At 38.4% G+C, this 72,089-nt stretch overlaps 3 protein-coding genes and 1 long non-coding RNA gene across 4 annotated transcripts in view; 3 read left to right on the top strand and 1 right to left on the bottom strand.

Moving 5' to 3' along the window:
* The window catches only part of usp46 (ubiquitin specific peptidase 46), an 18,906-nt gene extending 11,292 nt beyond the window's left edge, over window positions 1-7,614 (top strand). The window contains exons 4-9 of the mRNA XM_083563101.1: window positions 1,381-1,619; window positions 2,462-2,538; window positions 2,643-2,726; window positions 2,869-3,066; window positions 5,344-5,422; window positions 5,580-7,614. Of these exons, the coding sequence (XP_083419227.1) occupies window positions 1,381-1,619; window positions 2,462-2,538; window positions 2,643-2,726; window positions 2,869-3,066; window positions 5,344-5,422; window positions 5,580-5,681 (779 nt within the window). The 3' untranslated portion in view covers window positions 5,682-7,614. The remainder of the gene's footprint in view (window positions 1-1,380; window positions 1,620-2,461; window positions 2,539-2,642; window positions 2,727-2,868; window positions 3,067-5,343; window positions 5,423-5,579) is intronic.
* Window positions 7,615-43,966: 36,352 nt separating this feature from the next.
* spata18 (spermatogenesis associated 18) lies at window positions 43,967-58,556 on the bottom strand. The gene is made up of 12 exons (XM_083563075.1): window positions 58,299-58,556; window positions 56,888-56,993; window positions 56,626-56,741; window positions 56,394-56,512; window positions 56,169-56,264; window positions 54,468-54,602; window positions 53,064-53,295; window positions 52,179-52,337; window positions 47,851-48,026; window positions 47,159-47,282; window positions 46,782-46,847; window positions 43,967-44,940 (listed from the first exon to the last, which is right to left on the bottom strand). The coding sequence occupies exons 1-12, from the start codon at window positions 58,383-58,385 to the stop codon at window positions 44,884-44,886; spliced, it is 1,473 nt and encodes a 490-aa protein (XP_083419201.1). The 5' UTR covers window positions 58,386-58,556; the 3' UTR covers window positions 43,967-44,883.
* Window positions 58,557-60,570: 2,014 nt separating this feature from the next.
* sgcb (sarcoglycan, beta (dystrophin-associated glycoprotein)) lies at window positions 60,571-68,749 on the top strand. The gene is made up of 6 exons (XM_083563116.1): window positions 60,571-60,678; window positions 62,677-62,886; window positions 63,135-63,320; window positions 64,570-64,761; window positions 67,009-67,140; window positions 67,825-68,749. The coding sequence occupies exons 1-6, from the start codon at window positions 60,577-60,579 to the stop codon at window positions 68,026-68,028; spliced, it is 1,026 nt and encodes a 341-aa protein (XP_083419242.1). The 5' UTR covers window positions 60,571-60,576; the 3' UTR covers window positions 68,029-68,749.
* A 1,533-nt stretch (window positions 68,750-70,282) lies between these two features.
* LOC310738279 overlaps window positions 70,283-72,089 on the top strand; it is a 14,840-nt gene continuing 13,033 nt past the window's right edge. The window contains exons 1-2 of the long non-coding RNA XR_014536993.1: window positions 70,283-70,395; window positions 71,183-71,619. This is a non-coding gene — a long non-coding RNA (uncharacterized lncRNA). The remainder of the gene's footprint in view (window positions 70,396-71,182; window positions 71,620-72,089) is intronic.

Raw genomic sequence — 72,089 nt, 5'->3', positions numbered from 1 at the left:
AATGAGGGAGTTTTCTATAGTTACAGACCCACAGTGAAAGAAACCTTACTCCAAACACACTTTCACCTGAACTGTCCTCAATGTTGATGGTTCAGAAGCGTATAGATTTGAGCGAGTTTGACAAGGGCCAAATTGTGACGTCTAGACGTCTGGGTCAGAGCATCTCCAAAACTGCAGCTCTTGTGGGATGTTCCCAGTGTGCAGTGGTCCAAAAAGTGGTCCAAGGAAGGAACAGTGGTGATGTGGGGGGCGAAGGCTGGTCCGTGTGGTCCCATCAAACAGACGAGATCCTGTAGTTAAAACTGCTGAAGAAATGAATGCTGTTAATGCTCAATGAGTCACGACTGTTTTAACAGCAAACACCCAACGCAATATTAGCAAGGTGCTCATAAAGTTATCCCTGGTCATCGTATATACTTCAGTGAAGTTACAAAGTAAAATTCTTTCATTAATGCCCACTGAATCTTTTCCATACAGATTTAGTTGCATTTAAAAGCATGACAGATACAGAGACGAGAACGAAATGCACGTCTCTTGAGTTTAAAGGTTCACCAAGAACTGAAAACGCTTCCAGTGTTTAAAAGCTCGTTTGGAGATAATCGTAGGGTTATCTTGTCGTAGGCTGCATTTAAACTAGAATTGGCTCTATCCTACTTTAAGCTCATGTAGAAGCTGTAATTTCCCTTTTTTTGGTGACATTATACACAGTGCAAGTGTAATCTTAGCTTAACACTTTTACAGCATCCATAATAGTGCCCAGATCCTAGTAAAAATGGAACCCCCTAACAACAAAAGGTTTAACATTATGAACGGACAATACCGATGCCTAAAAATACTCTACTGTATTGCATTGCTTTATGTAGAGAAACAATGTAAAATGATATAGGCAAGGAGGCAGAGCTAATCTAATGTATATAGATGGACTAGTAATGCACCTGACCTTTGCTTACAAACAGTAGATCTTTGTAATACAGTGTATCTGTGGAATGTGGAACAGGTGGTGGAGTATGTAAGTGTGTGTGCACGTGTGTGTGAGGGAGGTATATGAAAAGATACTTGTTCTGAATCTCTTTCAGTAAATGAATAATACCAGCCTCTGTCGGAAAAGAATCAGTCAGCTGACTACACACACACACACATACAATACAGGGTGATTTCACGTTTAACACTGATGACCATATAACACAAGGTAGTTTCCATTTGTCCATAAAAATGCTGTCTGTAAAGGTTTATTATAGAACTTGCATGTACTGTACATTCACATCATATGTTGATAAACAGTATACATCTTACGCAGAATAATATTTAGATTTCTTACATCACGATTTGTGAAGTATTTAAAGCGTGTGGCGCTGCACTGCTCTCTGTCCCCCCCTGCAGACCTGTTTGATAACTACATGCAGCAGGACGCTCACGAGTTCCTCAACTACCTGCTGAACACGGTGGCGGACATCCTGCAGGAGGAGAAGAAACAGGAGAAAGAAAACGGCCGACTAAAGAACAATGGGAGCGTAGTCAATGCCGAAACCGAGACGGAGAACAAGACCGAGTCCACCTGGGTGCACGACATCTTCCAGGGAACGCTGACCAACGAGACACGCTGCCTCAACTGCGAGACGGTGACGGCTTTGACACACAGTTGTTTCTCTGGGTGTTAAATTGCGTGATTGTTTAAGACATTTTGCAGCTGTGTTTTTGCTTTTAAACCAATTAACGTAATTAATCGCATGATTTTCATAAGATAACTTTGTGATTAATCGCATGTTTGTATCTATTCTAAATGTACCATAAATGAACACTTTTCAAGTTTTTAATACACTAATTAACATTGGCATGAATATTCATCCTCAAAACCATGAACTGTACAGTCAAAGGTTATATATTTGCTGTTATAATAACCGCCACTCTTCTGGGAAGATTCTGTGTGTGCTTGTTGAGATTTCTGCTCATTCAGCCACCAGAATGTAAGTAAATTCAGGTACTGATGTAGGTGAGGTGAGGAGGCCTGGGGTCCAGTCAGTGTTCACATTCATTCAAAACATGTTTTGAGAGTTGAGAGCTTTGTAGCAGGCCACGCAAGATCTTCCACTCCATCCCATGTAAACCATATGTTCATGGTGTTGGCTTTGTGCACAGGGGTATATTCATGCTGGAGCAGGTTTGGGTCTCCTAGTTCAAGTGAAAGGAGAATATAATTCTACCACATCCAAAGACATCTTGTACAACTGCATGCCTCCAATTTTGTGGGAACAGTTTGGGGAAGAATCACGTATAGTTTGAATGGTATTATAATGTAAGCGGTCACTTGGAGGTCATTTGAGGTCACTTTGTTTTGAGGTTTTGATGAGACCTTCCTTAATTTGTGTTCCGTTCAAACGTTCTTCAGGACTGATGTTAAAGTGAGTTGATGCTAATAAATTTGACAAGATCATAGAACTCGAATACATTTTTCCAATTACAGGTAAGCAGTAAAGACGAGGACTTCCTGGATTTGTCTGTGGATGTCGAGCAAAACACTTCAATAACACATTGTCTCAGGTATTTATATATAGCACACGTGCCCAAGATAACTAAGAGAGTTACAGTCTTGGAGGCTTCAATGAGGAGGATCTGATTCGTCGTGTGTGTGTGTGTGTGTGCAGGGACTTCAGTAACACGGAGACGCTGTGCAGTGAGTATAAGTATTACTGTGAAACCTGCTGCAGCAAACAAGAGGCCCAGAAACGGTCAGTGGGCTCATCCTGCACTTTACATTACAGTGATTTTATTTTTTTTATATGCACCTCTGACTGTGATCATGTGCAACGTAATGGTTCCACAATAGATTGTATATGACATTTTTTTTATGTCGGTCATGTGTTTCTCCAGCATGCGAGTGAAGAAGTTGCCCATGATCTTGGCCCTGCACCTGAAACGCTTCAAGTACATGGAGCAGTTGCAGCGCTACACCAAGCTGAGCTACCGTGTCGTCTTTCCGCTCGAGCTGCGCCTCTTCAACACATCCGCCGACGCCGTCAACCTCGACCGCATGTACGACCTCGTGGCCGTAGTGGTACATTGTGGCAGGTGCGTAAATATAAGGATACACGATGGCTACACATACTCTTTTTACAATGCAGTCTGCAAAAATGATGCCAAAAACCTGATACCACGTCTCTGATCGGTCAGGAGGTGTGCGTCATTTTTTTTGTATTACAGCATACTTATAGAAACAGCTCGCACATGGCAGTTGTAAAGCAGACAGTGCATTTATTAAGACTAATGATAAAAGTGTTGTTCACCAGGCTAAAACATATGATCAATGGTGTGTGTGGTGTATTTAGGGAAGAAGTCTTGAAATCCTGGAAAAGTTAAGAGAAAGAAAGATGGTTTTTTTTGAAGGACAGGTTATCAAAATTTACATCAGAGGCCCAACCTGATCCAATATTTACTTAAATGTGCATATAAAATGTAACTTTAACTAAGGTCAACCCAAAAAAAAAAAAAAAATACACACAGCTCGGTGACAATGGCCAAATAATACATATACATATAAGTATTTGAACACCTGAGAAAGTCAATGTTAATATTTGGTACAGTAGCATTTGTTTGCAATTACAGAGGTCAAACATTACCTGTAGTTTTTCACCAGGTTTGCACACACTGCAGGAGGGATTTTGGCTCCTCCACACAGATCTTCTCTAGATCAGTCAGGTTTCTGGCCTGTCGCTGAGAAACACGGAGTTTGAGCTCCCTCCAAAGATTCTCTATTGGGTTTAGGTCTGGAGACTGGCTAGGCCACGCCAGAACCTTGATATTCTTCTTACAGAGCCACTCCTTGGTTATCCTGGCTGTGTGCTTCGGGTCATTGTCATGTTGGAAGACCCAGCCTTGACCCATCTTCAATGCTCTAACTGAGGGAAGAAGGTTGTTTCCCAAAATCTCGCAATACATGGCCCCGGTCATCCTCTCCTTAATACAGTGCAGTCGCCCTGTCCCACGTGCAGAAAAACACCCCCAAAGCATGATGCTACCACCCCCATGCTTCACAGTAGGGATGGTGTTCTTGGGATGGTACTCATCATTGTTCTTCCTCCAAACACGTTTAGTGGAATTATGACCCAAAAGTTCTATTTTAGTCTCATCTGACCACATGACTTTCTCCCATGACTCCTCTGGATCATCCAAATGGTCATTGGCAAACTTAAGACGTGCCTGGACATGTGCTGGTTTAAGCAGGGGAACCTTCCGTGCCATGCATGATTTCAAACCATGATGTCTTAGTGTATTACCAACAGTAACCTTGGAAATGGTGGTCCCAGCTCTTTTCAGGTCATTGACCAGCTCCTCCCGTGTAGTTCTGGGCTGATTTCTCACCTTCCTTAGGATTATTGAAACCCCACGAGGTGAGATCTTGCATGGAGCCCCAGTCCGAGGGAGATTGACAGTCATGTTTAGCTTCTTCCATTTTCTAATGATTGCTCCAACAGTGGACCTTTTTTCACCAAGCTGCTTGGCAATTTCCCCGTAGCCCTTTCCAGCCTTGTGGAGGTGTACAATTTTGTCTCTAGTGTCTTTGGACAGCTCTTTGGTCTTGGCCATGTTAGTAGTTGGATTCTTACTGATTGTATGGGGTGGACAGGTGTCTTTATGCAGCTAACAACCTCAAACAGGTGCATATAACTTAGGATAATAAATGTAGTGGAGGTGGACATTTTAAAGGCAGACTAACAGGTCTTTGAGGGTCAGAATTCTAGCTGATAGACAGGTGTTCAAATACTTATTTGCAGCTGTATCATACAAATAAATAGTTTAAAAATCATATATTGTGATTTCTGGATATTTTATTTAGATTATGTCTCTCACAGTGGACATGCACCTACGATGACAATTTCAGACCCCTCCATGATTTCTAAGTGGGAGAACTTGCAAAATAGCAGCGTGTTCAAATACTTATTTTCCTTACTATATATATATACGGCTCACATAACTGCATCACGAGCTGCGCCGTGTTCATCACTGTACACAGACTCTTCATGCAATTAGATGGTGGACTCGCATTTAAACTGGGATATTAACTGGTTCCACTTCAGGTGAGTGAGAGTTTTATATGCAATGAACAAAGAGCCTATTCTTAAATGGAAACTATTGTGTCTGTTTGTTACAGAGCAGGCTCTAGGCAATTGCCTGCTCTGCCTAGAGCTAACGCCGGTCCTGACCCCAGCATAAACAGCAGTACGGGTGGAATACCCCTCTCCAGGCCGTGTTGTACAGAAATACATTTTGCATAGCATATTGACCATATATTACTGATTGCTTACCTTATTTACACACATCGCCTTCTTGCGCTTAATCTTGTGACAGTGGGCCAAACAGAGGACACTACATAACCATAGTGAAGAGTCATGGCTTCTGGCTGCTGTTCGACGATGACATCGTGGAGGTGTGTGTGTGTGTGTGTGTGTGTGTGTGTGTGTGTGTGTGTGTGTGTGTGTGTGTGTGTGTGTGTGTGTGTGTGTGTGTGTGCGCCTGTTTATTACATTTGTAAGTGCTGTACTGAATGCCTGTAATCAACTCTTTCTCGCTTCTCTTTCACACAGAAAATTGACGCCCAGGCGATCGAGGAGTTCTACGGTTTGACTTCAGACATCTCTAAGAACTCTGAGTCAGGATACATCCTTTTTTATCAGTCCCGAGAGTGACTGGACAAATGGCGAGCGAAAATAAAAGAGCTAAAAGAGCAGAGAGGGTGGGAAGTAGGAGACAAAAAAAAAAAAAAAAAAACAGAAGAAAATGTCGTTCAATCACTTACACCATTCAGCCCACAGCCTAGTCTCACAAACTCACACTCTCACTCAGGAGCAAGTTCTGAAAGCTGTGCCAATAGCACCCTGACCTCATTTTTGCCAATACTACATTTCTTACAATCCCCTTCTTTATGTCATTACTGCACTCTGGGGTAGGTCTGTGTGAGTGTCTGAGTGAGTGAGAATTTTTTTTTTGGGGGGTTTGGGTTGGGCTTAAAACTGACCCTTGGTCAGTCACCTGCATATGGAAGGCACTTTATAAACAAAAAGCATCAACATACAGTACAGAGTGACAAACACTAACGAAAGAACAAATGAAAAGACAGCTGAATGACATCACTCGTGTCAGGACCCTGAAAGGAAGGAATTGAATCACTATATAATATATCAGCATTAAAAAAGTCGGAAACTTCAGGAATCCGCTCCAAAACCTTCAGAGAATTTGTTTTGCGTCTTTGCAGTGATTTAGGTTTCTTCTTGGAGATCAATGTGGTCATATCCCTGGTGATTTTATGCGTTCATGTCTTTATATGTATGTTCAGTCCTTTAGATCTAAAGTTATCTGGCTAACTAAGAAATCAGGAGGGGTTTTTTTTTTGTTAGTTTTTTCAAACAAAGCAAGATTTTTTTCCCCATTGTTTTCTTTAGGGATTGAGTCGCCAAATGCGTGCATTAAACTGCATCATGGAGCATTAAAAAAATAAGTTTAATTTTACATACAGTGACTAATGAGGGCATATACACAGAAAAAAAGGTATCGGTTTTGAGTATGCTTAGATAGATCTCAACAATTGTCCAGTCCGGTTTGATTATATCTTTTTGGCTCTATGCCCTATTTAAAATTCTTCTGAGAGAAAGTAGGCCATTGCTGCTCTACTCTCGCTCTAAATCTGCATGATAGTCACCAAGCCATGGATATCTCAGGTCAACAAGTCCTTTCTACCATTCATTAGCATCTGACTGTGGCAGGCAGAAAGACCTTCATCCATTGAAAGTTACTGTTTAGCTCACAATGATCTTCAAGGCTATAGCTCCGTTAATGCCCTTGTACGTAACACTACTGTTATCCGACCACCATTACGCTCCATGTTGCAGTAGAATCTAGTTCTATTCAGATTTGATGCATCTGCGTACAGGTTCCTAATGAGAGATCCTACAGATCATTACAGATCTACACTCATGAAAACCTAATGAGTGTAGATCCTTACATGTATATGGTGCACTGATCGCAATGATTTTCCTGCATTCATTAAATGTTCCGTTTATATATATATGAAATGATGCTCATTATATTTCCTTGATGATGATAATAATACTGGTGATAATAGTTATAATAATGTCTGTATTGGGTACTTTTAAGGCTTGATGGACAGACTCTGTTTCTCCGCCATGATTAACACCAAGAACACGCTTTCAGAAGCTAAACCAAGTTCAGCGTTAACAGACTGCATCAAGATGTTATGATTTCAGTTCAACCTACTCATAAAGGCTGCTATGGACCCTGAAGTAGAAATGCACAATTTATCTAATTTGAAATTATGAAGGGCATTTTTATAATTTTCTTCTGTGTAATCGCAGATGAGAACCTACGACTTTGGAGAGAGAACAATTGAATACTTAGTTGATTGAGGAGAAATATTTAGCATGAAAAGCTTATCTCTGACTGAATTTGACTGTGTATAATGAACAGAGCTCAGAAGACTGTAGGAATATGATGAACATTCCTGTCAATGCTCGTGTGATTAAAAATTTTTTTTTGTTTCTTTTGTTAAACCAAGGACGATATCCGACTTGTGGTATAATGAATAATTCCCAATTTGCACCTTGATATGTGTGTGTTTTCTTGTTTTATTTCTTGACCTCATATTTTTAAATTATCACTTGTTAAAGAATGAACATATACAAATTATACCTGATGGAATATCAATAAGGTAAAAAGATGTTGCTCTGAATTTTTAGAGCCTCGTTTATAAAAAGGAAAAAATAAACTTGAATTTGACTTAAATCAACAGAAACTACTTAAAAAAAAAAAAAAAAGTGTTCTGGTGAGTATTTTCACTTCAGCTTTTATTTCACTATATTTTAATTTGCAATATCTTGTTTTATTATTTTTTTCTGTTCCATAAGTTTGTGAATACATTCAACTTATCCACAATTCCTGTGTGTGTGTGTGTGTGTGTGTGTGTGTGTGTGTGTGTGTGTGTGTGTGTGTGTGTGTGTGTGTGTGTGTGTGTGTGTGTGTGTGTGTGTGTGTGTGTGTGTGTGTGTGTGTGTGTGTGTGTGTGTGTGTGTGTGTGTGGTAAGGGTTCTCTCAGCGCACTCACTATACACCCGAACTTCACACCCATATGTGATTCTTCCACAAACTTGAGGCAAAGTAAAAACGACAAATCTCTAGGATGCCCCTGTACATAAAGCTAGCTCCATTAAGATATGGTGTGTTAGTATTAGAGTGGAAAAACTCAAGATCTCAACCCTTCTGAACATCTTTGGAATGAACTAGAGCACTGACTAAACTCTAAACCTCCTCATCAACATCTGATCTCGATACCATGATTTTGTAGCTGAAGGATCACAAATCCACATATACACTCTCCACAACTAAAGAAAAACCTTCCTGAAAGAGTGGAGCTTATTATAAGCGAGAAGGAAAAATCAATCTGGAATGGGATGTTCAGCAAACACGAGTGTGTCCATATCCTGACAATGGCTGCCAAGTGTGGTCCCCTTAAAAGTTCACCGCACTTGGCAGCCATTGTCAGGATATGGACACACTCGTGTTTGCTGAACATCCCGTTCCAGATTGATTTTTCCTTCTCGCTTATAATAAGCTCCACTCTTTCAGGTGGAGCTTAGTCATATACATCGTGTACTGTACACCAAATACAATTTTTATTTAAAATCAAAATTTCATTTCATTAAACACAATCATGGGTTTGTTTGTGGTTTGAAGTGAATAGTGCATACGAGTATCAAAAAGTGAGATCGTCATGCACAATTTGCCGAATGGTTTTGATGTTTTCAGAGGTTGAGCTCGTCGAAGGGCTTCCTGATATCTCGTCGTCTTCCGGTGACGTTCTTCTGCTCTTGAACGACTCACCATTGCCTTAGGTCAAACGTATATCATATCAAATGTCTCTGTTGCAGATTTTCCCAGTTTCATGCAGAATTTTACATTCACTCTTTGCTCTAACTTGCTGTCCATGATCCGTGTTCAGAATAGCACCAATTAGCACCATTAGTCTCGAAACTTTTTGATACTACCTCATAGGAACAGGTTTTTTTAAGTATTATTTTTAAGAGGTTTGTAGGTATACAGCAAGTATAATAAATTCAGCCAGATATATAAAGCACTGTGAAAGTGTGAGAGTATAACATGAAGCATGTGGTGGTCTGAATTTCTAGCTGAGGGTTTGTAACAAAAATTGATTCCCTTTTTTTCTGCTGAGGATGTCATTTTAGTACTTATTTTGCTCTATTGATGTTGTAGGATCAGTTTTCTAGATCCTTAATCATTCTGTATGATCTGTTTTAGATCAGCAATAGTAAGCACTTTTGTGGCTTTTGATAAAGACATCAGCTAAGGCAAGAATCACTTCAACATTAGTACAGATTGTTGTTGTCTCACAAAAGTGCCGAATTATGAATTGCATGTCACAATTATAAATGTCTGTTGTTTTTGTACCACCCAGAAGTTGGGAATTGCACATATCAAATGGCAGCAAATGGGAGAATGATCTATGTTCAAGTATGCCAGTATGTACTGTACACTTCCATTAACCAATAGGGTAACCAGCATTTCACCAGAAAAAGCCCTTTTATTTTGATCCCCAAAGGAAACAAAAAACTGCTCAGTGACCAGAGATGGTAAGATTCACAGATTCAGTGCATTGGCATAAAAATTACCAATGTGATGCTTTCAAATTTGATTCAATTTATTTTTATTTCTATAGTGTTTTAACAATGATCATTGTCTCAAAGCAGCTTTACACAGATAATGTGGTGATAAAAAGTGAATATGTTCTTTATAAGTGTAAGTTTGTCCCCGATGAGCAAGCCGGTGGCGACTGTGGCAAGGAAAAACTCCCCAAGATGGCATAAGGAAGAAACCTTAAAAGGGAACCAGACTCAATAGGAAACCCATCCTCATGTGGGTTGCACCGAATGTCCATTTATTACAGATATACAATGTTGCGGGGTACAGTGATCATGATCAGAAGCGAACTGTATCCTGAGTCAGTGTAGCAGACTGTTGACATTAACTACAGTCCAATCCATCCTCAAAGCTCCTGTTCTTACTCTGGAATTTCATGGAACCACCCAAGGCGTTGATGAGAAACCGTCCACAGCTGCACAGAGTGGCCTCCAGTCAAAGAGAACACTATCCAGAGGCAGGCCTGGACGAAGTGGGAAGATCCACGGAGGGGAGAGGGGCAGGAACAGTGGTCACTGGAACCTTATGTTTAACGAGAGAGAGAGAGAGAGAGAGAGAGAGAGGCGACAGGAAAAAAAGGATATGGAACATTATAGTCATAATAAATCATAGTGCTATAAATACTTAAATACATTTGAAGGCAAATACATTTGTACCTTTACTTCAATATTTTACAGAGTGTATCTCTTCTTTAAATCAACTACATGGCATGTGTACTTCATCCACCACTGGGTTCACAGTCAGGTAGGGTTCACCACCTCACATGGAGTTGTAAAGACTGAGACAGAAAACCAAACTGAGTCTTCCAATGACATTAAAAAAAAATCTGTCAATCAAGTTGAGATTTCAGTACTAGTCTTCTGTTTTTTCTCAATGAGTTAATTTGAATGTACAGTTAGAGTTTTCGATTTCATACGCAGCCCATGACAGTAATCACAATGACAGCAGAAAGCTGATTTAAATTCATTTAAAACCTGAAGGACAGGCATCTGCTGGCATATTTTAATGCCGGTGACCAGACTATAGTGGCAAGAATTGAATCCGACAGATGTGCCATAATTCTTTGAATCATGCCAATCACATTACGCATAATCCAGACATCTCTACTTCAAACTGGGCTGGATGACACCACCACAGTGTACATTACAGTGTACAGTAGATTTCTGTAGGTGATATATAGATAGATCAGAAGATACTGGACATGAGATTTTGACTCTTAAATGGAGCTGTCATTTTATCCTTGCATCACTGGTGAGGTTAAAAAAAACAAAAGGTAGCTGAGTGACTGAATGCTGCAGTCAGGGTCATCGCATTAGCTTACTAGCAAACTGTTTCCACTGAAAATTGTGCTATTCTGCAGTCATTGTGATGCTGTTTTCCTCAAGACTGCAAAGATGATCAAATATTTCGCTGCAAGAAAAAATTCCATTGCGGTCTAATGAACAAGGTGAATCCCTAACAAGGTGAAAACCGCAAGAAACAAATGCTTAGGAGGAAAAATATAGCAGAAAATAAGGCACAGATAACTTTATGCAGATCCTAAAGTAGCTGTTCTCCATTAGGTTCCACAGAACCTGTACATATTTAAACACAAAGCAGCAGCAATTCTGTATTCATGTTTCTTATTTCCTTGTTTCACTCCTATTCATTCCTATTCCTATTCTTCTCCACTGTTCTTCATGCATTCCTTCTGTCGCATTCTATGTTTGCCATTCTGTAGCCCTCCACCTTTACGGCTGACCGATTTGTCACTGCGTACCATCTCTAAGTTTGGTAAAAGTAGGTCATGTTGTGTAAGCACCTGTCCTTGTTAACTGAACCGTACCATTCACGCTTCAACTCATTCCAGATTCCACTTGTAGAAGGGCATAAATAGCTGTCTCATGCTGGATGTAATTTAGAACTGTGATTACACTGAACAGAACTACCTGTGTGTTTAAATGTACACCTTCCAGCCGGTCAGAACCAGGTATCAAGTCTATATTCAAAATCCCAAATGGTATGCAGGTCGTTTTCTCTTAAGGTGATCATCTGGTGTTCACTTTAAGTTAAACCATAGTCATAGTCTGAAAGTTCTCATTGACAAAAAAAGAGAGATATCTCTGGGTTTACCATCATGACAACAAAACAATGTTAAAAGAGTCATATGGAACATGTGAAATGTACAGTAATTTGAACACACACACACATCCTTTTGATGTTTTGCCTTATGGTAAATAGTTAGTTGTGTCTATGCTGGGTTTTGCAGCAGGGTTGCAACACAAAAAATGAGTGTATGTCAGTCAAGTCAGTCAAATTGTAAAGATATGCTTTCAAACATGTTGATTTCTTTTTATTTGATGGAATTGAATCAATGGTTTATCCGAACACTGGAGGGTAGATCCTGGTTTCATTATATACTACTGCCCTCTATGGCATTTCGACTGTCATTACATCATTATTATTATTATTATTATTATTATTATTATTATTATTATTATTATTATTATTATTATTATTATTATTGATAGTAGTAGTAATAGTAGTAGTAGTGTATATGTATAGGTTACAAAGGCAACTAATAATATTTTAGCAGATTGTTAAAGTTTCAGAAAACTTTGCTAAACATCCTGACAGAATCTACTACTAACTTCTATTTGCTCCTGCAGCCTCGGTTTTCTCCTCAGTGTAAGCAATTATTTTTTATTCATTTTGACATTTTATGCAAATTCCAAACGGAATTTTACATGTCATACACTGAGGAAAATTTTCCATCGACCCAGATTTCCTATAAAGCCCAGATCAGTGAAGTGTTGCAATGATGGCTGCAAGATTCTCCCATCTCCACACATGATCTCAGGAGCTGAATTAGAGTAACTATCAGGTTTTTGGTCATGTCTCTTACCAACGCACTTCTCCCCTGATTGCTTAGTTTGGCTGGGTGGCCAACTTTAGAAAAAAATCTTGGTTATTCTAAACCTTTTCCACTCATTAATTATAGAGGTCAGTGTGCTCTCAGTAATCTTCAGTGCAGTAGAAATAGCGTTGTGTTCATAGCGCATTGAAGAAATGCTTTAAAATGTTTCTGAGGCACTTAAGCAGAGATGCTTTGAACAAAACGATGAACAGAATTTGATTCTTATGACTGCCATAATATATGTGTCTTAGTAAGGATAAAAGGACAAGGAAGACTGATTATCTATGGGTATAAAAAATAGACTGTTCATAACTACTGGTATTAAATATGAAACTAAAATACACACATATTGCTTACATATTTTAGTTCAGAAATCACATTTTTTTAAACAGGAAAGTTGTTCTATTGAGAGGTGGAGATATCTTTAAACACAAAAGACTAGATTCCATGTACAGAGCATCTCTTTTGTTTTATTTATTTTTTAGATGTATTTAATTGGGATTAAAAATCAATATGTATAACTGATTTACATTCACATGTGTGGTTCAGGTCATTGGTAGCCATGTTAGTTCAGTATTTCCTTTACTTTCTGGAATGAGTCTTCTCTGCTCCTAAACAACCCCAAACCATTAATACTCCTCCATGTTTGCCTGTGGGTGTGGGGCAGTCTGATAACATCTTCTCTCCTGTTCTCTGTCTTCCATAAGTTCTTCTGTTAGAGACAAAATGTCACATTTGGACTCATCTGTCCATAGCGTTTTCTTGCAGTCTTTTACTGTCCAATCCAATATCCAGCTCGTTGCAAATGAACCAAAGGAACATGTATATGTCTATTAAAAAAAACAAAAAAGATTAGGTGTTGATGTATACTGTATTCATATTTAGTTTCATCCCTACCACAGACACACACAAACAAACTTATTAATGGAGTGGACATGGAAACATTACACAGCTGAACACATATTCCCACCGGGAAAGACATTTATCTTAGTGACAGGGCCTTAGACACAAAACACAATTTCTTCAACAGCTATGCAAACACAGGCAACATGTCCTTCATGTGCTGCCTATGCAGAAGTTTTTATGTTTGATGACTGTTTGTTGATTGCTTCAAAGTTAGGCATTAACTCAGACTGCTCTAAATCTCTTATGCAAACAATTTACAGCTTTGAAGCCTCAAAGACCAAAAGAAAAAACCCAATGTATTACAATGATTTTTTCAGGTCATCAGGCTCTTCCAGATGCATAACAGTTTATTTATATTAAAACAATTCAGTCCTCTCAGGACACTGTTTCTGGATGTCTAATGGGTAACTTTGATGTGGCTGGTGTTTTGATATATTGCATATATTAGATTCATTAGAAAAAAACATTTTTTAATCCAAATGGGAATGCTGGAGGGCAAATGCATAGTTTATTTCGAATGTACATAAGCTGTGATTTTAATTAACATGCAGAATATTGGGCTTCCATTTGTTACAAGAGAAAAGTCTAATCATCTGGAGATCATGATTAACCCACAGCCATCCACTGCTATAAGATCATATTCTCTGAATAAAAGAAGTGGTATATCCTCTCTCACCTATCATCAAAGTCAAGTAAAGCCAGTCATGGCTGTCTGTGAGCTCATGCATGCAATAGGAGACAGATAGCACTCTGAAAGTATAAAAGGGTTCTATCATAAGAAATATTACATTGTAACTATAGTAAATGTATACAGAATAGAAACAATAGAGTACTTGTGTGTACATTACTTATTTTCATATGTATAATTGATTTATGCCAACATAGGTGTTGGTAGTCCGAGTCCCTCCTGGGGGCAACTCTGACATCCCTGGAGTCTTGGGGATGAATGTGCTCAGTCACTGTTACCAAGAGCTTTTCAGCCATCGTGGGTCTAAGTAGTTTGAACTGCCATCTGTGAGGCAGGATTCCAAAGTTCTTTAGGTGTTCCAGGAATGCCAGCAGGTCATTCGTGCTTCAGATTATGGTAGTAATTTAAGAGTAAGAAGGCGAAATGCTTGTCGCGTTTCAGGTGGCACTCTTAAATTTGTAGCAGCTACATGTTCTTCCCAGTGTGCTGGTAGCACCGTGCTATTTGAGTCCCCAGTGACAGGGTTGCCTGCAGGTTTGTTGGCCCCTTCTTCTTTGGTACAAGTAAATAAGGGTACTTTCTATATACTGGTAGTCAATGTTGGAACTACTGATGTAGTGCTTTACTCCATTACAGTAATTGGTACCTTGCGGGAGGCGTATTTAGTGGATCGTGTAGTGTCTCTGCTGCCTAAATATCAAAGCATATAGACTCAGTTGAATTGGTAATGCTAATGAAAGAGAAACAGAAGCAGGTCAGAGCCCTGTTTCAAGATGTTTTCTCTACTCATGAAGGAGATTTAGTGCGTACGAACCTCTTGTCACATGAAATCCCTCTCACAGACCATGCTCCAGCGATATACAGTAGACGTATCCCACCATCACTTCTGAGAGTTTGGAATGGCCAGTAACCATAGTGCTTAGAGGTCATGTTGTGTAAATAGTGTATTGAATAGAATTGTTTTGTTTTTATTTTTCTTTGTTTCCTTTTTTTTGTGAATTATTGTTTTCTTTTTTAGTGAGTATGCTTCCATCGTGGTGCGTTTCATACTCTTGCGCATTCCTTTTTGCTACTTTTTTTTGTTTTTCGTCCCTTTGTGGTGTGTATGTGTGTGTGTGTGTGTGTGTGTGTGTGTGTGTGTGTGTGTGTGTGTGTGTGTGTGTGTGTGTGTGTGTGTGCATGCGTACGGATAAATTGCTTTGACTATACTATAGTCTGCTTCCTCTCCTGGTGTGTGGGTGACCAGTTCTAGTATGAGGGACAAGTTCCTTTCTGCTTGGTGGTGGTTTTCTTTGGTGTGTAGTGTTGAACATGTGAAGCTGTTGTGTCGTGTGAGTGCTTGTGTACTTGCTGTTGTTTTAGAGACCAATAGAGCGAGGTTTTCAGCCCTGGAGTGCAAGCAGGCTTGAGTAGGGGTATACTGAATAGTTTTTTTTATGTTATTTTATTGGTTTAATGGCTATTTCTCTGTAGAGGGCGATTCCCTGGTAGATTAGTCCCTGGGGTTGCAAAGTCGTTTTTTGTTACTAAGGTAGCTTCTTAAATCCATTCTCGGGGATTCGCTACTGATTTTTGGGTAATCTTCTCACTGGTAACTTACTTTTTCTAAATCTTACGATTCCTTGGGAGTAATATAACCTCCTGGTGCAACATAGGCAATAATATACCTTTATCAATTTCAGTTTTTTAATCTACAGGGTCAGACCAAGTTGATTTAAAATTATTTATAATATATTATAATATTAAATTCTTAAATTCTGCTTCCTCTAGTGGTAACTGATGGTCAGCTAGATTGGTTATTGTAAATAACATTGATCACTGTTAAATTATTAATTTTTTTTAATTCATTTATTTATTTTTTACACATGCCAAATGTGAAGTGTTAAATGTCTGCGTGAATATGCTGCAAACGTAATTTCCCTAAAGGTTTAAATACATTGAACTGAACTCCATCCAAGCCTAATAATATACTATAAATATAAATCAAACTTTAAATAAGTAATCGATATCTAATCATGTAATTAGATCCCAGATCTTTATTTTGCAGGTTATGCTGTTTCCATATGAGTCTGGTGAGTTCTGTCTGCATGCTGATCTTCAGCCTTAAACATGTATGTACTCTGCTGTGGTGTTTTTCTCCAGAAACCACCTCCTTCCAAAGCACCAGCTCATTCATTACGCTGTCACATAAGAAATAAAGGGAAATAAGCTCCATTTTGACATCCCCTTCTTATAATACTATGTATTCAAGCTCAGACTAGATTTGTTGTTCTACAGACTGTACTTGTGGTTGACCTCTGACTCAGTTATGGCTAAAACAGAGCTTATACCAGATGCCTCTTTCCCAAGTGCCTCACTGTACCCACTGAACTTTGAAATCGTTTTTTCACTAAAAAATTATCTGATTTGGGATTATTGATTGGGACACAGTGAGACTGTGCAGTGTGGTCATTAGGGGTCTAACTATACACAATTGGCAATCAAGTATAAATACATGATCTGATGATTTAATAGATAATTGGGTTTATTGCATTTCAGAAAGATCAGAAACGTTAGCTGGACATGATATCAGCATCCATTTCAATATTTTAATTGTAATAATGATGGCGTACCCCACAGAGATTGACAACTTTGTACCCAGTGCTTGGTGTGTGTGAGCTATACATAGTGATGGCTCAATATACTACGTAAACAGTACATACACTACGATATTTATTTGGTTAGTATCGAAATACGGGATAAATGTGGTTTTATTTGAAAACTCATTATGGCAGAACTTCATCTTCCATTAAGATGTTGGTTATGATCTTGATTAAACTTTTGTGAGACCGGTTGCCAGGTTCTGCTTACATTGGGAATGTACAGTATTGTAGATACACAATATAATGATATTGTATACGTATATGATATATACTGTATATGATATATTAGAAATGTACACTAATTGAAAAGACATTTAGCCTAAATTTGAGTTGGCATTTGTATTAATATTCATTTAGGATGAATTATGTGTTCATTACAGTATTTTGTATGTGTACGGTTTAAAGTACCCTATTGAGCACTAAGCACTGGTATTGGTTTATTGTGCAGTTACTAACTTGTACTGTGGCTTTTGAACAGAAATCTGCATGCAGTACACAGTATTTATTGCTCTTGTTGTGAACTGCAGATGTTAAGTGTGTTTGCACACATGTGCATGTGTAGCTCATGACTGTAAATCTTTCAAAACATTTAAGACTAGTGAAAATAAAACACATAAAAGCATCAGTATGTAGGATTCTGTTCACTACATAACATCATAAGTGGGAAGCGGTAAGTCAGTGGTTAAGCCTCTGGGTTACTGATCGTAAGGTTGGGGCTTCAAGCTGCCACTCTTGGGCCCTTGAGCAAGGCCCTTAACCTGTGTCATGGCTGACCCTGCACTTTGACCCTAACTTCCTAACAATGCTTAAGAAAGATTTTATGTGTGCTGTAATTCATATGTGACAAGTAAAAAGCCCATTTACCTCTTCAAGTGGTTATGAAACGTTTTAATGTTTCCCTCTTTCTCAGAATGCAGAAATGTATTTCTCACTGTTACTGAATGAAAATCATGGAGAAAGGAGGTGTAAATGTGTGTGAGTACACTGAGAGTGTCTGAGAGAAAGATACACTGTGCTATAGAGTGAGACTGCCATCATGAGCTGAAGTGTGGAACTGACATGGTCTTTAGTTATGTTCTCTAAACATCTCCATCACTCCACCTTCACTTTGTCCCTGCTTCTGTCATAATGCAGAAAGAGTGATACAGGAAAACAGATACAAAAAATAGACAGAGAGCAGAAGAAAGATAGTGTGTGTATGTGTGTTTTAGTAGTAGAGTTTCCAGGTATGTAAATTTGCAGGTTACAAAACAAACTAATGTTTACCTTAGCCTGAACAGCTTTAAATCATACAGATTCCTTCACACTTTCTATATTTTAAAACAGCAAGTTTATATCATTTATTTATTCCATTATTCAGAGCCACTTCCTCAAAAACGCATCCATGTACTATCGAGAACCTTTTATCGTATTTTTCACTATAATAGTAACAACTATGAAAGTAGGTAGGGGCATAGCTGTGTAAGTACATTAGGTTAATGCTTAGTAGTTGAGTTTATGTGTTAGCTTGTGGGTGTGTGTATGTGTGTGGATAGATGTAAAGTTGTGTGTAGATGAGCAGGTACAGTCATGGTCAAAAATATCAGCACCCTTGCGATTCTGTCAGAAAATGCAACACTTCTCTCAGAAAATTGTTCCAAATGCAAATGTTTTGGTATTTATATGCTTATTGTTTTTGTTCGCACTGCAACAACACAAAAAAACAGAGAAGAAAAGTCAAACTTGATAAGATTTCACACAGAACTCGGAAATGGACTGGACAAAATTATTGTTAACTTGTAAAAATTGTAAGAAATAATTGCTTTCCAAGCAAGTAATGCCCCTGTAATGTGTATTTAGACACACCTGTGGCAAGTAAACAGGTGTGGACAATATAGTAATCCCACTTGCAACCAGTTAAAATGGAGAAACCTTGACCCAACCTTCGTGTTGTGTGTCACACTTGAGCTTAGAGAAAAGAATGAAGTGTAAAGACTTGTCTGTGGATTTGAGAGAAGAAATTGTGGGAAAACATGGACAATCTCAAGGCTACAAGTCCATCTCCAGAGATCTTAATGTTCCCGTGTCCAATGTGCGCAATATAATCAAGAGGTTTCCTGGACGTGAACAGAAGAGCAATATTAATGAAAAATTACAATGAATGATTGTTTAAATGGTGGATAAAGAACCCCGATTAACTTCCAAACAAATTCAAGCTGATCTACAGACACAGGGTACAACAGTGTCGGTTCGCACTATCCGTCACCATCTGAATGAAAAGGAACACTATGGTAGGAGACCCAGGAGGACACCACTGATGACAGAAAGGCATAAAAAAGCAAGACTGGATTTTGCCAAAACTTATGAGACAAAACCACAATCCTTAAGGGAGAATTGTAGACAGATGAGACTAAAGTAGAGCTGTTTGTTTATGGACATAAGGGCACTGTTTACAGAAAAATAAATGAGGCCTTCAAAGAAAAGACCAAAGCCCCTACAGTCAAACATAGTGGAGGTTCAAAGATGTTTTGGGGTTGCTTTGCTGCTTCTGGCACTGGATGCCTTGACTGTGTGAACGGTACAATGAATCTGTTGATTACCAAAGAATTTTGGGGCACAACGAAGTGGCCAGTGTCAGAAAGCTGCGTCTCCACCAGAGGTCATGGGTCTTCCAGCAGGACAATGACCTGAAACACACCTCAAAAAGCCCTCAGAAATGGTTCCAAACAAAGCGCTGGAGAGTTCTGAAATGGCCAGAAATGCGTCCAGATCTGAATCCCATTGAACACCTGTGGAGAGATTTCAAAACAGCAATTGGGAGAAGTACCTTCAAATCTAAATGACCTGGAGCAGTTTGCAATAGAAGAGTGGCCCAAAATTCCAGTAGAAAGGTGTAAGAAACTGACTGATTTCAGTTATGGTCTGGTGTGCACTTCCTTGTTTCAACACACTGTATCTCGTTTACACAAACATTCCTCATCTTTTACACTCAGTTTGAAAAGCAGAACGATGTTGAAACAAGGAAGTGCACTAGCTGGCAAATGTTCTTATCTCTTGGAAAGACACATTTGCTTCACTGTGTGAGCCTCACTGTATGTTTAAATTCATCATATGCTGAGGATAAATTGTGTTCAGCTGCCAGCACGGAGTCGCAGCAGTCCAGTCTTGAACTGACAAGAGACTGAACAAGCATCTGAGCACTTGCACTTGAACTACACTGATCAGAAGTTGAATCATACTCCAATAAAATGTCTTAAATTAGAGTCTGTCTTTTGCTACCAATTCATTTGGCCGGTACTTCTACTTTCATTTCGCTACTTTACCAAGAAGCTCTAATACAAGTTACTCTACCACCTACTGGTCATTTGTGATTGTGCACCATGCCGTTCAACCAACAATTCAACCAACAGACATCGAAAGTACGGGGGGAAAAAAACAGAAAATGTGTTTCATTATTAATAGTTTGAGTGTTCATTATAGCTTTTGATAGTGATAATAACTTTAGTTTGAAAGCTATTGATAGAACTTTAGCTTGTTATAAACAATATCATTTCTCAGCACCTGATCTAATTAGCAGGACTTGGTAATGAAACTCCTATGGGTCTGATCCTTTAGATAGATTAAATCTATGGTTATAAAGTGGTTTAGATACATGCAAGTACTTGGTGTCTGTTACAGGGTGAGACTGCCATCAAGAGATAAAGTGTAGAACTGACGTGGTCCTTTTTATTTTTTTATAACAAAGTGTTTCAACTTCACTGTGCTGAAAAACATAAATGATTTGACAGATGAGCTCCATCTAAATATCTTTAGGATGTGTGTGTGTGTGTGTGTGTGTGTGTGTGTGTGTGTGTGTGTGTGTGTGTGTATGTGTGTGTACCTGGATGTGCGTTCTTTCTGACTATCTTTGTTGGGTTTATCCTCTGTGCTTTGTGTGTGCCTGTTTGTGAGTGTATATATATATATATTTGCAAGTTCTCCCACTTAGACATCATGGAGGGGTCTGAAATTGTCATCGTAGGTGCATGTCCACTGTGAGAGACATAATCTAAAAAAAAAATCCGGAAATCACAATATATGATTTTTCAACTATTTATTTGTATGATACAGCTGCAAATAAGTATTTGAACACCTGTCTATCAGCTAGAATTCTGACCCTCAAAGACCTGTTAGTCTGCCTTTAAAATGTCCACCTCCACTACATTTATTATCCTAAATTATATGCACCTGTTTGAGGTCGTCAGCTGCATAAAGACACCTGTCCACCCCATACAATCAGTAAGAATCCAACTACTAACATGGTGCTTGTGTGTTGGTGTATTTTGTGTTTGTTTGTGTGTATGTTTATTCCTGAGTCTGTGTATCTGTGATATTTGTGTGTTGGTGTTTGTGTGTAAGCTTGTGTTTTTATGTCTATGTCGGAATGTAGAAAATTAAAAATAATCTGCCGGTTTCACATTGTGTGTGTGTGTGTGTGTGTGTGTGTGTGTGTGTGTGTGTGTGTGTGTGTGTGTGTGTGTGTGTGTGTGAAAGTATCCTTTAACTGACATCAAATACAGAATCAGTACAATATGTTTTAACACTTCAGGATGCATCGCTGGGAAAACTGGAACCACAATAACAGATCCAACCACAGCCACTACAATCACAGCCTTTAGCCCCACAACACTGGGTTCACAACTCAGCTTTAACTACACCATGTACTGTTTAACCATCATGCTTTAAAGGAACTGAATCTGTTTTCCAGTGACATGCTAAACACATCCATATGAACACAACTGTAAGACTGAGCAGTGCTGTATTTTTGTCAGAACATAAGGGGATCTGAGGAAAAGACATTTCACAAAACCCAAAGCGACCACTTCATAGAACTCAATTTTTTTTTTTTACATTTTTTTTTTACAGCTACAGAGACCTTGAAAATTTAGGAAACACCCAGTCTTTAATGTTTATTTAACCATTTTTGTTTCTATGCAGCAAAATCAGTAATGTAACAGTATGAAGAATTAGTTTTGACCAAACAAATGTATAAATGTTCACATGTTCCACTTTATTTTTATTGAAAAATCCTTCCTTAACATGAATAACAGCTTTATTTAGCTGAAATATTTTTTTGCCATGCCTCTTGTAGTGTTCTTAACTAGTTCTTTTTGTGTGATTCGATTCATCCCAATAGAGTTCAATAGAATTTAGGTGTGTTTAGGTATGTAGACTGTTTGCTCTCTAAATTACACTTCCAGAAATTAGATGTATGATTCCAATGAGCTGCAGTCAAGACGGAATTGCATGGTGTTAAAGTATGGAATGGTAGCCTTGTTAGTTCAGTTTTTCTTTCACCCAGAAAAAGTCTCCAACCTTCTCTGCTCCAAAACAACCCAAAACCATTAGGCTTCTACCTCCATGTTTGTTTGTGCGGGTGAGGCAGTCTGCTAACATGTTCTATCCTGTTTTCCATCTTACAGAAATTCTTCTGTTAGAGCCAAATAATGTCCAATTTGGACTCCACAGAACTTTCTTCCACTCATTCATTGTCCAAAAACATAAAGGTTAGGTGTTTCTACACTTTTCACAGTCACTGAACTTACTGTGATTCCTCTGTGGAGAGGAAACAGGTCAAGTCAAGTCGAGAAGCTTTTATTGTCATTTCAATCATTTATATCCGACGCAGTACACAGTGAAATAAGACGTTTCTCCAGAAACCTTTCTCCCTGGTGCTACATAAAACAACATAGAGCAACATCACACAACATAAAGCTACATACCAAAACACAAAGCTAAGGACTATAGTCAGTGACCTCGCCACATAAAGTGCATCGTGTGCACCCAAGTACAAACAGTGCAGACAAAAAAACAGTGCAAAAAGACAACACAAGAACATGTGGGACAGATACACAAAACACAACCAGTAAACCTACTGTATGATATGGTTTACAGCAGCGGTACCCAACCTTTCTTGCGCCATGTTTAATGTCAGACAATATTTTCACGGACCGGCCTATAAGGTGTGGCAAATAAATACAACAAAATAAAAAGATACGACCGGCACAAAAAAATGGTATTTTCTAAATATAATAATAAACGTGAATCCATTGTGTTGTTTTTTGTTCATTTTGCTAGCTTGGGGGTTTCGATTTAGCGGTAATGTATTATGTGTTAGCGGCCGGAGCAGCCCCTTTAAGAAGGTAGCGGATGGAGGTAAGACATGTGACCAAGGCATCATGACATGTATCAAGAGTGAGTCATAGACAGATGTGGCAGAAAGAATCTGGTAATTTTCCAAAATAAAACATCAGAATCAGATAATAAATGAAACAGAAATAATACATAAGTTATGTATTTTTTCTGTGCGGCCCGGTACCAACTGACCCTGGGGTTGGGGACCACTGCGTGTAAACAGTATAACATAGCACATAACACAGTTGAGTGTGTGTGTGTGTTTGTGTGTGTGTGTGTGTGTGTGTGTGTGTGTGTGTGTGTGTGTGTGTGTGTGTAACCTGATGGCTTAATGGAAGAACTGTCACACAGTCTGGATGTAAGGCCTGAATGCTTCGGAACCTCTTTTCTGGTGGCAGGAGAGTGAAGAGTGTGTGTGTGAGGGGTGTGTGGGGTCGTCCACAATTCTGTTGGCTTTGTGGATGCAGCGTGAGGGGTAAATGTATGTGATAGAGGGGAGACAGACTCTGATGATCTTCTCTCCGTCTTCATTATCCTCTGTAGGGTCTTTGCGTTTCGAGACGGTGCAGTTACCAAACCAGGCAGTGTTGCAGCTGTTTAGGATGCTCTCAGTGGTCCCTCTGTAAAACATGGTCTATATAGGGAGAGGGAAATAATTTTATTTTCAGCCTTCTCAGGATGTAGAGGTGCTGCTAGTCTTTCTTGGTGATGGAGCTGGTGTTGAGTGACCAGTCACCAGATGTACACCAAGGAACCAAGGTATTTGGTGTACAGGTGTGAGTCCTTAGTAAACCTGTGTGGCTGTGAGTGCTTTAGGTAAATAATGTAGGTAAAGGAAGGACAGGTTTTATAAGCACACAGATAATTGAAACGTGTTTAAATGTTCTTTAGTAAATCAGATACGATTTGAGGTCACGAGGGAGCCATGAGAAGATATGTCTCATCTCTATGTAGAGATTCACACATATGGAAATGTGGAGGTTTGTAATGTATCTCTTCTGTCTTCCTCTCATCTCCTGTCTTTTCTTTCCATTTTCTTTTCTCTTCTCTTTTTTTTATATTCTTCTCTTCTCTTTTATTCTCTTCTCTTTTTTCTACTCTCTTTTTCTCTCTCCTGTCCTCTTCTTTCCCCATTTTAATAATAAAAATAATAAGACGTCTCAGGAGTGTTATGAGGTGGGAACACTCACACCTACACAGGCACCCCGCTTACACACACTATTAAACCACTGCTTTTCCCATTATTCCTAATTGTTCATGTGTTTCTGCCCATATAAGCAGCCAAGCTGAACACTGCTGTCAGCATTGTTTAGGATCTAGAGAATGGTGCTCTTACTGCCTTTTTTTACTCACTTTTTTTGCTTAGCAGTTCCAGCATGTTAAAAATAACCACTGCAAATCTGTCTGTGGACCAATTGAACCTTTATCACTGAGTGAAATGTATAGAATATATAATCTGAATAGAATATAACCTTATTTAATGCTGGATGTTGTACCCGCTTTAGATTAAAGCACAGAACTGCTTGGTTGTTAGTTTATTTGCATTTTATAATGTACTTTACTCAAGTACCATCTCTGGCTGATTCAAATTTCAATACAAATATATCTTTTAGGTCTCTCGCCAGATGCTTTAAATCAGAGATCACCAAACTACGGCCCGCAGGCAGAACACGCAGAGCCCCCACAAACTTAGAACGGTCCTTTGAAAAATGCCAGAGATATATTTTGAAAATTGTATTTTAAAAATTTGTTTTACACTTATCTCCTTTTAATAATTAATGTTGACTTTTAAACTAAAATATCCCTTAGTTATGAGTAGAGGTCGGGAGACAAATAATTGATTGCTGGAACTATTTTCTATGGACAAAAATCCATACCCATAGTTTTTCCGGCTTCCGATCTGCTGCCATTACGAGAGTGGCCTCTAGAGGTGAATCACTGATGCCACAGAGAGCGCTATGTTATGATTATTATTTGTAATTTATTAATTATATTTATTATTTGTAATTTATTAGGTCCCCTGGTGGTCTAGTGGTTAAGATGCAGCGCTCCCACCGCTGCGACCCGGGTTCGATTCCCGGTCAGGGAACCATCCCCAGCCACTCTTAGTGCCGGTCCCAAGCCCGGATAAATTGGGGAGGGTTGCGTTAGGAAGGGCATCCAGCGTAAAACATGTGCCAAATCAAACGTGCGGAGGATCCGCTGTGGCGACCCCTAACGGGAGGAGCCGAAAAGAAACTACTATTATTTGTAATTTATTAATTATATTTATGAATTGATATATTCACATTTTTTTATTTCCTTTCAGATTCAGTAGTCTTTTTCATTTTTTATTTTTTTTTGTAATGAAGTTCAGTACTATTTTACGTGGAGTGTTATTTTTGTTTTTATCCAGTATTCATTTTAAAAACCTAGCTATGTGTAAAATTTACTATTTGTTGGATTCTAGTTAACATAGCCTAATTATTTGTTAGATTCATCCAACATCTGCATAAGAAAACGTTTGGGGACCCCTGGTTTAAATACATTTTATTTGTTTTTAGCTATCACTACTTTTTGTTGCTGTCCTGTCAGATATGTACATTAAGTACAATACAATATTCTACAATTAATTAAATAGATCCTTTTTATTATTTGAAATCTTGTTTGTTCCTGTACCTTATAAATATTGATCACAAGCCTTAAACCTGTTTTGACCTGTGATCAACTGTGGCAAATAGTTCATTCAGAAATGTTCTGAATAAGAATCCAGATGTGAAAATGGTAATCTGGATTGTGATGGTAGAACCTCTAGCGAAACCTTACTGCAGACCTGGAACTGTCGAGCTGTTTTATGAGCCATGCTAACATGGAAAAGATGCCGGCAGCTGAGTTTGAATCCCAGGACTGAGATGTGGAGCTGTTACCGGATTGTTGTTACGTCATGGCTAATTGTGATGTTCTATCGTGGGGATTATGTCATCATTAATCATTCTCATAAGACCAGCTGATTTTTGGCAGGAAACAGATGTGAGCTCTCTGATACATTGAAAAGATCTCCTATGAGCATTTCGTGACAGGAAGAGAGACTAAAACAATGCACAAGAGGTCGAGAGAGGCGTAAAGTCATGCCGATTCATTCTGTCTCTTTCTTTCTTGCTTTTTATTCTCTCTCTCTCTCTCTCTCTCTAATGCACATATTTAGTTAATCTCACAGGTCTCATTCAGCCCATTTCCCAGTTGTTGGAAAACTCCTAACCAGAAAGACACACTACAATTTTCAGCTCTAGATGAATTTAACTAGTCCTAAGAGAGGAAAACTAGGAAGCTACAGTGAGGAAAATAAGTATTTGAACACGCTGCTATTTTGCAAGTTCTCCCACTTAGAAATCATGGAGGGGTCTGAAATTGTCATCGTAGGTGCATGTCCACTGTGAGAGACATAATCTAAAAAAATAAATCCAGAAATCACTAAGTATGAATTTTTAAACTATTTATTTGTATGATACAGCTGCAAATAAGTATTTGAACACCTGTCTATCAGCCAGAATTCTGACCCTCAAAGACCTGTTAGTCTGCCTTTAAAATGTCCACCTCCACTACATTTATTATCCTAAATTAGATGCACCTGTTTGAGGTCGTTAGCTGCATAAAGACACCTGTCCACCCCATACAATCAGTAAGAATCCAACTACTAACATGGCCAAGACCAAAGAGCTGTCCAAAGACACTAGAGACAAAATTGTACACCTCCACAAGGCTGGAAAGGGCTACGGGAAATTGCCAAGCAGCTTGGTGAAAAAAGGTCCTCTGTTGGAGCAATCATTAGAAAATGGAAGAAACTAAACATGACTGTCAATCTCCCTCGGACTGGGGCTCCATGCAAGATCTCACCTCGTGGGGTCTTAATGATCCTAAGGAAGGTGAGAAATCAGCCCAGAACTACACGGGAGGAGCTGGTCAATGACCTGAAAAGAGCTGGGACCACCGTTTCCAAGGTTACTGTTGGTAATACACTAAGATGTCATGGTTTGAAATCATGCATGGTACGGAAGGTTCCCCTGCTTACACCAGCACATTTTCAGGCACGTTTTAAGTTTGCCAATGACCATTTGGATGATCCAGAGGAGTCATGGGAGAAAGTCATGTGGTCAGATGAGACCAAAATAGAATTTTTGGGTCATAATTCCACTAAACGTGTCTGAAGGAAGAAGAATGATGAGTACCATCCCAAGAACACCATCCCTACTGTGAAGCATGGGGGTGGTAGCATCATGCTTTGGGGGTGTTTTTCTGCACATGGGACAGGGCGACTGCACTGTATTAAGGAGAGGATGACCGGGGCCATGTATTGCGAGATTTTGGGGAACAACCTCCTTCCCTCAGTTAGAGCATTGAAGATGGGTCGAGGCTGGGTCTTCCAACATGACAATGACCCGAAGCACACAGCCAGGATAACCAAGGAGTGTCTCTGTAAGAAGCATATCAAGGTTCTGGTATGGCCTAGCCAGTCTCCAGACCTAAACCCAATAGAGAATCTTTGGAGGGAGCTCAAACTCCATGTTTCTCAGCGACAGGCCAGAAACCTGACTGATCTAGAGAAGATCTGTGTGGAGGAGTGGGCCAAAATCTCTCCTGCAGTGTGTGCAAACCTGGTGAAAACTACAGGAAACGTTTGACCTCTGTAATTGCAAACAAAGGCTACTGTACCAAATATTAACATTGACTTTCTCAGGTGTTCAAATACTTATTTGCAGCTGTATCATACAAATAAATAGTTAAAAAATCATACATTGTGACTTCTGGATTTTTTTTTTTAGATTTTGTCTCTCACAGTGGACATGCACCTACGATGACAATTTTAGACCCCTCCATGATTTCTAAGTGGGAGAACTTGCAAAATATCAGGGTGTTCAAATACTTATTTTCCTCACTGTATGTCAGTGGGTGAGGATTGTGCATGTGCAAGAGTCTACTCAGGCATTACCTCAGAAAAAGCAATCTGTGCCTACACAGTCACCACACCCAGATGTTCTCAGGCCGTCCATAAACACCAGCTTCTCAAATATCACATGTAGTATTATTTTTGCTCATGATACCTTTGTTTATTTGCTTTTGTGTGTGTGTGTGTGTGTGTGTGTGTGTGTGTGTGTGTGTGTGTGTGTGTGTGTGTGTGTGTGAGTAAGTAAATGAGTGAGTGAGTGAAAAAAGAATAAACCATGTTTCGACATATGTGCATGTGTCTTTTTTCTGTTTAAGTTGTTAAAACATTATTTACCCTAAATTAGAGGTTGTAAGGACTGTCACCATAAATGTATATGTGGTTTCACTCTTCGTCTGCGGACTGTGGTTATTTCCTGTAAGCCTGTGCGATGTAACCCATATCTATTGATTTAAAGCACTGTGTCAGGAACCTGAAAAAATCTGAAAAAAGTCAGAAAAGGACGTGTCAGGTTCCGAATTTCTCCTTACTGCCATGCTAAAAACACTTTTTGTTCTTGTTTTCAATGACTCCTTGCACAGTTTGTTTTCAATTTGAAGTCTCAATTTTTCAAAGCTCCATTATCACATATTCATATTTTGAACAGAAATGCTAACATGGCCAACATAAAACAACCTAAGCATTGAGTTTGAATTGCATTTTTTACTGTTTGTTCAAGTGTATGCAGAATGGTACAATACGTTCCATTAAGCATTCAATTCAAGAGTCAAGTCAAGTCAAGAAGCTTTTATTGTCATTTCAACCATATATAGTGTATGATGCAGTACACAGTGAAATGGAACTACATTCCTCCAGAACCATGATGCTACATTAAACAACAATCACAAAAAACAGAAAACAAAGGGATAAGGACTAGTAAGGGTCCTCGCAACATAAAGTGCATGTAAACAAACCTGGTGCAAACAGTGCAAAGACAACACAAGACAGTTGAAGAGAACACAAGACAGTTCAAGACAACACAATACAGTGCAAAGACAACACAAGAATGTTCAAGACAATACAATACAGTGCAAAGACAACAAAAGACAGTTCAAGACAACACAATACAGTGCAAAGAGAAAACAATACAGTGCAAGACAACACAATACAGTGCAAAGACAATACAATACAGTTCAAGACAACACAAGACAGTTCAAGACAATACAATACAGTGCAAAGACAACACAAGAGATTTCAAGACAACACAATACAGTGCAAAGACAACACAAGACAGTTGAAGACAACACAATACACTGCAAAGACAACACAATACAGTGCAAAGACAACACAAGACAGTTCAAGACAACACAATACAGTGCAAAGACAACCAATACAGTGCAAGACACACAATACAGTGCAAAGACAACACAAGACAGTTCAAGACAATACAATACAGTGCAAAGACAACACAAGACAGTTGAAGACAACACAATACATTGCAAAGACAACACAAGACAGTTCAAGACAATACAATACAGTGAAAAGACAACACAAGACAGTTTAAGACAATACAATACAGTGCAAAGACAACACAAGACAGTTCAAGACAATACAATACAGTGCAAAGACAACACAAGACAGTTCAAGACAACACAATACGGTGCAAAGACAAACACAAGAAAGTGCAAGACAACACAATACAGTGCAAAGACAACACAATACAGTCAAAGACAACACAATACAGTGCAAAGACAACACAAGACAGTTTAAGACAACACAATACTGTGCAAAGACAACACAAGACAGTGCAAGACAACACAAGACAGTTCAAAACAACACAATACAGTGCAAAGACAACTCAAGATAGTTCAGGACAACACAAGACAGTTCAAAACAATACAATACAGTGCAAAGACAACACAATACAGTGCAAAGACAACACAAAACAATGCAAAGACAACACAATACATTGCAAAGACAAGACAAGAAAGTTCAAGATAATACAATACATTGCAAAGACAACACAAGACAGTCAAAGAAAACACAATACAGTGCAAAGACAACACAAGACAGTTCCAGACAACACAATACAGTGCAAAGACAACACAAGACAGTGCAAGACAACACAAGACAGTGCAAGACAACACAAGACAGTTCAAGACAACACAATACAGTGCAAAGACAACACAATACAGTGCAAAGACAACACAAGACAGTTCAGGACAACACAAGACAGTGCAAAGACAACACAATACAGTGCAAAGACAACACAAGACAGTGCAAGACAACACAAGACAGTTCAAGACAACACAATACATTGCAAAGACAACACAATACAGTGCAAAGACAACAAAATACAGTCAAAGAAAACACAATACAGTGCAAAGACAACACAAGACAGTTCAAGACAACACAAGACAGTTCAAGACAACACAATACAGTGCAAAGACAACACAAGACAGTTCAAGACAACACAATACAGTGCAAGAGAACACAAGACAGTTCAAAACAATACAATACAGTGCAAAGACAACACAAGACAATTCAAGACAACACAATACACTGCAACGACAACACAAGACATGGCAAAGACAACACAATACAGTGCAAAGACAACACCAGATAGTTCAAGACAAAACAAGACAGTTCAAGACAACACAATACAATGCAAAGACAACACAAAACAGTGCAAAGACAACACAAGACAGTTCAAGACAACACAAGACAGTGCAAGACAACACAAGACAGTTCAAGACAACACAATACAGTGCAAAGACAACACAATACAGTGCAAAGACAACAAATACAGTTCAAGACAACACAAGACAGATCAAGACAACACAATACAGTGCAAAGACATCACAATACAGTGCATAGACAACACAAGACAGTGCAAAGACAACACAAGACAGTTCAAGACAACACAATACAATGCAAAGACAACACAATACATTGCAAAGACAACACAAGACAGTTGAAGACAACACAAAACACTGCAAAGACAACACAAGACAGTTCAAGACAACACAATACATTGCAAAGACAACACAATACAGTTCAAGATAATACAATACAGTGCAAAGACACCACAATACAGTGCAAAGACAACACAATACAGTTCAAGACAACACAAGACAGTTCAAGACAACACAATACAGTGCAAAGACAACACAAGACAGTTCAAGACAACACAAGACAGTGCAAGACAACACAAGACAGTGCAAGACAACACAAGACAGTTCGAAACAACACAAGACAGTTCAAGACAACACAATACAGTGCAAAGACAACACAATACATTGCAAAGACAACACAAGAAAGTTCAAGACAATACAATACAGTGCAAAGACAACACAAGACAGTTCAAGACAACACAATAAAGTGCAAAGACAACACAATACAGTTCAAGACTACACAAGACAGTTCAAGACAATACAATACAGTGCAAAGACAACACAAGACAGTTCAAAGACAACACAAGACACCACAAGACAGTGCAAAGACAACACAATCCAGTGCAAAGACAACACAAGACAGTTGAAGACAACACAAGACAGTTCAAAGACAACACAAGACAGTGCAAAGACAACACGAGACAGTTCAAGACAACACAATACAGTTCAAGACAACACAAGACAGTGCAAAGACACCACAATACAGTTCAAGACAACACAAGACAGTTCAAGACAACACAAGACAGTTCAAGACAACACAAGACAGTTGAAGACAATACAATACAGTGCGAAGACAACACAATACAGTGGAAAGACAACACAAGACAGTTCAGGACAACACAAGACAGTTCAAGACAATACAATACAGTGCAAAGACAACACAATACAGTGCAAAGACAACACAAGACAGTGCAAGACAACACAAGACAGTTCAAGACAACACAAGACAGTTCAAGACAATACGATACAGTGCAAAGACAACACAATCCAGTGCAAAGACAACACAAGAAAGTTCAAGACAATACAATACAGTGCAAAGACAACATAAGACAGTTTAAGACAACACAATACAGTGCAAAGACAACACAATACAATTCAAGACAACACAAGACAGTTCAAGACAATACAATACAGTGCAAAGACAACACAAGACAGTTCAAGACAATACAATACAGTGCAAAGACAACACAATCCAGTGCAAAGACAACACAAAACAGTTGAAGACAACACAAGACAGTTCAAAACAACACAATACAGTGCAAAGACAACTCAAGATAGTTCAGGACAACACAAGACAGTTCAAGACAATACAATACAGTGCAAAGACAACACAATACAGTGCAAAGACAACACAAGACAGTGCAAGACAACACAAGACAGTTCAAGACAACACAAGACAGTTCAAGACAACACAAGACAGTTCAAGACAACAGAAGACAGTGCAAAGACAACACAATACAGTGCAAAGACAACACAAAACAGTGCAAGACAACACAAGACAGTTCAAGACAACACAAGACAGTTCAAGACAACACAATACAGTGCAAAGACAACACAATACATTGCAAAGACAACACAAGAAAGTTTAAGACAATACAATACAGTGCAAAGACAACACAAGATAGTCCAAGACAACACAATACAGTGCAAAGACAACAAAATACAATCAAAGAAAACACAATACAGTGCAAAGACAACACAAGACAGTTCAAGACAACACAATACAGTGCAAAGACAACACAATACAGTGCAAAGACAACACAATACAGTGCAAAGACAACACAAGACAGTTCAAGACAACACAATACAGTGCAAGACAACACAATACAGTGCAAAGACAACACAATACAGTGCAAAGACAACACAATACACTGCAACGACAACACAAGACAGTGCAAAGACAACACAATACAGTGCAAAGACAACACAAGATAGTTAAAGACAAAACAAGACTGTTCAAGACAACACAATACAATGCAAAGACAACACAAAACAGTTCAAGACAACACAAGACAGTGCAAGACAACACAAGACAGTTCAAGACAACACAATACAGTGCAAAGACAACAAATACAGTTCAAGACAACACAAGACAGATCAAGACAACACAATACAGTGCAAAGACATCACAATACAGTGCATAGACAACACAAGACAGTGCAAAGACAACACAAGACAGTTCAAGACAACACAATACAATGCAAAGACAACACAATACATTGCAAAGACAACACAAGACAGTTCAAGACAACACAAGACAGTTCAAGACAACACAATACATTGCAAAGACAACACAAGAAAGTTCAAGACAATACAATACAGTGCAAAGACAACATCAGACAGTTCAAGACAACACAAGACAGTGCAAAGTCAAGTCAAGTCAAGTCAAGTTTATTTGTATAGCGCTTTTCACAACAGACATTGTCTCAAAGCAGCTTTACAGAAAACAACAGTGAAGGTGAATGGTGTGCGTTTGTCCCTGATGAGCAAGCCGTGGCGACAGTGGCAAGGAAAAACTCCCTTAGATGATATGAGGAAGAAACCTTGAGAGGAACCAGACTCAAAGGGGAACCCATCCTCATATGGGTGACATCAAGAGTTTGGTCATAAATCTTTCAACAATACAGAACAATTTGTGATCATCATAGATCCAGCATCAGCTTCTCTATGCCAGGGCCTTTAAACACTCGGCATCTACTTCTCCATGATCATCCATAGGTCCATAATCTTCACGAGGTGGGACGTGACTGGAGCTGGCCAAACCTCAGGATGCCTCGGGATGGGGAGAGAAAGAGAAGCATTGGAGAGGAATTAGCGTAGCTGCTGTTCATGATATTAACAGCACAAGTTGATAATGTGCATGTAATCATATATTCTGGAGCACAAGGTTGTGATGTGATGTGTGTGATGTGTGTTATGTGTAGGCTTTGCTAAAAAGATATGTTTTTAATCTACACTTAAACTGGGAGAGTGTATCTGAACCCCGAACACTGTCAGGAAGACTATTCCAGAGTTTAGGAGCTAAATGTGAAAATGCTCTACCGCCTTTAGTGGACTTTGCTATTCTAGGAACTACTAGAAGCCCAGAGTTTTGAGATCTCAGGGAGCGTGACGGATTGTAGCGTGTTAAAAGACTGGATAGATACATGGGAGCCAAACCATTTAGTGCTTTATAAGTGAGTAGCAGTAGTTTGTAGTCTATTCGAAACTTAATAGGAAGCCAATGTAGGGACGATAAGATTGGGGTTATATGATCGTATTTTCTTGACCTAGTAAGAACTCTTGCTGCGGCATTCTGAACTAACTGAAGCTTGTTTATTAATGATGCAGGACATCCACCTAGTAATGCATTACAGTAGTCTATTCTAGAGGTCATAAACGCATGGACGAGCTTCTCTGCATCAGATATAGATAACATTTCTTAGCTTAGAAATATTTCTAAGGTGAAAGAAGGCTGTTTTTGTAACTTGATTGATGTGATTTTTGAAAGATAAGTTGCTGTCTAAAATAACTCCCAGGTGTTTTACCGTTGAACTAGTAGTTACAGAACAACCGTCTAAATGCAAGCTGAGATGCTGGAGCTTCTGTGTACTATTTTTTTTTTTTTTTTGTATTGTGACAACACAATTGAGTGCAAAGACAACACAAGACAGTGCAAGACAACACAAGACAGTTCAAGACAGTTCAAGACAACACAATACAGTGCAAAGACAACACAATACATTGCAAAGACAACACAAGAAAGTTTAAGACAATACAATACAGTGCAAAGACAACACAAGACAGTCCAAGACAACACAATACAGTGCAAAGACAACAAAATACAGTCAAAGAAAACACAATACAGTGCAAAGACAACACAAGACATTTCAAGACAACACAATACAGTGCAAATACAACACAATCCAGTGCAAAGACACCACAATACAGTGCAAAGACAACACAATACAGTTCAAGACAACACAATACAGTGGAAAGACAACACAAGACAGTTCAGGACAACACAAGACAGTTCAAGACTACAATACAGTGCAACGACAACACAATACAGTGCAAAGACAACACAATCCAGTGCAAAGACAACACAAAACAGTTGAAGACAACACAAGACAGTTCAAAGACAACACAAGACAGTGCAAAGACAACACAAGACAGTTCAAGACAACACAATACAGTGCAAAGACAACACAAGACAGTTAAAGACAACACAAGACAGTTGAAGACAATACAATACAGTGCAAAGACAACACAAGACAGTTGAAGACCACACAATACATTGCAAAGACAACACCAGACAGTTCAAGACAACACAATACATTGCAATGACAACACAAGACAGTTCAAGACAACACAATACAGTGCAAAGACAACAAAAGACAGTTCAAGACAATACAATACAGTGCAAAGACAACACAAGACAGTTCAATACAACACAAGACAGTTCAAGACAACAAAATATGGTGCAAAGACAAACACAAGACATTGCAAGACAATACAATACAGTGCAAAGACAACACAATACATTGCAAAGACAACACAATACAGTGCAAAGACAACACAATACAGTGCAAAGACAACACAAGACAGTTCAAGACAGTGCAAGACAACACAAGACAGTTCAAGACAACACAATACAGTGCAAAGACAACACAATACAGTGCAAAGACAACACAAAACAGTGCAAAGACAACACAAAACAGTGCAAGACAACACAAGACAGTTCAAGACAACACAAGACAGTTCAAGACAACACAATACAGTGCAAAGACAACACAATACATTGCAAAGACAACACAAGAAAGTTTAAGACAATACAATACAGTGCAAAGACAACACAAGACAGTCCAAGACAACACAATACAGTGCAAAGACAACAAAATACAGTCAAAGAAAACACAATACAGTGCAAAGACAACACAAGACAGTTCAAGACAACACAATACAGTGCAAAGACAACACAAGACAGTTCAAGACAACACAATACAGTGCAAGACAACACAATACAGTGCAAAGACAACACAATACAGTGCAAAGACAACACAATACAGTGCAAAGACAACACAAGACAGTTGAAGACAACACAATACACTGCAACGACAACACAAGACAGTGCAAAGACAACACAATACAGTGCAAAGACAACACAATACAGTGCAAAGACAACACAAGATAGTTCAAGACAAAACAAGACAGTGCAAGACAACACAATACAGTGCAAAGACAACACAATACAGTGCTAAGACAACACAAGATAGTTCAAGACAAAACAAGACAGTGCAAAGACAACACAATACAGTGCAAAGACAACACAAAACAGTTGAAGACAACACAAGACAGTTCAAAGACAACACAAGACAGTGCAAAGACAACACAAGACAGTGCAAAGACAACACAATACAGTGCAAAGACAACACAGTACAGTGCAAGACAACACAATACAGTTGAAGACAACACAAGACAGTTCAAAGACAACACAATACAGTGCAAGACAACACAATACAGTGCAAAGACAACACAAGACAGTTGAAGACAACACAAGACAGTTGAAGACAATACAATACAGTGCAAAGACAACACAAGACAGTTGAAGACCACACAATACATTGCAAAGACAACACCAGACAGTTCAAGACAACACAATACATTGCAATGACAATACAAGACAGTTCAAGACAACACAATACAGTGCAAAGACAACACAATACAGTGCAAAGACAACAAAAGACAGTTCAAGACAATACAATACAGTGCAAAGACAACACAAGACAGTTCAATACAACACAAGACAGTTCAAGACAACAAAATATGGTGCAAAGACAAACACAAGACATTGCAAGACAATACAATACAGTGCAAAGACAACACAATACATTGCAAAGACAACACAATACAGTGCAAAGACAACACAAGACAGTTGAAGACAACACAAGACAGTTGAAGACAATACAATACAGTGCAAAGACAACAAAAGACAGTGCAAGACAACACAATACATTGCAAGACAACACAATACAGTTGAAGGAAACAAAAGACAGTTCAAGACAACACAATACAGTGCAAAGACAGCACAAGAAAGTTTAAGACAACACAATACAGTGCAAAGACAACACAAGACAGTTCAAGACAACACAAGACAGTGCAAAGACAACACAATACAGTCCAAGACAACACAATACAGTGCAAAGACAACACAAGACAGTCGAAGACAACACAATACAGTGCAAAGACAACACAATACAGTGCAAAACAACACAATACAGTGCAACGACAACACAATACAGTGCAAAGACAACACAAGACAGTTCAAGACAACACAAGACAGTTCAAGACAACACAAGACAGTGCAAGACAACACAAGACAGTGCAAAGACAACACAATACAGTTCAAGACAACACAAGACAGTTCAAGACAATACAATACAGTGCAAAGACAACACAAGACAGTTCAAGACAACACAATACAGTGCAAAGACAACACAAGACAGTGCAAGACAACACAGGACAACACAATACAGTTGAAGACAACACAAGACCGTTCAAGACAACACAATACAGTGCAAAGACAACACAAGAAAGTTCAAGACAATACAATACAGTGCAAAGACAACACAAGACAGTTCAAGACAACACAATACAGTGCAAAGACTATACAAAACAGTTCAAGACAACACAAGACAATTCAAGACATTACAATACAGTGCAAAGACAACACAAGACAGTCCAAGACAACACAAGACAGTTCAAGACAACACAATACAGTGCAAAGACAACACAAGACAGCGCAAGACAGCACAAGACAGTTCAAGACAACACAAGACAGTTGAAGACAACACAATACAGTGCAAAGACAACACAAGACAGTTCAAGACAACACAAGACAGTGCAAGACAACACAAGACAGTTCAAGACAACACAAGACAGTTCAAGACAACACAATAAAGTGCAAAGACAACACAATACAGTGCAAAGACAACACAGGACAGTGCAGGACAAAACACAAAATAGCTCCGCCAGTAAACCTGTTGTAATGAGACAAAGTGACCAGTTGCCAAAATGTAAACAAAAAAAAATTAAACAAAATGTTGTCTAAAACAGCAAATAGCAGCAGTGGTTTACTGAGCAATACAATAACTGTTAGGATTGATTCAGACTGTAATTAATATCAACAGTCTACTACAATGGCTCAGGACCACAGTTTTGCATTTAAGCACCTGTCATTGCACACCTCAACAACCATGAACTGTAATAAATGGACATTCACTGCCACCCAGATGACGACGGGTTCTCTTTCGAGTCTGGTTCCTCTCAAGTTTTTTCTTGCGACATGGCTCACTCATTAGGGACAAACTAACATTTATAAGCAACAAACTTATACATTCTTTGATTAGTGCTTTATCTCTGTAAAGCTGCCTTTGTTAAAACTGCAACACAAATCAAAATGAATTGAATTGAAATTTTCTAGCACACTTTATATTTGCTCTTTCTACAACTAATTCTCTTTTCTGATTTTCTCTTCATTTGTCTTCCTTCCTAACATTTCCCTCCCACTCTCATTTCATTTTCACATCATAGCCTGATTTATGTGGTTCAGCGAAGTCACCCATAACTGTGTCATCGTGCTGGGTGATTTAGTAGGACGCTCAGGCTGGACTGCAGGAGTTGCGCCAGGTTTCTGTGTCTTGTCCAGGGGGAGAAACCACACAGAGCCTGTCAGAGGAGAACTTAGAACAACTCCTCCGTACAACACTGACACATCGAACTCTGTGTAGAAGAGAGAGGGGGGGGTGTTGATGAAGAACATGAGGGAAAAGAGGGGGAGAAGACTTAGTGAGGCCTGTAATAGGGACAAGAGATAAAGAAGGGGAAATAAAGGGTTAGATGTGAACTAAAAAACATGCTGTGCTTAAAGTGAACTCCTAAAGCACTGACTCATGAGGTTTCTTATGCACAGTGATGTTTGCTTTATTAGTAAGTAGGATATGTTTTTCATTCAGTAAGACCTCAGTCACTAAATGATTTAGCTCTGGTAACTAAAAAGTTGTCCAGGTGGCACAATGACCACTATTCTGCTCATTAGAAAATATTTGAGAGGCTATAAAGATCTGTAGAGCTATATGGCATGCTATGACCCTTAAAAATCTTTAAAACAATATTAACAGTGGACAGCTGTAATACATCAGAGTTGGCTTGATAATGTAGATAGTTCATGGTGTGCAGAAAAAAAGTCAGAACTGATGTAAACTCAGAACCCAGTAAATCATGGCTGAATGTGGTGTCATTAGTGTTCTAGTCCACTTTGTCCCTTAGGGATTTCTCTTAACCCATTTCCTGCCATAGACCTTTATGTCTTTTACAGAATGGATCGCCTAGAAGACAAGGTCAAAAGTCAATTTTCCAGTCATTTTCCCAATGCTTACTTTCATCTTACTGTTTCTTTTCTTTCTTACTGCTACTATTAAGTTATTTATTCATTTCGACTTTAAAGTAATAGACCTGATTTTAAATTACAATTAGTACAGTGGAGAACTTAGGAATTGATCCCAAGAGCAAATGGATAAAAATAATCAGTGATAGTCGTGTGTTTGAATGGAAAGGCAGGTATTTAACCACCTCACACCTGACTAAACATTCTTTCAACCGGTGGGAAATCCTGCATCCCCTCATAAACCAGTATGGCTCTAGACAGGCCCCACTGACCCAAGCCAAACCACACCAAGCTTTTTCCGCTCGACCCCCAGGATTTCGCTCTGCCAGCCTGGACTGTGTACACTTGGATGTAGGATATCTTTGGGAATATTCCATCCCGTTGCATCCACAACCGGAAAAGTGCTTCCTGACAACGTTTTTTCTCCATACGTGTCCCCAAAGAGTCATACTGAAAGGTTTCACAGCACAGTTAATGAGACAGAAACCAGCTCCTGCATGCAAGGGATTCCACTTACCTGAACTTTTCAGAACGGAAAACATTTACTGCAGGAAGTGTGGTGGTTGGAGTGAGGGAACTGCATACTTCTTTATGGCTGTGCTTCTCCATGGTGGCCAACGCTTGGAAAGTAATCCTGCTCAGCTCTGTAGAGCCTCTGAATAGTTTGAAAATGTAAACAGGTGTGTACAATACTGGGGGAGGGTTGGGGGATTCCGGGACCCCCTATAAGGCAGTAGGGACCCCCCAAGACAAGTGAAAAATAGACTTGGGGGGGTCCCCAAAATTATAATTTTTTTAAATATATGAATTACACAACAGCTGGGGACCCTTCCATAAGACCTGACTCAATTCGAGCACTTGTACAATAGACCATTTTTAGCTTTGGGTTGCCAGGAAAAGTGAACTAAGCTGAAGAAATTACACACTTGATTATATTATAAAACTGATATAACTTTACAAAGCCTTTCCAAGGTGCTGCCCACCCTGAAGAAGAACACCTATAAGGCTATATGAAGTTGTTTCTGTTCTATTTTCTATTTTACACACCTGGTTGCTTTATCAAACCTTGCAGAGATTTTGCTCAAATTTGCATTGCTGTGGCTCTTCAAGATTCCACACCTCTAGTGTTGTGTGTGGTTTGGTCACCAGTCAAAACTAGATTTTTATTCTTCATTTGAATTGAGCTATTTTGCTTCACTGTTCTATGGTCTTTAACCTGACCACTCTCCCTAATTCCTCCATTACTCACTCATCATAAAGCTTCTGAGATTATTATTTTCTCTGTCTCTGTTTTTCCTCCTTTTTGTTTTTTTGTTTTTTAGGAAGGAGGTTTGCTAAAGGCCAGGGCTCTGGATAGTTTGCCAAAGAGGGATCATTAGTCTTTCTTAAATAAGCTAATGTTAACAGTCTTCATTTCATTAGTATGGCCTAATATGCTGGTGTTGATTAGCAGTTCTGGCCACAGGATCTTCACTGATGCTGGTATCATCGCTGAGCTTTTAATGAGTTCAGACAAGCGTGTAAACAATGTTCTTGAAAACTGACAGGCTTTTGAGATTTTCATCCCTGATTATTATCCCTTATGCCTCCTTATATAATACTTGTTGTGGATATCTTTTTTTTCTGGAGTTAACTAACAGCTTAACTCTAATTACACATCCCACAGACTCTGTTTTAGGAAAGTCATGTGTAATGGCTTTTCTCTTCTTGTCTTCTCATTCCTTTATTTAGTATGTTCTTAAGTACACACCCTGTTAGCTAAGATCTTAGGCATATTTCCCTTTGCCCTTGATGTTAAGTTCATTGAGGAGAAACTTCGTGCTGTTTTGCCCATATGCTACACTCCTGTAGAGCAACAGCGCCTCCCTGTGACGAACTTTTATCCCTTTAGCAAGCTCTTGAAATCCTCTGAAGTTTCTCTGTTGTACTTTGTACAGTTTGTACTTTTTTTTTTTAGCTTCTAAGTGCATCTAAAACATCGGTCCTGGTCTGAGACTAGTTATAAGCTCTCTCTATTTATTGTTAAGGTTTGGATAGCACAGTTGATTCAAGTGTTTTCGGGACACACGCCAAGCAGAGTTCTCCAAAAATTACATTCTACAAACCCACCCTAACCTGCTGGAGATCCTGGTTCTCTGACTTAGCCAATAAAAAAATATAAAATAAAAAATGCAGAAAAGTTCAGACTGCAATAAGATTAAAAAACAACCGCATGCCAGGGTTTTTTAATAATAATAATACACCCAATCATCTATTCATTGCAGAAATGTATTTTCTAAAAAAGGTCTCCACAGGAGTCCGTGTGCTGTCCGCAGCGTTCCCGGTCTGCGCTATAATTTTCTGGTCTGATTTTGGCCTTGAAGCGTTCCACAATTGCACTGCAGCAGTCTTGCTTCCTGGCTCTTGATTTGGTAGAGGGAGGTTATATAATCCTGTGCAGCCATTAAACGTTTTTATTTGCTTTCTTTGTGAGAGCAGCATGTTTCCATTTCAGCATGCGTTTTATGTGGCCTGATACAATCATGGCCTTTGTCTTTATACAGATTGTTACAGATTAAATTACATTTAAAACGCTCAAAAGATGATAAGATTGTATTTTAAATACCAATATACAGTCTTTTCGTACAATAAAGGCTTTGTCCAACAAGTTGTGTTTTAGATAAATCCAGAAAAGTTATCCAGGATCTTTATTGTTTATGTCAGTAAAAAAAGGTTACACTTTTCATAGGATTAAAAACCAGTCATGACAGACACAAAATCTCCAGAGGAACTATGGTAGGTTCTCCAAGAAAACGTACCAGACAGTATATTAAAGGCATTTGATCATGTCAAATATAGACACTCGTTATTGCTGATGTACTTAGAAGATTGGGTTTTTTATGTGGTAAAAAATATTAAATTTAATTATTTTTGTCATCTATACTTTACAGCATGTCAACACCATACTACAAGTATTCTTTCCTTGATTTGAAATTAATACTAAATATGGAAATGGACCTGTAATTGACATAAATTCCTGCATTATCTAACCAGGTTGAGGACAGTAGTAGTGGGTCTTTGGCTTTAATATGGGACATTTTATAGTTCCTGTGCATTCTAAGATATGGACAGGTCTTAATCTTCTAGGAAATTTTATTTATTTAAAAAAAGATCTATGGTTAGATATCTAACCTTCTAAAAGAAGCAACCATGTGTTTGACTTTTGTGAAAATTGTGGTGCATATTAGCACTGCAACTAACGATTATTTTGGTAATCTTCGTTATCTCTTTGATTAATCTGAATAAAAAACTAATTTTAACTAATTATAACTATACAGAACCCTAATTCAGGGTATTTATGTATAAAAGTGTCCTTAAAAATGCAAAAGCCACATATTAAATTTAACTATCTTTAATTTTAACATTTTATAAAGCTTATAGTGGCTGCTTGTTCAGGAGTGCATGGCGGATTTCTTCTTTGAACAAATTCATGCTTGGTTAAAACAAAAAACAACAAAACAACAAAAAAAAGCATTTAAGTATGTAAGTCAAGTCATGCCAGAGCCTTTAAACACTCAACGTCCAAACTCCACATGAGGTGGAATCCAAATGGCGCTGGTACGTCTCTAGATGGTTCGGGATGTTTGCAGGTTGGGCATCAACTTCTTTAAAGGTTCATATTCTTCATGAGGTGGGACGTGACTGGGGCTGGAGCAACCTCTGGATGCCTCAGGATAAGTAGAGCAAGAGAAGCAGTGGAGATGATTTAGCGTAGCTGATATTAACAGAACAAGTTGATAATGTGCATGCGATCAGATGTTCTGAAACACAAGGTTATGATGTGATGTGTGTTATGTGTAGGACTCGCTAAAAAGATACATTTTTAATCTGCACTTAAACTGAGAGTGTGTCTGAGCCCCGAACACTGTCAGGAAGACTATTCCACAGTTTAAGAGCTAAATGTGAAAATGCTCTACCGCCTTTAGTGGACTTTGCTATTCTAGGAACTACTAGAAGCCCAGAGTTTTGAGATCTCAGGGAGCGTGACGGATTGTAGCGTGTTAAAAGACTGGATAGATACATGGGAGCCAAACCATTTAGTGCTTTATAAGTGAGTAGCAGTAGTTTGTAGTCGATTGGAAACTTAACAGGTAGCCAGTGTACGGATAATGAGATTGGGGTTATATGGTGATATTTTCTCGACCTTGTGAGAACACTGGCTGCTGCATTCTGGGCTGTAGCTTGTTTATTAATGATGCAGGACAACCACCTAGTAATGCATTACAATAGTCCAGTCTGGAGGTCATGAATTAATGGATGAGCTCCTATGCATCAGATCTAGACCTTTCTTAGCTTAGCAATATTTCTGAGGTGAAAGAAGACTTCATTTAAGTTGAACCATGTGTACGAAGGCACATTTTGTTGAGTTAAAAAGTAATAGCTTTTTAATCGACATAATATTTATAATGTTAATGAAAGCTGTAGTTGGGTGGCAGAGAAATAACAACTCCTTTTAAGCTTTATAAAAATGTTGCTCTTTTATGGTGTGTGTTGGACCCCTAGTGGGGAAAGCAGAATATACTTTTAAGGCGTGTTTTATATCTATATTCTATCTATCATTGAATTATAGTGAAATGTTTTAGTTTGTCTGTTTTATATCAAGGAAATGTTAAGCAAGAAAAAGTTCAATTCACTCAGGTTCAATTTATTAATTTATTGTATTTTTAAAATGATTTAATAACAGTATAAAACACAATGATTAAAATAGAAGGGAAAAAAAGTTGAGCACCTCAATGAGCACCCTGATGATGACATCAGTAAACATTTCACAACCACAACCCATTTGGATCAGTGTGACTGGTGAAGTGGTTCTGATGAGTAAACTTGAACACTTTAGCACCCGTGACATTGTGGCATTGCCATCTTATCGGTCTAATACAAGCGTAAAGTGGCAAAAGCATGCAGAAAATACATTCATTTAAAAAAAAAAAAAAAGGGTTAATTAATGCAGTTAATGATTATCAATCATAGTAGTATGGTCTATTATTTAGAACGGTTATTATTAAGACATATTATTTATTATTTATTATTAATTATTTAGACTTTAATAAAAAAGTAAATGTCCACATAATTAAAAGAAATTACGATTAGGCTTTTTGATTTGGAAAATTCAAACACAAATAATAAAACAATAATTATGCCTCAGCATGCTACTGTGCAGGAGTAAAGACAGCTACAATACAGAAAATCCATCCTGCTGATAAAAACACCATATTGTCTAAATTATGAAAACAATCAACACACAAAATCACATTTAATATATAGGACAGACTGAAACCATAGCACATTTAAAACGTTTGTGATTACTGGTGCCAGATAAAACAGCGTAGCAAACATCTTTTCCCCCTCATAAGAACAAAGATTTGTATTTTTGCTGTTACAAATTTGTTTTAAGATTGTTACTTTGCTAATTGTTTCGCAGTACATTGTGTAGACTGGCAATGATCCTGATTTATTAAAGCCTGTTCCATTTCATGTCCCAACAGGAAAAAACAAACAAAAGGAAAAAATCAATAATGATGATGGTATTTGTGTGATGAGTGGCATAAACGCGTGAAATTTATAGTCGACTGGTTGAGAGACGTCCAGGAGACGGGCTTCTACTACGACTTGACATCTTGAAGAGAGAGAGAGAGAGAGAGAGAGAGAGAGGGGGATATTACACATCAGTAATGTGTTTGAGAAATATATATATATATATATATATATATATATATATATATATATATATATATATATATATATATATATATATATATATTCAAAATCTCTGCTTAAACTAATTTTCCCTGATGTTAATTACATTATATGGCTAAATGTTTTGGGACGCCTGTCATATGTGGTTCTTTCCCAAACTATTTATTCATTTAATTCAACTAATTTTTATTTGTTTAGCATTTTTAACAATAGACATAGTTTCAAAGCAGCTTTACAGAGATAACGCTACGAGATAATTTACGCTTAAATGCAAACTGTGGTCCTCACATTCTAGTAGACCTTTGTGTCAGGATCTTCCAGGCACATGGCGTGCACTTCCGGGTAGGCGGCCATCTTGTCGTTTTTTTCCCGCGCCTCTCGGTATTCAATGACACCAGAGACTTTAGCGTGGCGCTAGATTATTTTACCGGCTCCATAGCCCCTCAGATGATTCTTGCTACTCTGTCTGGATACCTGTACCTGTACCTGTACTCGTTACTGCTCTGGCTCCTGCTCCTGTTCCTGACCCCTGTTCGGCCTGTTTTGGTTTTGACCTCTGGACTGGTATTTGTTTTGTGTTTTGCTCTGCCCTGTTTTTCTCAGTTTGCTACTTTATTTAATTTTTGGACTGTTTTGGTTTTTGGTTTTGGTTCTCTCCCTGCATTGCCCTGTTCGCCTGTGTTATGACCCTGCACTGTTTTTTGGACTTTGTTTTTGCCTTTGGCCTATTGCTCTGATACTTTTCTTATTAAAGCCTGTTTTCACCTAACTCCTGTTCGCATCCTGCATTTGGGTCCTCACTCACCTAGTCACCCGCAAGAGATGATTTCTGACAGAGCTCCCGAGAATTCACTGACAGAAAAATCTGCCATTTTCATATTATTTACAGTCATAAATTATTTTCAATGTCCTTGAGTTGCTCAGCAAATTGGATCTTCAGGCTACTGATCCTCCAGCTGCAAAGGGCGATCTACATTTGAATAGAGGTAGAATGCCATGAAGCAGGACGTCTTTGGATGTTGTAGCATTACATTTTCTCTTTATGTCAAATAGAAGACCCAAACCTGTTCCCGCATAACAATACCAATGTGCACAAAATGAAGATATGCATTCATTGAGTGGGAGATGAAGATCTTGAGTGGCTTGCTATAGAATTCACAATCCTACTAAACACCTTTGGGATGAATGTGAACACTGGCTGCACTCCAGGCCTTCTCACCTCACTAGTACCTGATTTTACCAACACACTTGTGTCTGAATGAGTACAACGAGTACATGGCTCCATCCTCAGCATTCTCCTACCGATATACCCCATGTCCCTCCTCTGCACATGTCCAAACCATCTCAATCTCGCCTTCCTCACCATGTCTCCAAAACGTCCTACATGAACTGTCCCTCTAATAAACTCATTTCTAATAATGTCCATCGCCATCAATCCCAACCAAAACTTCAACATCTTCAGCTCTGCTACCTCCAGCTCCACCTCCAGTCTTTTAGTCAAAGCTATTATAACAACTAATATAGATTAAATGTGGAATGGAATGTTCAAAAATCACATACCAATCCTATCTTATGTGCCATTTGCTATATAGTGTATGTCATTACTGCCACCTAAGTCCCATTCCCACCATGTGTATTAAAGCTGCACCATTCCTTCCAAATATCCATGCTTGGTGTGTAATGGTGCTGGACCAGTCATTTTTATGTCTCCAATAAGTTCCCCAGTCTTTCCAGCTTTTATCAATTATCATATTAACTTACAAATGTGCGGTTGGGGCTTCCAGAGCGAGAGCGGACCGGACTGCAGCTGCGGCTTCGGCTCCTCCACTAACATACACAATGCACAAAAAAACATTGCTATTACACAACTAACACACACAGTGAGAAAACTGTTACTCTGCCAATTACTGATGAACACAGACAAATAAGAACATATCCTGCAAAGAAAAAAACTAATATTAACACATTTACACACCTATATTGCACATACACCATGTGACAGTGTGTGTTTTGTAAATAGAGAGGGGATTCTTGGAGAATGGAGTGGGGGATGTAATGCATAGACATCCCTTCATGATGTTCTGCAAAATCTGAATGTTTATGTGTGAGTATATGTGTGTATATATAGATGTATATACCAGTGCCCCTCTCCTGGTGACAGCCTCTCCTTTCACTATGATCGTATCTCCCTCCATTAGTGCAGGCCACACGTGATACGCCACCAGTGGTGCAGTGAACTCTGAATCGTAACTACGCCTGTACCTGAATGGGGGGAAAAAAATTAATTTGGATTTTAGGACTACTCACCCCTACTCTCCTCTACTTACCCCTACTCACCCTACACACCCTTACTCTCCTCTATTTACCACTACTCTTCCCTATTCACCCCTGTTCTCCCCTACTCACCCATACCTTTTCCTACTTACCCATACTCGCCCTACACACGCCTACTCTTCTCTATGTATTCCTACTCACCCCTACTCTCCTTTACTTGCTCCACTCTCCCAAAGTCTGTTCTTTTTACTCCTGCTCTCCCCTCTTTGCCCCACTCTCCTCTACTCTCCCCTACTCTCTCCTACTTTTCCTTACTCCCCCAACAAAACAAGCCAACTACACATACTGGTCAGAAAAATTATCCCAATTCACGTTTGTCATGAACACGTTGAGAGGTAGTACATCAAATGCAACATAAGATGACACAAAGAACATTGTAAAATGTTAAATTGTTGCTCTAACATCTTCACAAGTATGCTGACTTTGTTGTTCAAGATGCATCATTTGTGACAAGGTAGTGCAAGAAAAAAATGCCAAACATTTGATATCCACTCACTTGATGTCATTATAGAGTTCTCCATCAGAGCTAAAGGCAAGGTCGAGGGGTGGATCCAGTGTCTGCATGTCAAAACCAATTCGACACATCTCTCGGATGAAACTACTGATGAGAATGAAGTCCACTTCAGGAGGGAAGGATATACGTGGGTTCACATTCATTGCATTGATCACATCCTAAAATAGGACAAAAAACATGGTGACAGTTTAATTTTTACTGACATCTGCGCTGGAGTGGTAATATAATTATGAAAATTAAAAAATTTTTGGAAGAATGCATGAAAGGTAATTGATAATAAAGGTCGACTTTTGCTGTTTAAATGGCTGGAACTATCGGCTATGGGCAAAAATCCATAACGGGTTGTGTTATAAAATATATATATATGAATCATATATTTTTATTTATTTTATTTAGCACATTGATTCAGTAGTGTTTTTTTATTTTTTTTAATCAGTGGACCTTTAAACCCAGCCATTAGGGTTGCACAAGCCAGTGCACTCTTAGTGCCAGTCCCAAGCCCGGATAAATAGGGGTGGAGTTGTGTTAGGAAGGGCATCCAGCTTAAAACATGTGGCAAAAAAAATGTGCAGATCACAAATCAGACTTTCATACCGGCTGGGTCGAGGCCTGTGTTACCAACGACCACCACAGGTATTGTTAGCCAACAGGGAACTGGTGGAAATTAGGATACTGTTGGCCAAAGGAAAGAGAGGTGGAAGACGTCTACAGAGAAAGCAGGGAAAGGAGAAGTGCAGAAGAGTGGAGGTTAGGGTGGGTACATTGTGTGTTCAGGAGACCAAGTGGAAAGGGAGTAAGGACAGAAACATTGAAGGTGGGTCTAAACTGTTCTTTCATGGTGTAGATGGAAAAAAAAATGGTGTAGGGGTGATCTTGAAGAATGGCACTAGTGAATTCATATTTTAAGAAGAATGAGGAGCATCGGGTGACGTGTAAGAGTGGAGGAAGGTGCACACAGGTGGACTATGTTCTATGTAGGAGATGCAACCTGAAGGAGATTGGAGACTGTAAGGTGTTTGCAGGGGACAGTGTAGCTAGACAGCTTCGGATGGTGGTCTGAAGGATGGCGTTAGAGTTGAAGAAGAAGTGGAGGAGAGTAAAGAATGAAAAAACAATAAGATGGTGTAAACTAAATGAGAAAGACTGTAGTGTGAGATTTAGGGAAGATGTCAGACAGGGGCTTGGTGGTGCTGAAGAGGTGCTGGATGATTGGGCAACTACTGCAAAAGTGATAAGGGAGACAGCTAGAAAGGTACTTGGTGTGACTTCTGGAAATAGAAAAGAAGACAAAGAGACATGGTGGTGGAATGAGAAAGTGCAGGAGAGCATAGGAAGAAAGGGGTTGGCAAAACCGAATTGGGATCGACAAAATGATGAGAAAAGTATATGGAGATGCGGCAGCAGGTAAAAAGTGGGATGTGGCTAAATCAAAGAAAAAAGGCATAAGAGGACCTGTAGGAGAAGTTGGGCACTAAGGAAGGAGCCAGCAAAGCCTTCTCTGCTGGCCTAAACACTATCAGAAGCACTAACCTATATTTACTACCTAAATTCTAATATTTGTTGCATGAAATTGTATTAATGTATTCACAACAGTCTATTCTCTTCATTTTGTAGTGTTTCTCTTGGCTGCAGTGCTTCTAGTACATGTATGTGGATGTTAGATTTTTTGTCCAATCAGATTTCAGCTCTATGTGCTGCCATGTCAATCTAATCTGCCCAGGGCCTTCAAAGTCAGTAGTGCTGGCCTTTTTTACCTTAGTCTCTTAATAAAATAGCTCTGTTTCTTTAACCAATCATATTTCAAAATAGCCTCACAACCTCACAGCTGGCTGGCGCGAAATAGCTTCACCATTTTTCCGTCCTCTGATTGGTTGGTCAGAGGGAAACTGTTACAGCCAAGTTTGACTAGCAAAACATGTTTGTAGCATGCTGCACACATTAATACATCTGCGTTACACTTTTTTTATTACAGCCTCTGAGGAGCGGTGCAGATTATGAGTCTGCATCTCTGGTGAGTAGGTTGTATTTTATTAAAATGTTTATGTTTTTGTCATGTTATTACTTTAGTAAAAATGGTATTCAGCTTTTATATGCGAAATGCCTCTTTCTCTGTAATGCCATGCGTTGTTATATTAAGTTTTTGTATTGTATTGATGGTTTCTATAATTGCGACGTTATAGTGGTGGTATTAAGAGGTGGATTAAATAGGGTAAGTCCCCACTGAAGGCCCAGATACCAAATGCACGGCCCACCACTGAGTGGAAGAAAGGCTGATAAAGAGCACCACAGGCGCATTATTTGTTTTGAGAATGTTGATAAAGAAGTATAGAGAAGGTCAGAAGAAGTTACATTGTGTGTTGGTGGATTTAGAGAAAGCATATGACGGGGTGCCGAGAGAGGAATTGTGGTATTGTATGAGGAAGTCAGGTGTGTCAAAGAGGTATGTGATGGTGGTGCAGGACATGTATGAGGACAGTGTGACAGCAGTGAAGTGTGCAGTAGAAATGACAGCATGGTTCAAGGTGGAGGGGGGACTGCATCAAGGATCGGCTCTAAGCCCTTTCTTGTTTGCAGTGGTGATGGACAGATTGACGGACGAGGTCAGACAGGAGTCTCCATGGACTATGATGTTTGCGGATGATAATGTGATTTGAGGTAAGAGTAGAGAGCAGGTGGAGAAGAGCCTGGAGAGGTGAAGGTACAAGCTGGAGAGGACAGGGAATGAAAGTCAGTAGGAGTAAGACAGAGTATATGTGTGTTAATTAGAGGGAGGGCAGTGGAGTGGTGCGGTTGCAGGAAAAAAGAGGTGGCGAAGTTGGAGGAGTTTAGGTACCTGGGGTCAACAGTGCAAAGTAATGGAGAGTGTTAGAGAATTGAAGAAAAGAGTGCAGGCAGGGTGGGGTGGGTGAATAAAAGTGGCAGGAGTGATTTGTGATGGAAGGGTAACTTCAAGAGTGAAAGGGAAAGTTTATAGGACTGTAGTGAGACAGCGGCGTTGAGTAAAAGACAGGAGGTGGAGCTGGAGGTAGCAGAGCTGAAGATGCTGAGATTTTCATTGGGATTAACGAGGATGGACAGAATTAGAAATCCGTTTATTAGAGGGACAGCGCATGTAGGATGTTTTGAGGACAAAGTGAGAAAGGCCGATTGAGATGGTTTGGACATGTGTAGAGGAGGGACATGGGGTATATCGGTAGGAGAATGCTGAGGATGGAGCCACCAGGAAGAAAAAAAAGAGGAAGGCCAAGGAGAAGGTTTATGGATGTGGTGAGGGAAGACATGCAGGTAGTTGGGTTGAAAAAGGCAGATGTAGAGGACAGTAGTATGGAGACAGATGATCTGCTGTGACGACTCCTAACGGGAGCAGCCGTTGACAACTATACTCTATATTGCATTTTAAAACAATAGAGTGATGTGTTCAATACACCTAAATAGAAGATTGTCAAGATACCGTTCCTAATCCAGTCAGATGTAAATACAGGCTTAGCTACTGTATTTACGAGTGGTGTTCAAGTCAAACCGGGACTTTTACTTTTGCATGGACAGTTGTAAAGCAGGCTGTCTTGGGATTGTTCAGGCCTACTGACAAATCTTTCAATACAGAATATTTGCAGACATTTGTTGAACACTGGGATAAGTGTATAAATGTAGCAGGGGAGTATGTTAAAAAATAAATGCAGTTTCCACTCCACTTGAAATTTCTCTCAAATGCCCCTTGTATATTTAAAGTTGAATTCTTAAGATTAGAGCCCTAACAAGTAAATAGATACTTTGTTTAATTGAATTGCTTTCTTTTCACTTTTTGAGCCCCCCATTCCCATTCCTATTCTCATCCATGTTTCCAAAGTTTCACGCTGAAGCCCTGTGTTGGTCTATAACTGGTTGGCTGGCAGCAAGTCAACACAAACATTCTGGAAAACAGAATTCCAAACAGGTTTTCTCAACCTCTTGTGCCTAGGCCATACATAAACATTTTTTTTTACGTTCAATGTTTCTTCCGATTTATTTAGTAAGTTAACCATTTTAAAAATCAACTATTGCACCTTTAAATATTTGTTTAGGGGGGTAAGTTGTCCTGTTTTTACCATTGTAGTGTTACTTTGTTGTGGTTACATGTGTAGCATGTGAAATACAGCTCTGTTTTTGCAGCCTTATCAGAGCAATTTAATCGACATTAGGTCTCCAAAAAAGGGAGATGTTTTGGTACTTTCCTTTGTAATTAAAAGGCAATTAGTGTATAAAGTATAAATATAATACTGTGCTATATTGTATGTGCAAAAAAAATAAAATAAACAATGTAAAGGACATACACTAACACTTGTCTGCACATCATAAAGGTCAAGGTTTCTGACGATGTAGTCCACTACGGCATCCTCCAGGCTCTCAGGACCCACGTGAGAAGGAGACAGAGTTTTCCTCACACGCATCTTAAACTGACGATAGGCCAATTTAGCTGCCTGAAATGATTCCTGTTGGTTCAACAGTAAGATTAATTATCATATATTCTTCATGCATCATGTTGTGACATATGCTAGCAAAATAATTGTACTGACATGATCGCATCTTGATTTGATCTGTTAATATATTGTAACAATTACAGTTCATAACTGAGGTTATTATACACCGATCAGGCATAACATTATGACATTATAACATTATGAGTGTTGAAGTGAATAACACTGATTATCTCTTCATCATGGCACCTGCTAGTGGGTGGGATTTATTATGCAGTACGTGAACATTTTGTCCTCAAAGTTGACGTGTTAGAAGCAGGAAAAATTGGCAATCGTTAGGATTTGAGTGAGTTTGACATGGATAAATTGTGATGTCTAGACGACTGGGTCAGTGCATCTCCAAAATGGCAGCTCTTGTGGGATGTTCACGGTCTGCAGCATTTGGAATCTATCAAATGTGGTCCAAGGAAGGAACAGTGGTGAACCAGCAACAGGGTCATGGCATAATGCACATCTGGTTTAACAGATCCAATTCAACAAACGAGCTCCTGTAGCAGCAGCAACTGTTTTAGCAGCAAAAAAGGGACCAGCGCGATATTAGGCAGGTGGTCATATTGTTATGCCTGATCGGGGGCCATAAAGTTATGCCTGGTCGGTGTAAATAAACCTGAATAGCAGTTAAAATATAAGCAAAAGTCTGGCATAGTTAAAAACAGTAAAGCAGTAACTGTTGCTGTGTACCACAGCAGCAATGAAGATGATCCTTTGCACTGTCTCCAAGTCGTCGATGTAATGGCGGAGAAGACTCTGAGCTTCCAGGCGCTCGATGGCGTACAGGTCAGAGAAACGAGACACAAGCCGGGCATGACGAGATGAGCTGGTGAGTTGAGCACGTGTAGGAGACTCACTTCTTACAGGACTGCAGTTCCGACTCAGCCGAGATACAGGACTGGGAGAACGACTCCTCACAAGCCTGAGACATGCAGGAAGTTAATGATCCTGTACTAAATAGAAAAATGGCAGTCTAATCTGGGACTATGAGTAGAGCATATTAGATTTTGATTTAGAATGTGTGTGTGTGTGTGTGTGTGTGTGTGTGTGTGTGTGTGTGTGTGTGTGTGTGTGTGTGTGTTCTTACTAGGAAAATACGATCATATATCCCCAATCTTATCGTCCCTACTTGGCTTCCTATTAAGTTTCGAATAGACTACAAACTACTGCTACTCACTTATAAAGCACTAAATGGTTTGGCTCCCATGTATCTATCCAGTCTTTTAACACGCTACAATCCGTCACGCTCCCTGAGATCTCAAAACTCTGGGCTTCTAGTAGTTCCTAGAATAGCAAAGTCCACTAAAGGCGGTAGAGCATTTTCACATTTAGCTCCTAAACTCTGGAATAGTCTTCCTGACAGTGTTCGGGGTTCAGATACACTCTCCCAGTTTAAGTGTAGATTAAAAACATATCTTTTTAGCAAAGCCTACACATAACACACATCACATCATAACCTTGTGCTCCAGAATATATGATTACATGCACATTATCAACTTGTGCTGTTAATATCATGAACAGCAGCTACGCTAATTCCTCTCCACTGCTTCTCTTTCTCTCCCCATCCCGAGGCATCCTGAGGTTTGGCCAGCTCCAGTCACGTCCCACCTCGTGAAGATTATGGACCTATGGATGATCATGGAGAAGTAGATGCCGAGTGTTTAAAGGCCCTGGCATGGAGAAGCTGATGCTGGATCTATGATGATCACAAATTGTTCTGTATTGTTGAAAGATTTATGACCAAACTCTTGATGTCACCCATATGAGGATGGGTTCCCCTTTGAGTCTGGTTCCTCTCAAGGTTTCTTCCTCATATCATCTAAGGGAGTTTTTCCTTGCCACTGTCGCCACGGCTGCTCATCAGGGACAAACGCACACCATTCACCTTCACTGTTGTTTTCTGTAAAGCTGCTTTGAGACAATGTCTGTTGTGAAAAGCGCTATACAAATAAACTTGACTTGACTTGACTTGTGTGAGAGAGAGAAAGAGAGAGAATATGTGTGTGTGTGTGTGTGTGTGTGTGTGTGTGTGTGTGTGTGTGTGTGTGTGTGTGTGTATGTGTGTGTGTGTGTGTGAGGGAGTGTGTGTCTTACCTTTCTTGTAGCCTGGATTTTTCAGTAGTAAGAAATGTGACCTCATCTCTCAGTAATCTGACCTGCCTCTCATTGTCCTCCAGCACCTCCAACTTCTTCTTATAGAGGTCCACCTGATCATAGGCAGTCCGCAACCTGCACCAACAAACAACAAGCTCCAATAATGAAAATCCTAGTATCAAAGTGTTCACACCACTTTTTACAAAATGAGAGCACAACTGGATACATATTTATTTATTTATTTATTTATTTTTTTTTTTATTTATTATTTTAGGGGTGTAAGGTTACATATATTTGTACCGAAACTTTCTGATACAGGGTTTTTGGTTCGATTTACACATCCTTTTTACCTGTGGAGCATAGTTACAATCTGAGTTTCATCAGGAACGTATTAAGTGGCGGAGCACAAGTTTGTTTAGTCTCCGCCCTGCATTTTGAATGCATTTCTTTATTATTATTATTATTAGACTTGAAAACATGCACAACAATGCCAGGGATATAAAAAAGAAACTGGACTTAGCGCAGTGTCACTGTGGCTACTCACTCCATACCAGACATAAGATGGATTTTTTAGCGTTTTATGTCCAGCTTCAAGAATTTCCATCAAAAGGAGAAAATCCTGACAATTACGCATATCGTTTTAGTGAAGGAACATTTATTAAAGTATGCTAACATCAGTAGAACAGTTAAGTAGATCTATTTAATTACATTTTTCTATTTATTTAATTTAATCAATGTCATTTGTGCCAATTTAATTGATTACTCAATTTAATGAATATAATAAAAAAAAGTGTATTGCATTATTTTGATTTATTCTAATATTATTTTATATATTATTTTACGAAGCAGTCATTTTATTTAAAATTGTTTTAAAATCAGGAATAGTAAGATTAACTGATTTGCATTATTGCATCAACATAAAAGCTAACAATGTTATGCATCAATATAAAGTTACAAGTTAGCTTTTGTATCGTGATACATCGTTTTTAACATATTTGCATCAGTAAAAAAAAAAGATATATTTATATATAATAATTAGTAGATGTGCTATACTTTTATTATTAAGAAAGTCACCAATATTTTGTGACTGATATTTTTTTACATGTAGATTGATCTCAGCACCACTGCTGCTACGTGAACATGGCGTATCACAACACTACGGAGACCGAGGCGTGTCCTGAGATTCACATAGAATACAGATTAACATGGCAGAGGTAGAGCTGTAACTTCCTGGAGACAGAACAGGAAAAGAACGTCTGGTTTTATTTATTTATTTTTTTTGCACTATAATGGAATGTTTGAGAAATGGCCATATGCTAGAAGTCAGAACGTTGAATAGTGTCAGAATGATTTGTTGTCTGTCTAAACTAAAGAAATAAAAATATTGAAATAAAGAAACTGAAGAAATTAAACTATCTGTACCATGTTAAATTGCAGAGCATCATATATTTTTTTTGTTCATTGCATTGTATTGCATTGATTCGCATTTTGTTGAATCAAATTAAAATCGAATCACACTGCATCATAATAGGAGTGAATCGTATCGCATTGTATATAAATAATATATAAAATAGCAAGCATAGAAGAAAACAGAAATGCTGCAATCATAATAAACTGGCTTTTGAGTTAATACAACAAATACATAATTGATAAGAAAATGTATTGTCTTCTCTTTCTACTTTTGTGTCTTATGTAACTCACTCTGCTTTCAGGTGCAGTATTTCATCTTCTGTGGCCAGTAGGGTGGTCGCTGATCTGTTTTTGGTGGAATCCAGTTCAATCTTTGCATCAGTAAGTCTGAGGACACATCAAATCCAAGCTTATATTTGCTATTTCCTAATGTTAAGTATTAATCTATGAATTAAGCATAACTGAAATTCTGTTTTGGGTAAATGACAAAGTCTTCTGGGTGGAGATGATACCGACTGCTGTTTGACAGAGCCCAGCTCTATACGTGTAGAGCAGAGCTGGTCCTCAATTTTTTGCATGTCACTCTCATGAGACAATGACATCTCACGGATCCTTCGCTCCTTCTCCACATTGTTCTATTCAACACACACATGCTCAAACTCAGACTATTACACCAATACAGGGCAGAATCCATGACACAATTGGATCGAAATTACTCGGAATACTGAAGCACAAGGTTAGAACGTACCTGAATAAGATTGAGACTGGTGTCTGAAGAGACAGAGACACTTGCCATGGTGAAGCACGTACCAAGCCATGGCAGCAAGCGAGATTTGATCGTGTCTACTCCCGCGTAGTGACCGCCTGGGACCCACAGCAAAAAATATATACATAAAATAAACAAATCAAATAAAACAGAAATGCTCCTGCAGTTTATTACTACAGTCAAGTCAATGTTGTAAGGGAAATATAGATTTATAAATGACTTGTAGTGTCTGAAGTATTTGTACCTTCTTGTGCAGTAAGGTTTAGTATAGTAAACAGTTGCCCCTGGATAGTTGAGGTGAGCTCCACTAGCTCACAGCATCGGTTGAGGTTCTGGTCACACGAGATCACCTGTGGGAACAGCTCAACGTTATCCAGAGCTGATTGGAGAAATGTCTGACAATAGTCAAGTAAATCAGGTAGTTAATAGCGGGGGATAAGCAGTAACACGTTCATCTGCTACTGCATGTAAGCAAGTGTCACCCAGATATTAGTCATAATGGTCTTACATTCTCTTTAATGTAGCAAACAGTTACAACAAAGGTTTTTTATGCCTGCCATGCTAACAATCAACAGAAAAAAGCATGTTTGTATGATTAGCTACTGGCTGAGGTCAGTAAGCTGTCAGACTATACTAAATGGACTTAAGAATGATGACTCCTGACCCGGACACCTACAGTATATAAACATCCCATTGCATAAGAGCATGAAATCCTAGTGATCACTCAGTGCCCCAAATGTGTTCAATTGGTTTGACTTTGTTTCTGTGCAGGACACACAAATTCCTCTGCTCCAAAAGCAAAACATAGAACACAATCATTTAGTGTTTAAAGTTTAGGGGAAGGTGTAATGTTACACAGATGTAATGGTCAGGCATCTAGACACCTACGGTTATATTGTTTATCTGTTTATCTATGCCAGCTGGTCAAATGTTTCTCAGCTTTCTTATTACTTGATTAAATTGCCCAACAGGTTTATTAAACGTATTGACTTGTGTAGGATTAGCAGTGGTAATTTATTTCTACCAGCACTTCCACGAGGTTGTTCCAAAAGTATTTGAGAGTATATAATTAAAGCTAAAGTGTGTGTTTTATAAATAAATAAAAAATAAGGTATGCTTTTAATCAGAATGGTCATAGTGGTGCATGAAAAATCATGACGCTTTACTATCTGCAGACAAACTGCTGCTTATAATTTTGTTTAACCCTGTTAGAGATTTCAGTATCCTTAGATAGAAAATATGAGAGGTGTGTAGACACAACAGGCTGTGAGGACTTTACAACTCCAGACTCATTCACTGCTGAGTCTAAAACATGGAGGTTGGCTTTATTGAAACCCTGGATGGTTGTGTGGTTGCCCTGGCTACCCTGTCCATAGCAACCTAACTTTGACAATAAATCCAAACATTGCATTGAAATAAAGTTTGTTGGTTTTTGTCTGGTTGGAACTTTTGGTGTAGTTATATCTTAATAACCTGTTATTAAAGTCACTAAATGCAGCAACTAAAAGTAGGTTAAACATTCTGTCAATCCAACACAATCATGTGTATCATATCAAATTATATTGTAATCACATGCACATTTTAAGACTTACCACTTAATCTACATTGTGAATGAACCATAATATGGTGTGAATGAATTAAGGGCAGGAACTTACATGATAGTCTTTATACCAGGTTTCTAGTTTTTGCTGCAGGATGTTGTAGGATGAAGTATTCACCAGCCTCCTCAACGTGTCTGCCATATTACAGTGTGTCTAACTCGGCTTTAATCTAGTTATAGACCTCAGGATGTCCCACAGCAAAGCAGTGCACTTCTTAAGCCAGCACGAGTCAGCTGCCCTCCTGTTCAGCCTTTACAAACACACACAGACACACACACACACACACACACACACACACACAATCCTGCACATGCTAGGGACACTCTTTAGTTGTAGCAACAGTGTTAATGGTCCCACCCCCAGACTCGGAGTGCTCAAAGTTCTCCACTACCTGAGAAGTCTTGTAAAGAAGACACTGTTATTGCAGAGTGGTGTTAGATGTCGGAGTCTGTTTACATGTGTGGTGGTGTGATCTTAAGTGTAGTTTCTTGTTTAAAATGCAAAAAAATGCCTTGTGTGTATAACTTTTTCAATTATACAAACGTTCCTGTACAACCTATTATTAACCTTATATTTAGTTGTGGAAGGGTAGGCATATTTGGACAGATTTGGAATTTCCAGTTTGTCTAAGCTTTCTGTTATAAAAATAAAATCAGCACGATGTTTCTGAAATGGTCAAATTAAATAAAAATTTTTTTACCCTATTCGGTTAATTACAGGTTTTAAATATGATTAATTTATACCACATTTACAAATCTTATGCTTCATATGTTATCAAATCTCGATAGCAGGACACAAAATAAGGATATGTTGAGTTTTATTTTTTCCAACATTAACTAATTGACAAAATATGTTCAAATCAGTTAAATAACATTTCTTTAATAGCCGTGAATTACAGCTCTTTGGGATACCACAAAAACGGTGATGCATCTCAGACAGAATTTGAATCTGACACCCCAGGCAGTATAATATGCACCCATATTTTTAAAAGGATTTGAATGTGGCAAGAATAATGAATGAATTAATTAATAAATTAATTAATTAATTAATTAATAGAACAAATTGAAATCTGATACTGTGTTCTCTTATATGATATATAATGCAAAATGTAATAACACCTTTTTGTACCCCCTATGATCAAAAGTATGTGTAATCATTATATCAATATATGATTATATCAGTATATATCTGTGTGTGGAACAGCCCATTTTCACTATGGTTGTTTTAATAAGCACAGTTCTTCTTGGAAGGCTAGATTTTGGAATGTGGCAGTGTTGATTTGAACATTCTTGACAGGTGAGGAGGCCTGGCACGTATTCAGAGGTCAGTTCATTTCTAAGGTGTTCATTAGGGTTGAGGTGAAGGGTTTGGGCAGGACACTCTGTCAGGACACTGAAAAAACACAAATCTCCACGGTCACACTATAAATCTAGAGCAGTAGAGCAAAACCAAATTATAAAGGAGGCCAGAATGAAATATTGTTTCTAAGTAGAGGGCCAAACGCTCTCAACATTTTATGTACAACAAGACAAAAGTTACATGTGAAAATTAAACATTAACTAAAAGCAGTACATTCTGCTCTTACACACATTTGCTCTAGCAGGATGCTTGGCATCATATATCTTGGTTGTCAGTTCATTAATGATCGGGGATAGGTTCTGTGCTGGGGTGACGCTCAGGACAGAGTGAAGGTGTGCATCGGTGAGATGACTCCTGGGTGTGCTTTTCACCTTCATAACAGAGACAAGTTGCTGGAATGAATGAAGAGTAGAAACTTTACAGAGGCCACAGATTCAAACTTTTTTTTTTACAGAAGTTTTACAGAAATATATTATTGTATCGTATATACCGGATATAATGGATATAAGGGCCAGAGGTGGCCCAGTGCCTTAAGTTTTTATGTCTGATCTAAAGGAAGGCAGAAGAATGGAGCTTATTTTAACAGCAAAGATGGATGATGTAATGGGGAATGGGATACTCAACAAAAACGTGGGTGTCATATAGCCAGATGTCCAGAAACTTTTCATGCACATACTATGGTGGTGTCAGTACTTATAATTTTTTGCCTCACTTATTACCCCCCATAGTGTAAAACCCTTTAAAAGCCTCAGGATAAATATATTGCCATTGCTATATTGGGGTTTCCCATATCTGGAGCGCTCCATACCCACTGACCCACTACGACAAAGACCAAACCATTCTAAACGTTTGATCAAATGTGTACCTAATATGATTCCTAATTAGATAATTTTATTATATGCCTCCAGTGCTTATATTTAAATGTGTTCGGGTTTACATTTTATATTTACAGAACTAAAAGTTTGTGAAATTGATGGGTGGTTCCCCCTCCGTTTCCGAGTGGAACATTCCTGTGGCTGTGTGTGTGCTTGTTGTAGGACAGGGAGGGAGGGCGAGCAACATGGCGTCCGAGCAGGTCTGTGTATAAAGTGAAATATCCTGATTTAATACCTTTTATTTCTCTTTTTGGCTAATGTATGAAATGTGAGTTTGTTGCCAGTTGATTATCTGAATGTGCAAAATTATGGTATAAGGAATAACATGCGTTTGCGGTTTTCTGTATAATTCCTGGGGAATTGCGTATATTATAAACGATGTCTCCATTTTCATTTGTGTCTATTGAACTATTGGTTTTGACTTAGACTCACTTTTGACACGGAATTGTGACGTTTTTTTTTTTTGTTTTTTTTACCGTTTATTGTGTGTAATACAGAAAAAGGAGGGTGTGTGTGATTTATTTATAGTTATCCCGTTACTCAGAGAGACTACATTCCTGAGAGCGCCCCCGTGTGTCCCATCGGGAATCACAATCTGCCTCTTCAAGAACATGAAGCACAGCAACATGCATCAAGCATTTAGACTCTTTATTCATCTTTTGCACCTTTTACATCTTCAGATCTTCTCAGATAAGTCTCACATATGGATCTGCACCGTTTTACGTATTCTTTCTGGCAGACCCAAGATCGATCGCATTGTATAGGGAGCACCTGAGACCTCCTGCCTTAAGGTCTCTCTCAGGTTCTCAGATGTCTGATGGAGGTATAACTCAGGTCTCTTCAGTCACTTTAGTGTTTAGTGCCATTTGTCTCTGGTCACATGCCCCTATGTTATTTTGGTTTTGGGTTGTTGCTATGCTGTGAGGTGGACCTGAGTCTGAATTGCACCCTAGGGCAGGATTTCTTTAAAGAACATCTGACCAGTCAGATGCAGAAGATACCTGCTTCTAGGAAGCGTTTAATTACACGATCCACCCACCACCATGCTTCGCTGTTTTATTGAGATTACCCAGACATTATTCTGGTGCCTCGGCCCAATAGGTAGATTTTTCTACAATCAGACCAGAGAATATATTTCCTTGTTCTCTCAGTTAAGTTTTGATTTGACTTTTATTTCGGGAGTAGTTTCTGACTCACTACTACACTATAAAGGACTGAGCAGTATTTCTGAGATGGTTGTACTGCTGGCAGGTTTTCTCATCACTGCAGAGGTCTTCTGGAGCTGTATTATTGTGAATATTGTGTTTTTAGTCACCTCTCTAAAGCCTTTTTAAACTGGTTACTGGGAGAACTTCTTCTATTTAACAATCATTGAACATTTAGATGTTGGAATGGTTTTATGGCCTTGCCTAGGTCTGTGTCTTGACACCTTTAGGTTGCAGAGATCTTACAGACTGAGCACTGGATTTCTTGTCTGTCCATCCATTGATTGATTGATTGATTGATTGATTGATTGATCGAAGTGTGTGCTTTTCACACTGAAGGCATCAAAACTATGAATTAACACGTGGAATTATATACATAACAAAAAAGTGAACTGAAAATGTCATATTGTAGGTTCTTCAAAGTAGCCATCAAGAGAATGCCAAGAGTGTGCAAAGCAGTAATCTAAGCAAAAGGTGGCTACTTTGAAGCACCTACAATATGACATATTTTCAGTTGTTTCACACTTTTTTGTTATGTATATAATTCCACATGTGTTAATTCATAGTTTTGATGCCTTCAGTGTGACTCTACAATTTTCATAGTCATGAAAATAAAGAGAACTCTTTGAATGAGAAGGTGTGTCCAAACTTTTGGTCTGTACTGTATATATAATATATATAAACTTTTGGTCTGTACTGTGTGTGTATATATATATATATATATATATATATATATATATATATATATATATATATACGCAGACAAAAACATGAACATGAAACATAGGACGTGTGGCTTTGTACAGCTGTTCTCACTCAGGGTGTACTCACTTTGGTTGCCAGCTATTTAGACAATTATATATATATATATATATATATATATATATATATATATATATATATATATATATATATATATATATATATATATATATATATAGTAGTATATATAAATGTATGTGTGTCTTTTTTTTTTTTTTGTCCTCCCTGTAGGAGAGCTCAAATGGTCCGGTGAAGAAGTCCATGCGGGAGAAGGCCATTGAGCGAAGGACTGTCAGTAAGGAACACAACAGCAACTTTAAGGCTGGATATGTTCCCATAGAGGAGGAAAGACTGCACAAGACGGGGCTGAGGGGTCGGAAAGGCAACATTGCCGTGTGCATCATAGTCCTGCTTTTCCTGCTTGCACTCATCAACCTCATTGTGAGTGAATCTGAAAAGGGGATTTCAGTCCACATGAACCGTGTTGCTGTTCTTACACCTTTCACGTCACACTTTCTAATCTTAAGACTGCAGTACAACAATCCAAACCATACAAGCTTAAAAACCTGTCAGTCACAAGTCTTTTCTGCGTTTAGCAGCCTGTTTCACACCAGTAACTATGCCACATTTCTGAGATCTTATTTTTGATGTTTGATTTGAACATTGGCTCTGCTCGTGCTTTCTTACAGATAACTCTGGTGATCTGGACAGTTATTCGGATCGGCCCTAATGGCTGTGACAGCATGGAGTTCCACGAGAGTGGCCTGCTGCGCTTTAAGCAGAAAGCCGACATGGGGGTGGTCCGTCCGCTGTACAAGAGCACCGTGGGAGGCAGGAAGGACCAGGACCTTGTCATCACTGGCAACAACAACCCAGTGAGTGTGGATAAGACTCCTTTTAATTAGGCTTCAAAATCTTACCAAGTGATGTAGCTTCAAATGTTTGGTGTTTAATCCTTTAACACATATTTGATACATTATTTTCTGAGACCTCTGCACCACCTGCCTTAACAATACTTTCCTCAAAAACCTGGTAAATACAATCTGAGATTTGTCTTCTGCCCCCTACTGGAATTATCTACGCTCTGCAGTCAATAGCAGGCTTTAGGCAGGTTTTTTCAATATGGCCGCCTTTATGATATATATATATATATATATATATATATATATATATATATATATATATATATATATATATATATATATATATATATATATATATGTACTTTTTTAAAGCAAGCAATTTTTTATTCATTTTTTTATTTTATTTTATAGTAAAATCATGTTAAAAATATGTAAATCAAATATGATACAGCAGGTATATTAGGTAATTTAGCTTAGTCATCAATGTATTGCATTTCATGATTGCATTATTCCTGCCACAATGTCAAATACAAAATACAATACAAATAAATAATAACTTTTTATTATTTATTAAACTAATTAAAAATTAAATGGTCATCTTAGAATAATTTTTTAACTGATTCCATACTAGTGGAAATAAAATATTCTTGTGATTTCTGTACATCCAATCTAATGTCGTAGCTTGCTAATATTTGTCTGTTCAGTAAAACAAATAAAAAATGATCATAATCTGTATGTTATATTTACCAATTCAGGGAAGAAATTTAGAAAACACAAACATAATTTTTCCATGTGTATTTTCAGATAGCAACAAAATATATTGATAAAATTGTCGTCAGCGTGCTAATGGATGGCAAGTCACGTGAGTTAGAGCAGTTAGGGGAAGATAAGAATGATGATGAGTAGGAGTGGACATTCCAAATACAGTAATCAGTTTTTGTTATATAATATACAGTACATTGTTGTAATCAGTAAATTATCATAAATGCCCAATGTTTCAAATATGATACAAAAAAATTGTGTAATCAATGTTTTTTTGTTGTTGTTGTTTTTTTAGTTTCAAGACCCCGTAAACACTTAATCCACAATTTCCAAATAATATAATTTTCTGTTCGTTATTTCATATGTCAGGCTTCATAGGGTTAAAATTTAGCACTGCTAAAGCACTACTTTATACCCCAGGTTGAGTAGGTAAAACTTTTTTTTTTTTTTTACTTCATGAATCTCCTGCTTGTGCTTGTGTGTGTGTGTGATTATTTAGGTGGTGTTTCAACAAGGCAACACCAAGCTAAGTGTTGAGAAAGATAAGACGTCTATCACCAGTGACCTGGGCATTTCCTTCACCGACCCACGCACACAAACCACCTTTTTCAGCACAGACTTTGATAACCACGAGTTCCACCTGCCCAAACAGGTCAAAGTGCTCAACGTGAAGAAAGCCTCAACTGAAAGGGTGAGGGTTCCAGAATCATGTTTTCTTTATATTCACACTTTTCTTTTTATGTCTACATGAACAAGACTCGTGTGGAAAATGATTTATATTTATATCTAAAGCAGGGAAAACTAATTAAACCTGCGGAAGAAAACAACACAATAAAGTAACAACATAAACAAGGAAACAAATAATCAGATCTAAACATTTCAGATTATGTCATTCTCATTCATAATCAGTTTGGTGGAAATTATTTGGTGGAAATAAATTATTCCATAAATTATGGACAAACATATAGGAACCTACAGCTACTGTAAGATCAAGGTTAGCGTATCTAGCTCATGGTCATGAATCCTACATCTACATTAACACCCTACATTTATTTTTTTATTCTACTTTTGTTTACACTAGGATCTTCAAACATTTTCCAGAAACTGCTCATCCATTGTAACATCTGCGAGCATCAGCCGTTTACATAAATATATATAACATTCGATTTTAACAACACTATTAATCTGGATCTCAGGCATAACAATTGCAGTCCATCGTTATCCACCATGTTTTTTTTTTTTTTCATTTTGGGTCACAAGAACGAATCACGTAAAAAAAAATATATATATATATATATATATATATATATATATATTGGAATATTTCCATTTTTTTTATTCAAAAGCAACATTTTTAGTGGTAGACCTTCTAAGAAGAAGAAAAAACCTGCTTTCAGTTGATGAATATCAAAAGTAGAAAAAAGAAATTGTTTTAAAATTCAAATGTATCCATATTAATTTAAACTTTTGAAGTTAAAGGTGCCAGAATAGAAATGCAAAAAAATAAAAAATAAATGGTTCAGGAGCTTATGTTACCTGGAAAAAAAAATTATTTCAAAATTATTTTTTTTATTATATTTTCCACTATAAAGTAAAAAAAATAAAAAATCCCTAACATTTCACTTTCCTTATAATATTCCATTCAAACAAATTATCTTTTTTTTTTATTTATTAAATTTTTTTTTTTATGCTATGCCTGTAGTATTGGTAAAGCTTTTAATTACCGTAATTTCCGGACTATTAAGCGCACCCAAATATAAGCCGCACCCACTGAATTTTACAAAGATTTTTATTTTGAACATAAATAAGTCTATAATAACCTGCCTATAATCTTTCTTTGAAAGATTTGTTCGATCTTTTGGCATCGTCGTGCGTTTAAAAATCACCATCGGTGAATCTTTTCTCCTGATGCCGTGCAGCTCAGAACACAGGTGAAGTGTGTTTTTTCATGCCCGGTTGTTTTCAGCGTGACGAATGATTCGCATTTCCTGTAGACAGTCCGAGTGAGCGGCAGGTCAAACGCCAGAGGAACCTCATCCATATTTATGATGTGGTGCGGCCCGATTCAGTGGGAGCGCATCTGATTTATTATAAAGACTTTCATTGGTTCACATGAACCCGTTCGGCAATTTCATTGGTCAAATGTTATGGGGCTCAGTTTTTTTGGCTTGAAGCTTGTGAAACCAGGAAAAACCCAGGAAAAATCCATAAATTAGCCGCTTCATTGTTTAAGCAGCAGGGTTCAAAGAGTGGGAAAAAAGTAGCGGCTTATAGTCCGGAAAATACGGTGTCTGTTCTTCAGCTGTTCATACATACACTATAGAGACAAACGTTTTTGCACACCTGGCCATAAGAGTGAAGGGAAAATTTTATGTTACCACATTCACCGACATCCATAAGACTTGGGAATGAACCACATATGGCTGGAAAAATTAGGTTATTAAACTGATTTTTTAATTATTATTATTATTTTTATTTATTTTTTTTTATTAGAATTTACATATATCAAGTACTAGAGTTGAGAAAGATGTTTGACGTCTGAATTGGAACGCCATGTCAAGTTATGTTTTTCCTTTCACCCTTTCAAAATTCCTTTTATATTAAACAATACACTGCAGATATTTCTGTATTTAATTGTAGAATGTATGTGAACGAAGATATAAACTCCTCTGGCGAGAGCATGTAGACACCTGACCATCACACACGTTTTTCCACAAACTATTAGGAAAACGTTGGAAGCAAACATATGCCCTTGTTTACTATATCTTTGCAATTTTCCCTTCACTGGAACTAAGAGACCCAAACCTGTTCCAGTATAGCAGTGCTCCTGTGCACAAAATCAACTGTATGGAGGTTGTAGAGTGGAAGATCTCCGATGTCCTGTACTGACCTCCTCAACCCCACTTAGATATAAAGGCACTATTAAATGATTTTACAGATCACCAGCAACGCATCGTCTGACCTCTTGATCAAAGGTGACGGCAAGGCCATCGTTCGTGGAAACGAGGGCGTCTTCATCATGGGCAAGATGATCGAGTTCAGGATGGGGGGCGATATCGAGCTCAAAGCTGTGAGTACGGTCTTCTACTGCAGAGCTGCTCCTCTATAATACAGGTGTTTTAGTCTAAGAGTGGAGATTTGAAGAACTGAGCAGAGATGCATGTACTTACATGAAACCAACACATTGAGTTCTTGGATCTTGGGGCACTGTAATGAAGAGCATTAATGTATATGTTATGGACAACACCCCTATCACGATGCAGTGCAGTACAATGCAATGGAAAAAATTGTGATGCTTTGCCACTCAAAATGGTACAGATAATACACTTAAATTTTTTTGGTACAGACAGACAGTAAATCATAAATGTACATAAGTGCCTTCTGACTTCTAACACATGGCCCTTTCACAAACAGGCCTTTGTAGAAAAAAAGAAAAAAAGAAGATCTGTCTCCAGGAAGATGCAGCTCTACCTCTGCCATGTTAATCTGTATTTTACGTGACCCTCAGGACACGCCTCGGTCTCCGTAGTCGTATTCTATGAAAAATTGGTCACAAATTATTGGTCACGTTTTATATAATAAAAGTGTAGCACTTCTAATTATTATATATGAATAAATCATTTCCATCGCTAAACAACTGGCAACTTGTATCTGACGCACATTTTTAAAGCCGATGCACCGAATCTTGCCGTCCCTTACTACAATAGACCCTTCAGAATCACCTGCTAATCTGCGTTTATCATGTTTTACCCAGGAGAACAGCATTATCCTGAATGGCTCTGTGATGTTCAGTCCATCACTCATCCCTGACACCTCTGTGGGAGGTGGGTTTAACTTCAACGATGTTGAGAGGTACAAGCTCTGTATGTGTGCAGACGGAACCCTTTTCAGAGTGCAGGTCAAATACCCCAACATGGGCTGCCAGACCACGGACAACCCCTGTAGAGTGGTGCACTGAAAGGATGGGAATTTCACAGGACTCCCTTACACACACGCACACACCCGTTGAGAATTGATAACAGCTCTGCGAAATAAAGTTTGTGTACTTCAACACAAATTCATGGTTAAGTAAAGATTGATCTATAGCCGTAATTACATAAAACCTAAATACACTCACATTCTGATTTTACCGTATGTAAGGCATTTAAGGGTATTTAAGTCTTTTAATAATTACTCTGAACCTTTAACCCCACCTTACACAAACACTCTTCTTTTTAATTACGTAACGACTTGGCCAAAGAACTCCCAGTGGTTTATCATTCATTCACCTTGGCATTTTTTATGTTTTTTTTTTTTTTTTTTTTTAAAGCTGATTGCTCTTCCATGCAGTATGTTGATATGAAGAATAGATATAGATTTCTGCCAGTATTATATCAAATTATATCTTTATTTTATTTTTTAGTGTAGCAATTTGTGAAATCCGCAATATGTCTCCAGAACACATTTTGTCTGATAAAAACTATTGGGGAAAATCCAGGCAGCTTGTGGGTCGTGGAATGTTACACAAGGTGTCAGATACTTGATGTGTGTAATATATTGTACTGTGTAAAAGTTTTCAGCAGACGAGAAAAATACTGTAAAGTAAGTGCATTCAAAAATAGAAGTATCGAAGCGTCACCAGTTGAATTGGATCAATTAACAAAATGGAAAGTAAATAAACAAGAGAAATCTGAATCGAATTAATATTTGGTGTGACCACATTTTCCATGCAAAACAGTCAGTTCTTCTAGTTACACTTAAACGCAGATTTTAAAGGAACTCTGCTCACTCTAGCCTCATACAGAGCTGTTTCTGTTTTAGGTAATGACTGCGTTTTATCCTACATAGGAAATGCTTGGTATAATTGGTTACTCATACGCCTGACTCCGATCCTACAAAATCCCCGACATTGTGCAAGTGTAATTAGAAGAATTAATGCTGACGAATGCATTAATGTGACGACTATTTTTGAAAGCATTCTTACTTTACGTGTGTATACAAATATACACACATGCAGGTAGCCCTGAAGTTACGATGGTTCGACTTAGGATTTTTCGATCTTAGGATGGCGATAGCGACACTACACAATTGTAAAATGTATTTTTAGTTTCGCACGGCAGGCAAACGTAGCGGTGCATTTGGTTACATTGGGTCGCTGGCTGGACATACGCATCTTTTGATGTCTTACCCTCGCCAGCTGCCGACAGAGTTCAGTTGTCTCTGTGTTAGAGCACGTATATTGTTCTGTGTTTTGGTGTTCCGAAGCCCAAATTGAACTCTCGTCTCTTTCCTTTTTTATCGGCTGATCAACATTCTCTTTAAGACTCCTGGGTAGGCTGGGCCATGTCTCAACTTACCATACTTTTAAGTTATGATGAGGTCATCGCATCTCGATCGCAAGTCAGGGATTTCCTGTGTTTATATACAGTGTAAACACAAACACACACACGCATGCACTTCACTGTAAAACAAATCATCTCAGTTCACTTTTTTTATAATGTATTAGCAATATGGAGTCTTTAAAAGGGAAGAAATATTCACTATATCACATAACCTCGCATTCATAAGTCACTTAACCAACTGCTGTCATCACGGGTTATAGTAAATATCGGATAAACTGACACTACTGGTTGGGTTTTTTTTTTTCTTCTGAAATGTTTTGCAGTCTGACAGCCCAATTACGTTTACTTTATTTAACGGTGCCATATCACTTTTTTACCGTAACGTGTGCAAAAAAAGGGCATGGATGCACTTAAAATAATTTTCGACCGTGTTGTGCTTTATGTTATTCTCGATAAGTATGGTTTTGGAGTTGCTTGATATTTTGTGCAATATAACACATTTTGTTTGGCTCGTGGATTTCAATTGTAGTATTTATTTGAATTTGTTGTTTTCTGTGCTGCAGTTCATAACCATGCTACATTATGACTAATTAAAAGGGAAATAATTTTTCATTCAAATGTTTGCATTGAATAAATAAATTTGAATATAAAAAAAAAAAAGTCATGTGATTATTTATGATTGGGATTTTACATGCGTTCCTCATAGTTGTTATTATTATTCCAGAGGTTCGGTGGAGCAAACGCATAGTAAGAAATTAACTTCTCAATCGCGTGCAAGTTATTAACAACAGCATCAGTGTGTGTGTGTGTGTGTGTGTGTGTGTGTGTGTGTGTGTGTGTGTGTGTGTGTCCTTGTGTTCACATGCTTTAGCAATACAGTGCAGACTTTGATCTAGGGTGGGTTCGATTCAAAGTCAAAGTATTTCACAGTCACAAGTGTTTGGATGATACGTTCTGAACAAGTTACAGTGTTTCCTCTGAAGTGGCTTTAAAAGCTTTGGGCGGTAGGTACTAATATTTTCTTCTTTTTTTTTTTAAGATAAAAATTGTACACATTTAAAGAACAGTTTTTTAAATTATGAGGTTTGTGATTTATCTTTTTTAATGTACTTTGTTAGAGATTTGAACAGTTTTGTGAGACAAAATCCTACTGGCAAAGTTAAAATATAGTCATATAGTCATATAGTAGACTATTTTCACACCTTAAGGAATAAAAAGAGCAAAATTATTATATTTTATATGTGTATATATATATATATATATATATATATATATATATATATATATATATATATATATATATATATATACACACACACACACACACACACACTGACCAGGCATAACATTATAGTGGTGAAGTGAATAACACTGATTATCTCCATCATGGCACCTGTTAGCGGGTGAGATTTATTAGGCACAGGTAAACATTCTGTCCTCAAAGTTGACGTGTTAGAAGCAGGAAACATGGGCAAGCGTAAGGATCTCCAAAACTGCAGCTCTTGTTGGATGTTCCTGGTCTGCAGTGGTCAGTATTTATAAAAAGTGCTCCAAGGAAGGAACAGTGGTGAATTGGAGACGGGGTCGTGGGCTGGCGAGGTTTATTGATGCACGTGTGAAGTGAAGGTTGACCAGTGTGGTCCGATCCAAAAGACAAGCTCCTGAAGAAGTTCATGCTGTTAATGTTTAAAGGGGTCAGGACTGTTTTAGCAGCAAAAGGTGACTATAAATGTTATGCCTTGTCAGTGTATATACCTGTTGGTAAAAAACCTATTTCTCTGTATTGTATAGGCTTGCTGTGATGTTAGTGTCCTGTATTGTACACTGCATTGCAGTCCTGATCTTCCAGCTGTGTGGGGTGCAAACCCTATCGCCCATCACTTCCTGCCCAGCTTCCTGCATATGTGAAAAGTCTTCGGTCGTCAACTGTGCCTCACTGGGATTATCCAAGGCCCCTTCACATATCCCAGCAACTGCCACTGCCCTGGATCTATCACATAATGCCTTGCATTCTCTGGCTCCTCTTGATTCAGGACATTTGCATTTGCATGGGCTTCAACATCTGCAGTTAGGAAATAATTCACTAAAGAGTCTATCGATGTGTTCAGGGAGCAGAGGGGTTGTGAGCACTAGGACCCTGACTAGAAGAAATCAGAGATGTGTGTCCTGGGCACCTGATCTACAGTTGCTGTCTGCTGACAGAAACCAGTTAAAATGTCTGCCAAGAGGTAAAGTCACCCAGTCACACATATGGGCACACCCCGACTATTTCAGAAAGCACTTTTATAGACCTCATCCACTCGAAATATCATGCCACCGTGGCAACAGTGATGTCAGTCATTATGTAAGAAATAAAATATGACGAGGCATGCTTTAATAGGAATCAGTGCGAGAGGGTGATTACAACCTCATGGTTTGGAGTGTTTTACACCTTAATATATCATAGCAAAATTCTAATAATTACATTTAACATTTATTTACAAAAATAGCACGATATACTTGATCGTTATTATTATACTGTATAAACTATAAACAGTCCCTGATCTTGTTGCCCTTTTTTTTTTTTTATTCTTCTGAAGTTCATAAAACAATTCAACTGTGTATAACAATTATATATGTTTTGTGTCAAATAATAGCATGATGTCTGGAAAACTTTATGATTTCTTTATGATTGATGTAAACAATCATCGGATCAAAG

This window comes from Silurus aristotelis (genome assembly GCF_946808225.1).
Source record: "Silurus aristotelis genome assembly, chromosome: 15".
Classification (NCBI taxonomy): Eukaryota; Metazoa; Chordata; class Actinopteri; order Siluriformes; family Siluridae; genus Silurus; species Silurus aristotelis.
This window is presented reverse-complemented; position numbering and strand designations above follow the sequence as displayed.

Coding starts and splice junctions, on each gene's coding strand:
- spata18 (XM_083563075.1), bottom strand. CDS start 58,385: ATGGCAGACACGTTGAGGAGGCTGGTGAATACTTCATCCTACAACATC. Junction 56,513..56,625: donor CCAGTCTCAATCTTATTCAG/GTACGTTCTAAC, acceptor TGTGTTGAATAG/AACAATGTGGAGAAGGAGCG. Junction 52,338..53,063: donor TCATCTTCATTGCTGCTGTG/GTACACAGCAAC, acceptor TTGAACCAACAG/GAATCATTTCAGGCAGCTAA.
- sgcb (XM_083563116.1), top strand. CDS start 60,577: ATGGGTGGTTCCCCCTCCGTTTCCGAGTGGAACATTCCTGTGGCTGTG. Junction 63,321..64,569: donor TCACTGGCAACAACAACCCA/GTGAGTGTGGAT, acceptor GTGATTATTTAG/GTGGTGTTTCAACAAGGCAA. Junction 64,762..67,008: donor AGAAAGCCTCAACTGAAAGG/GTGAGGGTTCCA, acceptor ATGATTTTACAG/ATCACCAGCAACGCATCGTC.